The 71,070-nt window shown below is 40.2% G+C and overlaps 3 protein-coding genes and 1 long non-coding RNA gene across 9 annotated transcripts in view; 3 read left to right on the top strand and 1 right to left on the bottom strand.

Annotated features, from left to right (window-relative positions):
- Positions 1-21,764, top strand: part of enpp2 (ectonucleotide pyrophosphatase/phosphodiesterase 2) — a 26,267-nt gene extending 4,503 nt beyond the window's left edge. Inside the window, exons 3-26 of one of the 4 annotated variants that reach the window (XM_016670679.1) lie at positions 936-1,091; positions 2,995-3,120; positions 3,989-4,049; positions 4,153-4,250; positions 4,702-4,781; positions 4,907-5,026; positions 5,678-5,733; positions 7,265-7,330; positions 7,943-8,015; positions 8,091-8,199; positions 9,603-9,728; positions 10,375-10,406; positions 10,523-10,650; positions 12,319-12,394; positions 12,644-12,731; positions 13,468-13,637; positions 14,136-14,186; positions 15,168-15,213; positions 16,886-17,025; positions 17,173-17,308; positions 17,533-17,610; positions 17,752-17,884; positions 20,218-20,371; positions 20,482-21,764. In XM_016670679.1, the coding sequence (XP_016526165.1) occupies positions 936-1,091; positions 2,995-3,120; positions 3,989-4,049; positions 4,153-4,250; positions 4,702-4,781; positions 4,907-5,026; positions 5,678-5,733; positions 7,265-7,330; positions 7,943-8,015; positions 8,091-8,199; positions 9,603-9,728; positions 10,375-10,406; positions 10,523-10,650; positions 12,319-12,394; positions 12,644-12,731; positions 13,468-13,637; positions 14,136-14,186; positions 15,168-15,213; positions 16,886-17,025; positions 17,173-17,308; positions 17,533-17,610; positions 17,752-17,884; positions 20,218-20,371; positions 20,482-20,652 (2,474 nt within the window). In that variant the 3' untranslated portion in view covers positions 20,653-21,764. Of the gene's footprint in view, positions 1-935; positions 1,092-2,994; positions 3,121-3,988; positions 4,050-4,152; positions 4,251-4,701; positions 4,782-4,906; positions 5,027-5,677; positions 5,734-7,264; positions 7,331-7,942; positions 8,016-8,090; positions 8,200-9,602; positions 9,729-10,374; positions 10,407-10,522; positions 10,651-12,318; positions 12,395-12,643; positions 12,732-13,467; positions 13,638-14,135; positions 14,187-15,077; positions 15,214-16,885; positions 17,026-17,172; positions 17,309-17,532; positions 17,611-17,751; positions 17,885-20,217; positions 20,372-20,481 lie in introns of all 4 variants that reach the window. The other 3 variants (XM_007550421.2, XM_007550419.2, XM_007550423.2) reach the window with 3 other exon arrangements.
- Positions 21,765-23,883: 2,119 nt separating this feature from the next.
- Positions 23,884-38,897, top strand: nod1 (nucleotide-binding oligomerization domain containing 1). 2 transcript variants are annotated; one of them, XM_007550418.2, is made up of 12 exons: positions 23,884-24,121; positions 25,222-25,418; positions 25,516-25,690; positions 26,420-28,232; positions 29,827-29,910; positions 31,049-31,132; positions 31,238-31,321; positions 31,391-31,474; positions 31,560-31,643; positions 32,244-32,327; positions 32,454-32,537; positions 33,929-38,897. In XM_007550418.2, the coding sequence occupies exons 2-12, from the start codon at positions 25,242-25,244 to the stop codon at positions 33,999-34,001; spliced, it is 2,826 nt and encodes a 941-aa protein (XP_007550480.1). In that variant the 5' UTR covers positions 23,884-24,121; positions 25,222-25,241; the 3' UTR covers positions 34,002-38,897. The 2 variants fall into 2 exon arrangements, with proteins under 2 accessions (XP_007550480.1, XP_016526144.1); XM_016670658.1 differs by lacking the exons at positions 23,884-24,121; positions 25,222-25,418 and having other exon boundaries at positions 25,527-25,690; positions 26,424-28,232.
- A 3,615-nt stretch (positions 38,898-42,512) lies between these two features.
- LOC107836043 (uncharacterized) lies at positions 42,513-44,966 on the top strand. Its single transcript, XR_001661899.1, has 3 exons — positions 42,513-42,580; positions 42,629-43,995; positions 44,888-44,966. It is a non-coding gene; the product is annotated as an uncharacterized LOC107836043 (long non-coding RNA).
- Positions 43,121-70,117, bottom strand: znrf2b (zinc and ring finger 2b). Of its 2 annotated transcripts, XM_007550417.2 has the most exons (5): positions 69,254-70,117; positions 53,524-53,619; positions 45,180-45,285; positions 44,893-44,966; positions 43,121-44,000 (listed from the first exon to the last, which is right to left on the bottom strand). In XM_007550417.2, the coding sequence occupies exons 1-4, from the start codon at positions 69,666-69,668 to the stop codon at positions 44,909-44,911; spliced, it is 675 nt and encodes a 224-aa protein (XP_007550479.1). In that variant the 5' UTR covers positions 69,669-70,117; the 3' UTR covers positions 43,121-44,000; positions 44,893-44,908. The 2 variants fall into 2 exon arrangements, with proteins under 2 accessions (XP_007550479.1, XP_016526145.1); XM_016670659.1 differs by lacking the exon at positions 43,121-44,000 and having other exon boundaries at positions 44,676-44,966; positions 69,254-70,116.
- Between the last annotated feature and the right edge of the window lie 953 nt (positions 70,118-71,070).

Here is a 71,070-nt window from a genome sequence, read left to right as displayed (position 1 = left end):
TTTATTAGAGCAATCCAAAGCAATCTGGCCCTCTGGTAAAGTGGAACTGCACAATTGTTAAATCATTACTAATTATTAAGCAGAGTTCAGTATTAATAAGCACATGTAGGTCAACCCCATAGAACCATTAAATCACCTAAAAAGAACGAAAAGTTCTAAAAGCAACACACCAGGCCTCAATGTAAAGACATTAAGAAATAGATGAGAAGCTAAGCTGTAGCTGTAGCTTTAGCATAGTATCTTACCCCAATGAGCTTCCTCACATCAGTTTGCTTCTACAGTATGTTTCTCTTCAACCTTTTGAGGAAAGAGATTCATTTATCACAATTTGGAATAAGGCTGTGGTAAAACAAAACATGGAAAATCTGTAAAAGCGTTGCTTGAGTTTTCAGAACAACGTCAGCTGACAAAGCATCCAAACTTCAGAACTAGAAAACTCCTGAAAACTGGAGCTTTCTCCACAGACCTGACCTTAAAACTCATTAGTTCTTCATGTATAAACTGTGCAGCAGTGTGGCTTCTGTCATTACAGCAGCCAATAACAGCACTGTACACCTCTGCAGCAGAACTTGTTGACATAAGTATTTGACCACTTGGAGAGATCAAGGGGTCACACTGAAGTTTGGAGAACTGAACACCCCCGATCTGATCAGTAAGTATGGATAAAAGATGGAACAGTGTCATCAGAGCAAATGATGCCAACCAATCCCTGATGCAGGAAAACACTGTAAAGTTTACAGCTTTTATTCCAACACACAATATGCTCCTGTATGAAACAGGAGCATAAAAAAATGACACTTCACAAATGTGACAGGACTTGATGTTCTACCAGATGCACTTCATTTCATCTCGTTCATATCCGTGGAAGACGTGGATGACGAAGACGACCTGAGGTTTAGATATTCTTCCTGAAGCTCTGTTTCTCCTGTCGGCAGTTCGCTCCGGGTCACACTATGTATCAACCTCCGGCTCCTGCAGGAACAGATGTTATGAGCTGGTGGAGGCCGAGCCCCCAAACTGTCGCTGTGACAACCTGTGTAAGACCTACAACAGCTGCTGCTCTGACTTCAACCAGCTCTGCCTCCGGACAGGTACGGCAACACAAACATGCCTTCATGCTAACCTGTGACACCTCAAGACCTTATCACTCCTGCATTTTTCCTCTCATCTCTCTGCTGGGTCTCACAGAGCTGCAGCAACTCCTCAGTGATCCAGGTCAGATCACAGTCTGTCCTCATCACCTGGTATTTAAAGTTTCTAGTTAGTGGAGTACTGGGGTACTGCCAGGGAAACACGGAAAGAAGGGTTGTTTTCCAATAGAAAGTTATCCTGGATGCTGGACTACTTTGTAAAAAATAGAGTTAACACAAGTATTAGCTACATAAAGAATATTTTCCATTGTGAAGTCTCACCAGTTACTGTCTGGTTTAATTATAGCCACATTGGGTGTGTCTCCATTGGTAATGTGTTCCTCACCATGTGGGGGTGAACATGGACAGGGACGTGGGAGGGGGATGTGGAAATTTGTACCATGAGTGTACAGGAGCTATAGTTGATGTTCCGATAATGTCGTTTGTGTGTGTGTTGCATTGAGCGGCGAGTTTCTCTGAAATCTCTCGGTATATTTGGGTCTTGCGGGTTGCCCAGTCCAGCTGACGCTGAATGAGGTCTAAAAACGTTTGAACCTTGACGTTTGACAATGGAATGATCTATTTGCAGTTCCCTGTCTCACCAACAGCTATGGTTCTTATTGCAGATTGAAAACGTTAGTCAGTGATGTAAATCCACCGGTCAATCAACAAATGTGGTCTGCTGCCATTCTAATTACTTGTGAGCAATACCCAGCCAGGTCTGGCTTCTACCATATGAGATGGTTGCAAAAAATTGCCGACAATTCTGAAAACACAGCTGAGATCATCCAGCCACAGTTTATGTCTGCTTATCCCTGCCAGGTCAGGTAATCTGGTTCCTGCCTCCAGGTCATTAGGTGAGAGGTGAGGCTCACCTTGGAAACACGGAGACACCGAAAAAAACATTGATACTGACAAACAATTAAAGAGCATAGTTCATTAGCAGTCATGTCTTTATACTATGGGAGGAACCAGAGCACCCACAAATAACCCCCATATGATCAGAGAAAATATGCAAACTGTACAGAAAGTACTGATACTTGCACCATGCAGCCTCCACTCAGCAGAGCTGATCATTAAAATCCATTTTAGTTTTCATGTCTGCCTGTTTTAAAGCAGCTGCTTTCCGTCCTGAACTTCCAATACCGTACCATTTTATTTACGTGCATAAAAACTGGAGGCCTTTTCGTTTCGTCAGTCATCCGTTTGAAGCTGGATTTACAGCACTACTGATCGAAACGTTTCAATTATTGAAAGACTGTGATTTTCCTGAAGCAGCGCATAAAATCATAGCAACAAATAACAGGGTTTGAGAGAGGAACATTTGTTCAGCAGAGATGTAATCTCTTAATAGTTTTTAACATGAAAGAATTATTCATTACAGAAATAACAGAAAACTATCAAGCTGATGGTTCAGCTGCATGAGCTGGAAGAGCGAGCTGCACTTAATGATGCTGAAACAGGTTTGCTGTTTTTTCTCTCTCTCCCTCTGCTGTGTCAACATTTCCCCCCTGCTACTTCCAGCACTGGTGGTCTGATTTTATGCTCCCTCCTTCAGCCTGGTGGTCTTTGGCTCACTGCTGATTGGCCACTTTAATCCTGCATGTGCCTTAAAGCCATGATGTAATTTTCCCTGACAGTGTCACATCCCAAAGAAAAGCTCTGTTCAAAAGGAAAACTCTATAAGCCACAAAAGTCACCATAGACCCCAGGCTGCCTGCCCACTGCCCAGCCACACCGCCGCCTCCCAATGGCACCGTGATATCGTGCTTTTCATCATAATCTCTAAGATTAGTTAAAACTCCATAAAGGTTGTTGAGTCAGCGGTTTTCCCTTCTTGCTTCCTGTTCCTCTTTGCGTACAGACGGAGGTTATGAATGCAGCAGGGATCGATGCGGCGAGACCCGGAGCGAACAGCACGCCTGCCACTGCTCTGATGACTGCCTCGCCAGGGGAGACTGCTGCACCAACTACAGGAAGCTGTGCAGAGGTTTGGGGTGTCCACCTTACCTAAAAAACAACAAAAAAATGTTTTTAGATGATGATTAAACTTTGTCAGAGAAAACTACACCAACCTGAGCCTTTCTGAAAAGGTAATTACTCCCTAAGCCACTCTCGGCAGCAACTGCTGTCAAGTCTGTGATCAGGATGCGTGATATATCAGCATCAACATCGGTATCGGCTGATGTTAGATATTTTTTAAAGGGGCAATATTATGTATATCTATTGAGCACAATCAATAGATATGTTAACTTCAGTTGTTATAAATATGCTATCTATATCAGATATGATTCCTTGTGGTTCTCTGGAATCCCAAAACATCAGAAATGGCTTCATTGCCCATTCCAGACTGATCAATGTCAGAGAATTTGTTTATTTTCTGTTTTTGATCTTTTTCAGGGCATGATTTGTTGTTAGAGATCTTATAGCCTACTTCATGTTGTTAGGCATGATCTGTTGAAGGGACTGGACTGGTCAGACCTGGGTGAGATTTGTAAAACCTACTCAGCTTTACAAAAATGTAATCAATTACATTTAATTCTTGATTTAACAACTTGATTGGACCCTTTTCTCCTTAAAGAAAGTTTAAATGAAAGCTTGTTAAATATCGGTGTCATTCACTGAAATCATGAAGAAAAACAAATCAAATGAAGTGGCTTTGAATTTGATTTTGAACTTACTCAAGATATGTCTGTCTAATAAGAAATATTTATTTGGGAAAAAAGAGCTTAAAAAGTGTTTAATGGGGCAAATACCTGTCCCCTGTAGTAGTTGCTTAACTTATTAAAGTTGAGGAATGTTTCGGCTGTCTGGAATGTGCTGCTGCCGCATTTCACCTCCCTTTCGGATCCCTTCAGGAGACACTTCCTGGCTGCAGGATGAATGTGAGGAAATCAGGAGCCCAGAGTGTCCTGCTGGGTATGTTTAATCTTTGAAACCTTCGCAGTGTTGAAGAGAGGGATGAGATTACAATAGCCTGACAACGTTTTACCCTTCACATTCCGTTTTGTTCCGTGTGCAGGTTTGCTCGCCCACCTCTCATCATACTGTCTGTGGATGGGTTCAGAGCGTCTTACGTGAAGAGGGGGAGCTCCATCATACCCAACATCGAAAAACTCCGTGAGTTAGCATATTTTTTATTAGCTTCAATTAGCATCTTGATATGATATCCTTCTATTTTATGAAGTATGGACAACATTATCAGCACAACCAAATCCCTCTTAGCTGAATCAACTGGTCTTTGTTATGAATGTGCGGTGCAGGAAGTTTCCCTTGCTTGATGCTGGGAAATTTACTGAGAGACTAGATAACCTGCTTTCTACAAAAAATCTGTCCGTTCCCTGCATTTTATTTATTTATTTATTTATTTATTTATTTATTTATTTATTTATTTATTTATTTATTTTTCTTGTATTTTAATTGGTTGGTGGGCAACCAATTCCTACTAATAATTATTCTATAATGCATAAAAACAGTTGCCTTTAAACAGAAGTTTGTGTTTTGTATATTGTGTTAAATCCATGGCTGATTGTTTATTAAATCAGAAAATTGAAAAATTGTTATTCTTTAGGAACATGTGGAACCCACGCTCCTTACATGAGGCCTGTTTATCCTTCCAAAACCTTCCCAAACCTCTATTCAATAGCAACAGTGAGTACGATTTCAGTTTATCCTTACAAATATTAATATCTGCACAACATAATACTTAGTTGGTTTTTAAATAAGTAAATAAAACAGCTGGCATAACTGATATATGACCAATTGTTTCATTTAAGGGTCTCTATCCAGAGTCTCATGGCATCATTGGAAACTCCATGTATGACCCAACATTTGATGCAACATTCAACCTGAGGAGCAGAGAAAAGCTGAGCCACCGCTGGTGGGGAGGACAACCAGTAAGTCCCTGCAGGGGCCCAGCATTTGTCTTTAGGGTCAACTGAGTCTAAACATATTTAGACTCAGTTGATCCTTCACATTTGTACAGATGTGTAAAGATAGCAGATGGTTAATGGTTGTTATAGCAACACTTTGCTACTGTTCTGTAGCAGTGGTCATCCTGTGCGCTGGATATATGGTTCCTTGTCAGCGACCAAAACAAATAGGCCTCTGCTCCGTGTCACATCATATTTACTCCCCAGGGAAACAGAAAGTTGTGGATTAGTAATTAGAAGTTGCTGATGAGATTAAACAAGCAAACAAAATAAATGTTTGTGTTACTTTGTGATATGGGATTTTTTGTTTTCTCCACTCAACAAATGTCCTCAACTTAAAACTTGGATGTTTCTCAGTTTTTCAGCTTGATATTGTAATTCTGTTTCTAAAAATGCATTCATTTTTCAGCTTTTTGCACACATTTATCAGGGGAGGCAATAAATGTGTCTGTAATGAATTGAAAAAACATTCTTAGAGACAAAATAAACACAAATTTGGGAGAAATATAAATCTGAAAAAATTTATTATTCTAATAGAACAGTTATTAGCTTCCTCTTAACACTTTTATATCAGTTGAAACATCGTAATAATTAACTGAGAGTTTCTTCGTTCAGATCTGGATCACTGCCCTCAGACAGGGACTGAAAGCTGCCACCTTCTTCTGGCCCGTGTAAGTTCACACATAAACACGTCACCACTGAGTTTTTTACATGGAGACATTATCTATGTAAAAACAATCTTGTATGTTTTTACAAAACTTACAGTTCCAGCAGAAATTTCAGATTATATTAATATCTAAAATGTGGTTCACAGGCTGTCGATGATTCTGTTTCATAGCTAGCCCTTAGTGGCTAATGAAACACATCCACAGTTTCATCACTTAGCAAATCTGTTATTTGTCTAAATAAGAAAAGCTTCACCACATTCTGTCAATCAGGTTTTACTTGATGATTTTCACTAGAGTTGCACAATATATTGCTGATATTTGGTTATCGCAATATTAGTTTGTGCAATATTCAAATTGCCAAGCACTGTTAGGAGTGCAATAATTGTTGGCTAATATATTCACTTGCATGTTGAACTTGCATTTTACACATGAATGTGATCTTAGCTTGTTGGACAGAGACTTATGGCTGCAGATGTTCACATTGAACACTAATGATATTACCCACAATTCTAAAGGTCAAAGAGTGATGCATGCACAGATGAGGAAGAAAATAGGCACATATCACAATTGTTAACATCATTGCACTATTTTCTAAAATTGTGCAGCCCTATTTTCTACATCCTTCAACAGATTTTACATTGAAATGATGAAATGATTGACTGTACATTTCTCACCACATAATTACTAATATGTCACTGTGTTCCAACAGTGCAGTGATCCAAAACACTCATAAAAAAGCAGAACCTTCTGGAATGGCCCTGACCGCAAACCTAAAATGTTTTTGGGCTGCGATTAAAAACCCGGTCCATAACAGAAAGCCAATCAGTTAATAAGAACTCCAACAATTCTACCAGGAAGTTATTCCTGGTAGAATTGTTGGAGTTCTTATTGTTGGAGTTCAAATATCCAAAAACCCAAGCAGATATTTATCTTTTCAAATATACTGCCAGACTAATGCCTTGTTGATAGCTACAAAAAGCAAAACGTTGAGGACTGATGGTTGACAGCTGGAGACTGTATGAGAGCCAGGAACTTGGCCGGGGCCCTCCTCACTTCACAGAGGCAGCTTTGGCCTGAAAGCCACAACGACCCAAGTTAGGATCGTTCAAACCTTTTAAGGGGGCAGTATGTGTTTTCCAGGCACTCACATAGTGGCATTTTATAGCACAATCAAGTAACTATGTTACCTTCATTTGTTATAAAATGCTAATGATATCAAATATGATGATGATTTTGAAGACATTAATAAATATATTTCTTCTGACATATTTTTTGTTTTATTGGCATTTAACACTGGAAAATACTTTTCAGTTTTGAGAAAATCAGCTGAGTGAATTCATCCCTTCTCTTGAACAAACATCAAAGCGTGAGCTTTTATTGAGATCAGGATTTTTTTCCTGCAAAGTTGAAACTGACGTAAAATGTAATAATTAAAAATGTTTTGTTTGTCCTAAATGTTGCCCCCTCATAGCTTTAGAATTAATATCAGAATGTGGAGGCTTTAACAGCAGAATGTATTTCTGTCCGTTTGTAGGGCCATTCCTTTGGAGAGGAGGATCCTGACTTTGCTGCAGTGGCTCCATCTCCCTGAAGGAGAGAGGTGATCACATTCACACATATGTTTCTCTGGTCGTACTTTCCTCTCACTGAAACAATCCTAGTTCACATTTTTGTCCTGTCTTTGCTTTTTAGTCTCTCTCAGCAGCTACTGATCATCAGTCAACCTAGGCCTAATAATCACTCTCTAAACCTGACAGTGTTACTCCAGTTCTTCCTTAACAAGAACTAGTTTTAATTCAGTTCAGTCAGATCAAATTGAATTTGTTCATGTTCAAAGTTCCCCACTTACACATTCCAAGTTCAAAATGTCATTCTGAACTAGTTCTTACATAAGTAATTTATTGTTTCTTTAGATTTGGCAGTAATCAGGCCTGAGCTAAAGGTTGTTGAAATTAAACAAAAAATAAATCATATTTGTAGTTACTTCATGATCTAATAATTTGGTCAATAACTTCTTAACATAGAGCCAGGTTGGTCTGAAGAACCAACCTGATGAATGAAATAATCATTTGCAAACAGTTCTTAAGCATATCTGACACAACATAACCCATCTTCTGCTCAGGATTTGATCCACTTCTAAGCCAATAGTTGTAACTTTATATAGGACACCACAAGTTCAGCTAACACGCATTTCACCTGTATTCTGTTTCAGGCCCTATGTTTATGCCATGCACTCTGAGCAACCAGACACTTATGGACACAAAGTGGGCCCAATGAGTGCAGACGTGAGTACGTTTGTTCCAGGAGGTTCTGATCCTGAGTGCGTTTGGTCGCTCACAGCTTCCTTTATCCTCTTCCAGCTTAACAATCCTCTGAGGGCGATTGATCGGATTGTGGGCCAGCTGATGGACGGACTCAAACAGATGAAACTGCACCGATGTGTCAACATCATCCTGGTGGGAGACCATGGTACAGACACAGGCCCTGAGTCCAAACCCTCATCTCAAATTCTGATTGTTCCTCTTTTTATTTATGACTTTAGCTGAAGAGCTTCTAATTTGATCAGCTGAAAAACATCTATTTGAGTCCCTGCTTGGCATCTATAGACAAGCAGGGACTCAAATGTTGTTTGAGGTGTTTTTTTTTTTCTATAACTAATAGCCCAGTAGACACGGTATGGTTGTGTTACCACATTGAAACCGGAGCGTTTGTGTTCCCCTCCTCGCCTGAGGTGGTCCCCAGAGAGCCACGCTTGTCCTGTCTGTCTCCTGAACTCAGCAGCTCATGATGTTTTCAGCTTCGTGTGGCACTACTCTACTGTACGGTTCAGCTCCACAGCCTACATTTTCCTGATTAGCTTGAAATTACCAGCAGCTGACCTGACGATGTTTCTGTCACAGCTTTTAACTCGTTATGCGGATGGCTATGCAAGCCTTTGTTTTGGTTGTGTTTACCCACAAAGCTCTGTGGTTTATTCTGCTCCCTGCATTTGGTTTACTTGAATAGGACCAAGACCTGTATCTGTATGTGGACAGATACAGGTCGTACATTAAGATCAACCCAACTGATCTGGACTTTCTGAACAAACGGTCCAGAATTCGATTGAACAGCGATGGTCTAAATGCATCTAATTGGGAGATAATTTCTCCAGAAATTACTTTTAATTTCTGGAGAAGTGAAAAATCATTTCTCCAGAGAAGAAGAAATGAAATGCCATGGATTGGGCTTGTGCCTCCAAGAAAGCAGCAGGCTTCCTCCTACTTCTGCCCATGAATATAAAGAATGGGAACAAAATATTTTCCAAGGAACAACTTAGTCACGATCGGTGGATTTTCCAGCATGATGGAGCTCAGTGTCACAGGGCTAAAGTTATAACAGAGTGGCTCAAAGGGTGAAAATTTGGATCTGTGGTGTGGAAACTCCATAAATCCATAAATCAGTGGAAACTCAGTAAATCTTGTATAGAAGAAACACAAGACAACAAACTGGAGGCAAGTCCAAGAACTCAGAAGACCAGAACGGATTGCCATCAGTCAGGAGTTTGGTGCAGATGATGATATCCGACACTTCAGAGACAATTCCAGAAGATAGGAAGGACTAACATCAACACTGGAAACAATGACTTTGAAACTTGTATTTGTGTCAGTTTCCACAGTGATACTGCTGGTTGATTATAAACACTGATTGGTAGAATAAAGTGGGTCAACCAATAGGAGAATCATTCTGGCAGTGAATCTACTGAGTAGGATGAACTCCAGCCTACAGACTTTTCCAGAAAAGGAAAGCAAGAATCCAATTAGATGATTTCCATCATTGAAAAGTTTGTTTCCTTCAGAGTTTGACATCAGCCTTCTCCTCCTGCGATGTTTCAGGTATGGAAGAGGCTCACTGTGATCGCACAGAGTTCCTCAGCAACTACTTGACCAATGTTGATGACATCATCCTCATCCCTGGGTCTCTTGGCAGAATACGCTCCAGATATCCCAGCAACCCCAAATGTGAGTGAAAAGTTCTGTTCTCTCTGCTTTAAAGAAATAAAATGCACCACACAAGAACTGCTGCAAATAACTGATAAATTAGGGATCTTTTCCTATCTTGTTTTATCTGAAATGCTGCTGATGATGCTTAAAGAACCTGTGATGAAGAAATGCGACTATCTAAATTCTTCCTACAATGTGCTTCAGATGCATTGTTACAAGGAGTCGAGGAACAAACAGGCTCACTGACTGAGCAAGGACTAAAGGAAACAGTCCTGTCCTGATCTCTGACTGTACATTCAAGCATCAGCAGAAACATTGTTCCATTTTTCACTGGATTTGTCTTGTTCCATTTATCTCAGCGGGTTTGGGTCAGCCTACCCCCATCAGGCCGTCACTAAACCTAAATCATAAAAGCACAAGAAATAACTTCTCAGACTGAATTTAAAGGAAAAGTACCAGTATTTTTCCACATAATACCCCACAGAAAAAAACAAACAAACAAGTGTCCTTTTAAGGTCTTTTAGAACATACGATAGACTTGTCAACCAACCAAGCAGTTTAGAATGATAGGATGTAAAGATGAAGTCAACATTTCAAACTTACTCTTCTTATCTCCATTTCTCGGAAACTCAACAATTTGTGTGATCATGTTTTATTTTTTCAGATGACCCCAAAGCTGTTGTTGCAAATCTAACAGTGAGTAAAATGTTTGTTCAGAATATGAAGGTCTGAAATGAGGAAGTGGAAATGCATGTAATTTGATTTCTTCTTTGATATGTGGTGATGTGTCATCTAAATTATTTCTTCAACAGTGTAAGAAGGCAGAGCAACACTTTAAGCCGTACCTGAAGCAGCACCTGCCTAAAAGACTGCACTACGCCAACAATCGGCGTATTGAAGATATCCACCTGCTGGTGGAGAGGAAGTGGCATGTGGCCAGGTACGATGGCCGAACTACTGCAGCAGCTGCACTTGATATTCAGTCTTAACTTTATTATTAGTAAAGACTTAATTTACATGCACAAAAACAATGGTCCTGAAGATTGTTTTATTGCAGGGTGTCAACTTTTTGTCACCGAAGTTAAATTAATCAAATCAAAAGTAATCGTGGTTCCAAAACAATGGGTTTAGTTTTTTAACAAAACACCAGCTCACCTTAAATTCTTTAAGTGGTTGCTGCACCATATTAAAGTCAGTTATATAAAATATATATTTAGTCAACCTTTTTTTTATACAACCTGCTGCTTAAATAAATAAAAACCCTGCTGTGACAGCAGGAGTAATGAAAGCCCCAAATATGTGAAATAATGGAGAAGCTGAGATGTTAATAGCGCACTAAGCTAAAATAGCTTAGTGCTAAATTACCTTAATCTAGTTTAACCTAAACTAAACTAGATTAAACTAAATTAAGATATGCAAAGCTAAACTGAACTGAATTAAGTTCACTAAGCTATGCTAAACTAAACTAAGCTACGCTAAACTAAGCTATGCTAAACTAAGCTAAGCTAAAACTAAGCCAAACTAAGCCAGCTTAATCAAAGCTAAACTAAGCCAGACTACTTAACTAAACTAAGACAAGCTTACTGAACTGAATTAAGTTAACTAAACTACACTAACCTTAAGTATGTAAGCTAAAATAAGCTGAACTTATGTAAAGTGAACTGAGTCTTGTGATGTTGACCTGTAGGAGGTTTCCACACAGCAGACGGTGTAAAGCCAGCACCACAGCTACCTTTACTGGTCTTGGTTGTTGACATTCTGTCTGTTGGTTTCCCCCACTGAAGTGCACAGCAGCGAGATGAAAGAAATCTTTATGGTTTCTGTGCAGCTCCCTTCCACAGAGGGGCTAATCGTTGGCACCAGGGCTGTGAGCAGAGTGTTAGACCATTTACACCCCCCACCACACACACACACACACACGCACACACACACACACGCATGTTTGTGTTGCTATCTTTGTGGGGACTTTCCATTGACTTCCATTCATTTCTACAGCCTAAACCTTACCTTTACCCTTTTCCTAACCCTAACCATCACATACCTAACCCGAACCCTAACCAAAACTCAATTCATACCTTAGCCCTAACTCTGACCCCTGACCCAAAAACAGGGTTTCCCCTTGTGGGGACCAGGCCCCGGTCCCCATAAGGAGCAATTGGTCCCCACAACGTAGTATATGTCAGGAAAATCGTCCCCACAAGGTATTACAAACAAACGCACACTCACACACACACACACACACACACACACACACACACACACCTACACACACGCACACTTACGCATGCTACACACAGCCCTTACTAACTATATAACTCCAAATGTTCTCACATCATAAAATGCTTTCAGTTACTCTGTTACATTTTTTACATGCTTGTGGCTTTACTAATTTGAAAGCAAACCTATGCTTAAGCTGATATGCATTAGGGTGTTTAACTGGAAGTTACTAATAAATGAAGTATTTCTTTCTTTAGAGTAAGTCGTTTTCTGTCAAAGTTGAAAAACTTTGTGTGTTTGTTCTGAGTGAGTTATGCTTCCAGATTGTGTGAGGAATTTACAGCCACTGTAACAATACCTTGATACTGATCTCATCCAAACTTGACTTCAGGAAAGTCCCAGAGGGGAGGAGACACTGTGGATTCTCAGGCGACCATGGATATGACAATAAGATCAACAGCATGCAGGTATTTCACATCTTATACCCACTATATAAGCAGCAGACTGACGCTATGCCAGAACAATGTTAACAAGCCAACAATGTTAGCATATTTATTACAAATTATTCTAAAGTTTTGATTAAGTAGTAAACATTTTCTACAGCAACAATCATATGAAAATAAAACCTACCAGGGCACAAAGTATTGAAAAAGCAGGACATATTTTCTTTCTTTATTCTTTTCGATCATATGACCAGTCTCACCCTTCTATTTCAGACTATTTTCTTGGGCTATGGACCTACATTTAAATTCAAGACCAAAGTTCCAGCCTTTGAAAACATTGAGCTGTATAACGTCATGTGTGGTAAGGCCCGTTTCTGAATTTGTTTGAGTTCAAAACTGAGCGAATGTGTTTGATTTGAAACTATTCCTTCAACTGGAAGCCTTAATTCAGTCAAACAGTCACAGAGCTTCCATCATGAATGGTTCAGTGAGGAGTAGTCACATATAAAGGAGGTCTTACAGGGAATATGTTAGGGCTATAAGTAACAGGTAGTCCCCAGATCGTCTGACAGTGAGTGGAAGATGCTGTGTAAACACAATGGACAACATGCCAGCTCTTATAGTTCAATCATGTGACATATAGAGGTCATAGTCCTCAGAATTATGTCCAGATGAAATCATTATGTGCATAGCTTGGTGTTCAACCGTCTCTGTGTTTAGCTCATTTAGTTTTAGTTATTTTTGTGATGTAGTTTTGTAAAAAAAATTTTAATTAGCTTCTTAAATAAGTTTTTCTGACTTTATATAAAGTTTTTATTTGTTTGTGTTTTTTATTTTTATGTATAAAATTGTCTGAATGTTTATGCCTTGTGTTGTTAGTGTTATGGGACTATGGCTTGAACGAGCATTTTGCTAAATCTGGCATATTTATGACAACATTGTATGTTCATTAATTTCATTAATAGGCACCTTACACCTAACATCAATCAATCAACCAACCAATCAATCAATCAATCAATCAATCAATCAATCAATCAATCAATCAATCAATCAATCAATCAATCAATCAATCTCACTCTGATTTATCCCAACCTCAGATCTCCTGGGTCTAAAACCGGCTCCAAACAATGGAACTCATGGCAGCCTGAACCACCTGCTGAGAAGTCCGACTTTTAGACCCACCATGCCAGAGGAGGTGTCCAGGCCGATGGCCTCCAACCTCGTTCCTATGGCAACAGATGACTTAGGCTGCAACTGCGATGAAAAGGTCAGCCCTGGTAGACTGCTGAGAGGAATGCCTGGTTTTAGCTTTACTGAGTTCCACAGGTACAGTGGAGGACCAGTGCAAGCAGACTGAAAAACTTCTGATATGAAGCATCAACATCAAGACAGATTTAAAGGCTGTTTGATAATGCAAATACAATGGAAAAGTCTTCACACCCTGTTAGGATGCCTGCGTTTTGGCCTGTAAAAAAGGAGAACCTGGCAAATAACTTCCAATCTTTTTATAAACTTCAACTGAAAAACAAACCAGTTTGTTTGGAAGCAAAAGTAGAGGAAAGCCATCATGACCTATTTTAATAAGTGTGCACACACTTAAAATAAGAATTTGTTTCAGAACATTTTGATTGACTTTTAGCATTTAGTCATGTTGAGAAATTACAGTAAGTCTGATAAAAAATTACAGTCAAAAGTACAGACAAATTGTACTTAATTACAGTAAAGTGGGTAATTGTAACCAGTTACTTTCCACCCCTGCTTTTAGGTGTCTGCTGAAAGGCTGAAGGTGAAGAGAGATTTTCTTTTTTCATTAACGGTGAGCCCAAACATCCATCCATATCCACAAAAGAATGGCTTCAGCATAAGGTTTGGAATGACTGAGTCAGAGTAAGGAACTATAGCTAACAGAAACGCTTTAGGGTCACCTGACATGACCTCACAGTCAGAGACTTAGAAAACTTCAAGTTTTGCTTTAACAGAAGTACAGCCAGGTGGAAGGTCTTAGCCACGGCCATTTCTAGCTTTATGGGGGCCCTAAGTGAGATGCTGTATGGGGGCCAATAGTTTATCAATAGAATCTGAATAAACAGGTCTACAGTCAGTCAGTTATTCCCATGGCAGCACAGACTGTTCATGCACATGTGACATATTCATTTTGAATAAAAACTTTCATGAAGTAACACAAAAGCTGAGTTTATGACAGATAAATTCTGGCTGACTAAGTAACAACTATCCAAGGCCAGCTAGGATAATCCTGCTAACAAAATAAAGTGACAATAAGATGACAATTTTTTTCAGTTTAAATGTCCTAAATATGATTTATTTTTATATGATTTACTATTTACTGACTTGTAAAATGATCATCTGCGTGAGCCTGTGTCCTCCACAGTCACCTGTACCTGTCTGACATGTTCAGAACATTCTGCAATGGGTTGCTTTACGTCTTCCTGTGAAACTGAAATAACCTTTTTGCCTTCTTGCCTTCTGCAGCAGAGCTGGAGTCAGTTCACCTTCAGTTCACATTGTTTAGTTGCAAACAAATGCACAGGCTACCATTTCATATTCTCTTTTGCATATGAAATGTGTTTTCCAGCCCACTGGTTTGTTCTGTGGTGAATGAGACTCAGTTCTGCACTGTTTCACTGTGTTTCTTATTCCCATGTAGATCTCTGGCAAGAGATTGTTTCAATCTCCGATCTTTTTGCAGTTGCGTGTAAAAAGTAGGGGCCAGAGAGGTTTGAAAGTGACCCTTGTACGAGGCTATAACCTGGAGTCACTCTGGCTCTGTCTCTTACAGAACAAAGTGGAGGAGCTAAACCGGCGATTGAGGCAAGCTATTGATGGTCAGTTTGTCATGAGATTTACAGATACAGTACGTCAAAACAATGAATGCACTCCTTGAACTTTTTTACATTTCGTCACACTAAAAAAACAGGCTGTAGCTTTGATGCCTTTTTATAGGAGTTTATAGCAGTGAAGTGAAAGGAGAATGATTCACAGTTCCAGGGTTTTCTTTAACAAATAAAATTCTAAAAGGGAGGCCTGCCTCTGAATTTAGACAATACTTTGTAAAGCTCCCTTGGCTGCAGGTCGGTTATTTCTGGCTCTACCAGCTTTCTCTATAGGCTGAGGTTTTGCCTGTTCTTTGGTTGGATGGAGAGCATCTGTGCAAACATGTTCAAGTCTTTTCATAGATTCTCAGTTGAATTTAAAAATGCTTATTTTAAAAGTTCAAACACCAAATATTCCTTAATGTGCATTAATACATGCAGTGGAAGCCATCTTGAGACTGTGTTTTTGCTGCTTGGAATTACAGCCAATGGTGAATTTAAAAGATATTCTTATACATAAAGATATTTTCAATATTTTTGTGTATTTCTATACAGTATTGTCTTACAACTGTACAGTCCCAAAATAATTGTTAGCAACATCTAATATTTTTTAAAAAATAATAATAAAATTTAACATTTTGAGAATCATGTATCATTTTCCCTCCACTTCATAATAGTTAATTTATTTCTGTTGGTGTGTCAAATGTATGGAAGCCAAGCTGCCATGAGAAAAAAAAAGCTCAAAAGTTGAAAAATATATTTACAATAACAAAGGCAGTAATTATGAGAAAAGTCATGCTGTTTCTGTAGTATTTCATAATCATGACTCTGAGGGCATGTTCACACCTGATAGTCCGGTAGACTCTGTTCCATTGGTGAGCACAGTTGCAACATTTGTTCCATTTTTAACTGCTGTGGTTCTCTTTCACACTGCACTGAGTGAAACAAACCAAACCTGTTGAATAACTGAGTGCATCTTCTTTCTTCATGAAATGCAAACACAATGGAGTAGCATCAGATTTTAGTGGTTGATAAAAGACCATGAGCCTTTTCTCCTGCTAGACTTTTATATATTTTTTTTGTTTGTTTTTGAATCCTCTACGCTATAGTCCACTTCCTGCCTTTGGAGTATTCTTTGGTCCACTTGGCATTCACATATGTATTCTAACCGCACCAGAGTTCCCATCAACTGAACCAAGAACTAGGATTGTAGGTGAACCACAGTTCGTTCTTTACTTTGATTATACATTCTCACCTCCCCAAACGAACCGGACTTTCTAAACAACTGAACCAGACTTTGACTAAAGTGGACTGAACAGAGCTTGTGTGAATGCACCCAGAATCTCATGATCATGATTTTAAAACTTGAAATTATGACTTCCTGTATAACTTTTATTTTTTCTTCTATGGCGAAAAGGGACTTCCATACAAATAAAATTCCAGTAATGCCCATTAACATTTATGGTCGTGATGTAACAAAGTTCAGGATGGATTTTTTTATGTATAAACTCTCACTTATATCTGACATGTGAAATGAAGCGTTGCTCATAGTGCCAGATGTTTGCCTCGGTCAGACTGCTGTCAGCAGGGTTCAGCCTCCATGCTGCAGTCTGACCCGTATAAATGGGCCTTGTTACATTGGTGTCTCTCTGTGCCGTGTCCCTCTGTGTGCTCCATCCCTCAGACAGCAGGAACCTGCCGTATGGCCGACCTGCTGTCCTCTTCCGTGCCAAATATACCATCCTACATCACAGCGACTACATCAGCAGTTACAGTGAAACCCTGTTCATGCCCCTCTGGACATCCTACACCGTCAGCAGACAGGTACCGCCCAGTCTGACCCCTCCTTTTGGACTGCCAAGGACACACTCTTTGCATGTACTATACTCAAAAGCCTTCTTGCAAGCAAACTTCTTGCTTCTTGCACCCCCTAGTGGTAAAAGTGGGGTAACATTTTCTTTGTCTGTCCAGGTAGAGTTGTCTCCTCTGCCTGAGTCTCTGTCCAACTGTGTGAGACCGGATGCCAGAGTCCCACCGGCCTTTAGCCAGTCGTGTTCCAACTACAGAGCAGAGAGACATGTCACATATGCTTTCCTGTACCCGCCGCGTAAGTGAACCCCCACCACAGGCTTCCGAAAACACACTCAACCTCAGTGGACACCACCACACACCACTAAAGTAATCATAACCCCTGAGAGACATTTTCATAGTTAGTCACATTGCAGTCACTCACTTCACTTGGACTTATTAGGATTTAAAGTCACCAATAACTGTGATTTGGATAGAAAATCATCAGTGGGATCAGTTGGAATATCTTGTGTGTGTTCACAGAGCTTTCCTCAAACCTGGAGAAAAAATACGATGCTGTCCTCATCACCAACACCGTGCCCATGTATCCTGCATTTAAGAGTAAGATCTCACTTCATGAAATCCTGATGTATTCCTCATTTTAGGCTCAGAAGTTTTACTAATGTTTTTAATAATCATTTCCACTATTCACTCCCCTTCTGCCATGTCCTTCTCTCTGCCCACACTCCCACTCCCACTCAGGAATCTGGACTTACTTTCAGAGAGCGCTGGTGAAGAAATACGCCACTGAGAGGAATGGAGTGAACCTTCTTGTTGGACCCGTCTTTGACTACAATTATGATGGAGTCAGAGACTCGGCTGAGACGATCAGAGAGTAGGATAATTCATCCATTCATTCAATCATTCATTCATTCATTCATTCATTCATTCATTCATTCATTCATTCATTCATTCATTCATGTGAATTGTCTGAATAGTTCAGATCTGTGCAAAAGTCTTCAGTCATCTTTTATTTCCATAAACTTTGCTTCTAATTAGGTTTTTTAATGCTTTCTGGTTGCGAGGTTTTAAACTAGGTTAATATAAAGCAGTACATCAGTCTTATACTCAAACTATTATATGGTTGAAATAAATCGAAATAAATCTGTAACAATTTTTTTTATTTTTCATAATTAAGATTTATATATTTATGAAGCTGATGTAATGATCTATGAACTACAGATTGTGAGAAAATTATGAGAATCTAATAATCAAATGAAAGTTCAACATTAGTCAGTGAAATTATATTTACTAACCTCTACTAATTATAAATATAGGGGACAAAAGAAACAAATATAAGGGCTTACAAAGAATCAGGACACTCTTGTAAATTAGATTTTTTAAATTCACAATTAGGTTTACCTGGTTAAATGAAGGTTAAATAAATAGACAAAAAGAAATTAACAACCCGGCTTCTGCTATTAAAAAATATAGGGAACATTTCTGAAGTAATACATGAACATTCAGAATTTTATTCCAACAGTGGATAAATCTCTAATGGTTATTTGGGGCTTCCTGGATTTTCAGACACCCCAAGGTTAAAACCTACAGTTTAACTATAATCCTAATCTAGCTTCACTGGAAAGTAGGATCCTGGGATGCACACATGTCCACCATTAACTAATTACTGACATATCCAAATGTTTGCAAGGGAAACAACCAATGCCTGTTTTTGTGGCCTGGCGGACAGAGAACCGGTCCTCTGGGTCAACTCACAGATGGCAAGACTCTGTCACCCTTGGTGGAGGTGTCAGGTCATGCAGCCCTTTTGGGTCTAACTAGACTCGATGAACTGCAGACCCCGGCCCGGTCAGTTCTAAACCGGGGTTGGGTGTCCTTGCATTTCCCTTGAGGGCCCCCAGCCAGAGTAGAATCCCGAGAGCTGTGATTCCATTGGGGCCGGCCAGATGGGGATGGTTTGCAGTCAACCGTTGGTGGGTTGGTATAGAGACAGGTCAGCTTCCATATCTCTCAGTCAGAGACTGTGGCTGACCAAAGGGGGAATTTGCTGGGCTGAACAGGCAGGTTCTCAACAGTAGAACAGTAAAGTGGACAAAGTCTTTTCAGGAATTTACTTCAACTGATAAGTGAGTGGCGCTGAGAAAACTATTCTGCAAACCATCATCCGTCTGTCTTGGTTGGCTGGAGGAAGCTTCACTAACCAGCACTCAGTGGTATTCCTCTCAAACACTAAGAAATCAACTTTTCATTTTTTCTTTTGTAGATAGCCCTTTAGGTCTCACCTGTACCTGCACTTGTCCACATTCCTCATCATAACAATATTTTGCCACAGTCAGAAAGAAGGAAGAGACTGAATGTAAGTTCAAAAAGGAAGGGAAACCAAAAAAAAACCTTTAGAAAGCCTGACTACTGTTGATCCAGAATTCTTTATTAGATTATTAAAAGTGTGGCTTCTTGGAAGCAAAGTGTACATGAACCATTAAAGCTTCAGTATGTAACATTTTTAATTAAAAATTAAAAATTTTTCCTTTTTTGTTTAAATTTTGAACCATTTTTTGAAAAAATTGAGCTCCTTTTCCTTCTCCCAGTGCAGTGAAACAACCAGTTAGAGGAAGGAGGCGGGTCTTATCACTGTCCGTCACCCTCCGTATGGTGGCACTCATCCCCGCTCTCACTTCCCCACCACATTCCTCTCTGCTATGCTGCAGCTAACATAGCAAGTTATGGATGCTCAGGTTAGTTAGCATAGCCACTGATGATGGCAGATAAACGGTTTTTCTGTAACTGTAAGCTGTTTCTCCAGCATCAGCACATGTAGCAGTGTCTACGTGAGAATGATTGACAGCACTAAGACCCTCCTCCTGGCTCTGACTGGTTGTTTTTGGTTGGGATCGGTGCATTTCTTCAGATGGCAGTAGTAGTTCAGGGAGGACTGGAGGAGGTCCATTTTTTCATAGCTGAAATGTTTTGCACAGTACTCTAAATATAGTTTTTCCTTGTAGAATCAAAAAGAACTTTAGTATATTTCTTAATGTCAGTTTAGATGGTATTTGCTGATTTCCAAATTGTAGATTTGGAAAGCCATTGAAAAAAGACCATTTTTATTTGGACTTTGTTCTTCATAAACTGTGCGTAATAATTGGAGAAAGAATTGCTGAGTCAGAGTCTGCAGACTCCTTCCCGACTAAAAGGTGAAATCTGTTCCAGCCATGTGAGCGGAGCCGTCCCCGTCCCGTCTCATTACTTTGTGGTCCTGACCAGCTGCCTGGACTTCACACAGCCTGCAGACTCATGCAACGGTCCACTGAGCAGCGCCGCTTTCATCCTGCCACACCGACCCAATAACGACGAGACCTGCAACGTAAGAACCAATCACATCGCATGTACCTTTCACGTTCTGGTCCTACCTGTCCACACAGCTGGTTCTGAGAGCAGCGGACATGACTTTCTTTGTGTGATCCCAACCCACAGAGCTCTGAGGATGAGTCCCGTTGGGTGGAGGACCTGATGAAGATGCACACGGCCCGGGTCAGAGACGTGGAGCTGCTCACAGGCCTGGACCTGTACCGGAGAACCAGCCGGAGCTACTCCGAGATCCTCTCCTTAAAAACATACATGCACACGTATGAGAGCGAGATTTGACCTCTGCTGACCTTTTCTGCAGCTGTGGTGGAGGAATGTGGCACACTCTTCCATCTCCGTCTGTCTACGTACAGCTAGAACACCACTGAACTGTTCCAAAACTCTGCAAAAGTCTTCAATCATCCCTCGTCTCACCATCCTTTTGAGGACCCAGAAGATAATTTAGCCTTTTGGTTCCATGAAGGACTTTCTAGAGTGGCAGAGATGAAATTTTACATCCTCTTGGCACCTTAGTACTAACACCCTGCTCTAAAAAATCTGTTTGTTTGCATTTTTTCTTTTAAGCTACAAATCACACTCAAAGCATCCCAGATTGAAAGGTATAATAATCATATTTTTGCACTTATGTGATTCCTCAGCAGGCATTATGTTACACCTCAATCTTCCAAAGACAGTTTAAAGGGTGTTGCCTCTGCACTTTGTTGCCCCTGTGTCCCATAAGCTAAAGCTGGAGTCCAAAGATTCTTCTCTGCAGCAGCTCCTGGTTTGGATTGTTTCAGATCATCAAACAAATGTTAATGTCAAACAAAAATATTCTGAGAAAATAGGAAAAAAAAGCTGTTAAAAAAGATCTTTCTGAACCAAAGATCAGATCAGTATTATGTATTTAAGAGCATACATAATACATAAACACGTTACATGTAAACAACTTCTCATCCTCAATACCTGCTTAGTTCCTGCAGGGGGAGGCTTTCTCCAGGGGTCTGAGTACTCCCCCTGCAGGTCACACACTCAAACCTTAGCACAATAAAGTTCCCTTAGAAGCTGTGAGATGAGTTGCAGCTGCAGATAGTTCTACCACTTCATCAGGCTTAGAAAATAATCAACAGGCCAATATGGAATCACTCTGGCTGGAGATTACTGAATAAACCTGATCTGTATGCCACCCTTTATAAGGAAGCCTTTGCTTTTTAATGCAATATAATGGTAATGATGTATCTGTTTGTGAGGTTGCGTGTGTGTGTGTGTGCGCGAGCGTGCATGTGTGTGATAAATATAACATATCAGTCTGTAAATGCGGCTTGTATGTGTGTGTGGGTTTGTGTTCTGACTTTGGTTTGTGCACAATTAAATTTGTTGATTATAATAAAAGCTTTACGATCTGTCAGTTCAATCTATTTGTGTGTACATGTTTTCCTGGCCTCTGCATTCAGATATCTAAACATGGTGAAGATGACTTGCTGAAGCCCAACCTGAACTTCAGAATGAAGGGGCTTTTGGTGACTTTGAATGTGTTATGGGTTTTGGTACCGACCGTATGATGTGGTCTGGGTCTTTAACAACCTGTTGTAAAGCCCAAAGACAACAAAGGTCTTCTTTTCCCATGGTTGATGCTTTATTTGACTGAGTTTTTTTGTTCCATTAAGCGAACCTGGATGATCATGACCGTGATGAGGGGGCAAGTGGGTGGTGGAAAAACAAAATTATCCAAGCGCCGTTAAATTGAAAACTTATTCAGGTTTATTAAATGATCTTGTAAGCAATGAGAACAAAAACAGAATGAGTTCTGTCATACAAAGTTATAAGACTCTCTTTGAGAAGAAGTGCACAAGTATTTAGGAGACAAATTCTGAGAACTAGCTTCTCACTCAGTCACTCTGAGAGAAGTTGACTTCTTTATCTGCATCCCTTGCAGCTGTAGAAACCAGCTCTAGCAGATTATCTGTGGAGTGGCAAGCAGAGAAACCTTTTCCACACAAAGTCCACAAGTATCATAAAAATAAAGACATAATAAAAAGCATAAGTTCACACAGTCATGAGACTTTAGGGACCAAAATTCAACAGTCATAAGACTGTCAAGAAATAAAATTTTGCATTACATTCCCGTTTTTTATTTATAGTAAACTCTGCTTTTTTAATGTGCAGTGGTAATGATGTAGCTGTGTTTGGACTTTAGTTTTCATTTGTGTATTTTTGAGTACTTCCTTGTTGTTATTTATGTTTGTTAGGTTGAGTGAACTCAACCATTATCCAGTCTGGATAATGACCAGCAGGATATGAATAACAGATATCCTCCCAATCAGAAAGATGTGGAGAAAGTTTACAAAACAGAGTGAAACCATATTAGCAAGTCAGGATGTAGCATGTTGATAGACTCCTACCAAAAGCAACTGGCTGCTAAATTTACGGTAATTAAGAAGGTGGTTTGGTAAAAAGCAGGGTATGCATATTTACATAACCAGATTTCTGATGTTTCTCCCTATAAGATTTTAGGTTGTTTTTCATTAGAGTTACACAAGACTATCCATCCATTTTCTGTGCACCCTTGTCCCTAGTGGGGTCGGGAGGTTTTGCTGGTGCCTTTCTCCAACTAATGTTCTGGGCGAGAGGCGGGGTCACCCTGGACAGGTCGCCAGTCTGTCGCAGGGCAACAAAGACACAGACAGGACAAACAACCATGCACACACGTAGGGAGAATTTGGAGAGGCCATTTGACCTGGACAGTAATGTTTTTGGACTGTGGGAGGAAGCCGGAGAACCCTGAGAGAACCCACACATGCACAGGGGGAACATGCAAACTCCATGCAGAAAGACCCCGGGCTGGGAACTGAACCCAGGTTCCTTCTTGCTGCAAGGCAACAGCTCTACCAATTGTGCCACTGTTGCAGCCCTACTCAAGACTGGGGGCCAAAAACTTCTACGTGCTGTTGACATCCAAACTGTAGCCTTATTAAATTTAAATAAGACAATGTCCTAATTATGTAAGAACATTTTAGAGCTTATAAGTAAATAACAATTACTTGCTATGCCAATTGGCAATTATGAAAGTGACTGTAACACAACAAAAATGTAATAAGTGCAGCCAATATTGTATAATAATACATAAATAGGACTGTACTGCTATTACTGCTGCCTGTTAGCTTAGATTTGGATATTTATCATTTCACAGTTGGAGAAACTATTTCATTGAGTATTGTGACATTTATTTGGTCGTTAGATCTTATGGCATAAAGATCAGTGCTCATCTGATCTACATGGTACACTGAGTTACTGACTGATCAAATGTAATTTATCTAGATTTTATTACATCTGAAATGGTTCAAGTTATGACGTGTTTCTGCAGTGTTCCAGGTGTCAGTTTTATATAACCAAAACCTTGTCGTTTAAAAAAGGCGTGGCCCTAACAACAAGACAGAGCTAAATAAAACGTTTTACCAGTTTTGTTTTGAGCAGTTTGACGCTTCACATGTGTTACCTGTGTCACATGTCAGTGTTCCTGAACACCTCATGGCTGTTTGAGATCCTGAAGAGAATGACGCAGATTTCCTGAACCGTTTCACTTCCTCAGCCGGGTGCTGTTGGAGAAACCGCCCCTCTTGCTTTCATTTTAACATGGCAATTTCTCTGAAATAACGTAGTGTTCAGAATCACTGCACAGTGAAATGAGACTGAACTGCAATAAGTTCGGCTGTTTTCGGAGCTAAAACCGGTCCGGACTAGGAGGCTAAGCAGCGGTGATCGCTTCAGGGTCTGTATCTCTGTTTACAGTCGTAGTGATTGGGTCAAACTCATTATGTTTTTATTCTATGTTTTTATTCTATTTTTGGCATTTTGGGATAAGAATCATTATTTTAGCGTAGATGTTAGTCCACATGAGATGATTTCAGGCTTAACGTGTTGTGTTTTTTACTTTCTTCTTTGTTGTTGTTGTTGTTGTTGTTGTTGCTTTTATAACCACACAACAGCAATGTAGGTCAACATTGTATTGCCAAAATTGATGTGGTAAAGGCAGGAAAAATTGGCAAAGATAAGAATCTGAACAAGTTGAATACTTTTGATGACGACTGGGTCAGAACTTCTCAGAACCTGCAATTCTGTGAACTAGCGGTGTTACAACGCCCTCTAGTGTCTCTTGAGGGCGTGATTTTTTCCCCCACCTATCAGGCATCTGTAGATGTAAAGCTTTATATTCAATCTTCCTCTCTTTGCCAACTTATTGCATCTGAGGTTCCGTGTGATTGTTTTGTTTAAATCAGAATTATGCTGCTGATTAATGTTTTACGAATAGCAAAACATTTTACTTCATCTGTGCTTATCCAAACTTAAAAATCCATAAATTCTTACAGGTTTTTAAATTGTGTAGTCAACTGTAATTATTCATGATGTGCTTTCAAGCGCTTATCTTTTTACAGATTTATTTCAGCTTTTAAATTCCTCTCACACTTAAGATTCTCAAATCAATTTTTAAATTAGATACATATTACTTGAATAAACCCAAGGCATAGGTTTCAAAAATGAAACCAGTGGAATATGGTGGTGGCAGAGTGACAGAACCATGTCATAAAATCCTGATGGAAAATATCTGATTACTAGTTTATAACTTTAAACTCAAATTCACCAAGACTGTGCAGCAGATCAATGATCAAAAGCAAACTTAATAGAAACCCACATAAACAAAAGCTAAATGAAGGGTTTGGTGTGGCCTAATTAAAATATTATTAAAAGATAAAAAGTAGTTCACTACTCTTTTGACACCTGGTAGCATTCAGCTTTTGATCAGTTTCTTTGTTATACAAACTCAGTTTTGTTATGCTACTGGCCAAAATCTGGTCTGTTGCTGTTCCACAGAGGGCGACTGACCGTAAACAATGGGTCAGGTAGAGGAAGCCAGAGTGTCGTGCCTTGACCTCCTCACGTGCCACAGAGAGCTGCTGGTGTCCACGCTCAGGAGCATTCAGTGCCTCCTGGATAACCTGCTGGCCAACCGCTTCTTCTGCGAGGAAGACGTGGAGATCGTTCAACGAACCGTCACCAAACCAAACCAGGTTGGGGCGTCTTGGCTGGGACTTCTTCCATTCCACTCATCTATAAATACACCAAATAACATCTTAAAGTTTCCGTGTTAACATTTTTATTTTCCAGGTGCGCAAAATCCTGGAGCTGGTTCAGTGCAAAGGAGAGGATGCCTGTGAATTCTTTGTTTTTATCATATATAAAATATGTGATGCATATATAGACCTGCAGCCATGGCTAAAAGAGATCAACTACAAGCCAAGCAGAGACATGGAAGAGATGAAAGTGGTGAACACCGACCCTAGTAAGTGGTACAAACACAAATGAATCAATGCAAACTATGTGCTATGACTAAGGCATGTTTCTATTGTTCTGTCCACCCACATTAAGGTCACACTGCTTCAGAACAGTTCAGTCTTGTTGCTTATTAAGCATAATGATATAATTCAAAATAATCCAATCTGACGTATTGATACAACAGTGGCTATCAGGTTTATAAAGCAGAGGATCACATTAATAGCATAGACTCATTCTGAATTCCAAGCTGTATCCCTGAGATGCCTGTATGTGTTCTAACTGATATAGATATTGCACTATGACCAATATTAACATAGTAAAAGGGAATATCTCTACTGAGTACATTTTTCAACATTTCCTGGTTTAAGACATTAGTTGTTTACTGGACATTTCTTTGTATAATGTGAACAGGCAGTATTTGAGAAACTTGCTGTGCTCAAATTTTGCCAAAAATATTGAGTAAATACTCATTTGCTATAGAAGGACTTTAGAACTGGGTGATCTGGTCTATCTTCTTGGTTTTAGTCAGAACACCAGCAGCAGCGTTCTGGATCAGCTGCAGCTGGAGGTTTGATTTTCTTAGGCAGACCTGTAAAGACAACGTTGCAGCAATGTAAAGATAAACGCATGGATGAGTTTCTCTAGATCTTGCTGAGACATTAGTCCTCAAATCCTGGAAAAAATGTAATTTTTCTATCAGCCAACAGAGACTTAATGAATGTGCTTGTCCCTTAAGTCAGCAGGTACTGTGAGAAGCAGCGACATGAGATGAGCCGAGACACCAGTTTCATCATGTCTTATGGGCAGCAAGATGAGACCCGATTGGAAGATCTCTACACAGACACTGTGATGGAGCTGTTCAACGACGCTAATGAAAGCTTAGGCTTCATACAGAGTCTGGACCAGCTTCTTGGAGAAGACGGGGTCTTTAATCCCCAAGGTGAGATCATCTATGTGATGGGGGATGCTGGTGTTGGAAAGTCCATCCTTCTGCAAAAGCTCCAGAACCTCTGGTCCAAAAGGGAGCTGCAGACAGACGCCATCTTCTTTTTCAAGTTTCGCTGTAGGATGTTCAGCATCTTCAAGGAAGCAGAACAGATATCCCTCAGAGACCTTTTATTCAAATACAATTGTTACCCAGATCATGATCCAGATAATGAAGTGTTTGATTACATCCTGCGCTTCCCTGATAAGGTCGTGTTTACTTTTGATGGCTATGATGAAATTCAGGAGGAAATAGACCTGATGAATGTTCCTGAAGTTGTGTCTCCAGAAGACAAGGCAAACTCCTTACAGTTGCTCCTCAGCTTGCTCTGTGGAAAACTACTTAAGGGCTCCAAAAAAATACTGACGACCCGAACTGGGATTGAGTTGCAAAGTCGAGTCATTAAGAAGAAAGTAGTTTTGCGTGGATTTTCTCCAGACCACCTAAAGACGTACATCAAACTGCAGTTCAAGGAGCAGGAGCACCGGGACCTGGTGTCGGTTCAGCTGGATGCCAGCCCTCACCTTTGTGGCCTGTGTTCCACTCCACTCTTCAGCTGGATTGTATTCAAAAGTTTCCGGCACCTGCATACGATACATGATACCTTTCATCTGCCTGAAACCAGCATCACGCTAACAGACATATTCCTTCTGCTGTCTGAGGTGTTCCTCAGCCGCTTGGCCACCCCCGCTTCTCCCCTGCTGAAGAAAAGCACCCGCTGCACCTCCGAGACATTCAGGGTGGGGCTCAGGCCCCTTGCTGGGTTTGCTAAGCTGGCTTTGCAGGGTTTGGAGAGAGGAAGTTTTCTGTGCAGCCAAGAGGAGATCAGTGAGTGTGGTCTCACAGAGGAGGACATGGCTCTAGGTTTCCTCAGACCCATTAGTGAGTTTGACGCCACTGATGCCCCTGCTACCTTTGAGTTCATCCACATCACCCTCCAGTCGTTCTTGGCAGCATTTGCTCTTGTGTTGGATGAGCAGACTTCTGGCAACTCCATCCTCAAGTTCTTTTCAGAATGCAGCAGGAGGAGAGAACCCTGCTGTCTCCCTTTAGCTTTCTGTACCAGGAGCTTTGTGAAGCCTTGCGAAAAGAGGCCCTCCTCAACAAATGAGCACCTGCAGTTCACAAATCTGTTCCTGAGTGGACTGCTGTCAAAGTCTCAAGCAAGTCTGATGGGACAATTAGTATCTCCTGGTTTATTGAAGAAAAAACGAGCCTTGTTGAAGGCTTACTTGTCCAGTAGCATCAAGGTCCACCTGGAGGGCTTACCCTGTCATACTGCTGATGGATTGAAGAAAGTTCACGTTTTGCCCCACTTTCTTTGGATTCTACGATGCATCTTCGAGACAGGGAGCAAAGACATTGCTAAGATGACAGCAAAAGGCATCACAGCAAGTTTTATCAAGCTGGGCTACTGTAACGTGTACTCAGGTGACTGCACGGCCATAAACTTTGTGCTGCAGCACCGTCAGAAGCACTTGGGGCTCGACATGGACAACAACAACATCAGTGACTATGGGGTGAAGCAACTCCAGCCTTCGTTTTGCAAGATGACAGTTGTGAGGTAAGATACATGTCTTTTTCACTACAGCCTTCTGTTTGTCCTGTAATGGGCTGACAACCTGTCCAGCATGTGTACCTCACCCGTTACCCATTGACTGCTAAACATAATTTGCAGGACTCAACCTCTCAGGCCCTCTCCACAGCTGGTTGACTTTTCATGAAAGTATAGCTTCTGAGTTCAAAGTGCTATATTGCATTTAACTCATGTAGCAGTAACATTCATGAAGCTGCAGTCTGTGTCATGTTTCTGGGCAGCTTCTTAGAGTTTATTGCCCATGTAGCTCCTTGTATTAACTCTTTCTTTGTTCCAACACAGAGTTAAACGGGTTTTAGTTTCTCATATAAGTTCAATCTTAAACAAACTTTTGCTCCTGGTGATGATGGCCCAGGCTATCAGTAGCTTAAGCCTGTCACAATAAGCAGTTAATCAGTTAAATTGCATGATAAATTAAAATGTTTTATTGTGGCTATTTAAAATCTCTTCCAGTTGTAGTGTGGCGTGTTCTGTTCTAAATTAAAGTTCAATAGTGTTTGGAAGTGCAAACTTGCATTATTATGCCATTATCAATATATTACTTGAAAATGGTCTCAAAATGATAATATTAATGTCCATCTTCGTGACAAGCCTATTTTGCATTTTTTTCTGTTTTGAAATTACTCCTTAATAATTCATCTTCTAACATATTTTAGTGCAGTTCCAGATAATTGTGTGTTGATAAAAACTTACAGAAAAAGCAGTTTCCCAGCTCTATAAATGTGGCACGTCACTGTTAGGATCTATGAAGATCATAATTTTAAATGACTACTGATTCAGCTGCTTATATGTTTCACAGAGAGGCAGGTTAGAACGGTGGCCGAGAGCAGAAAGCAGAACAATCACACTTTTTTGTGAGTGTTACTATAAAATCAGGTAAAGAAGGGAAAACACAGTTTCATTAGCTCAACAAAATTATTCTGTGTAGTCTGCAATACAGCTGCAAGTTGGCTCCAAAAATAGATTGTGATTTTTATTTTTTTTTTAAACTGGTTTCAAAAAACTGAAATGTGCTCTTCATCTCTAACTCATACTGGTAGAGTAGCCACCTTTGTCTGCTGTCATTATTTTGACTGTTGGGTCTAAACTGTTCGGTTGTTTTGATTATACTCACACATTAGAATATTCTGGTAGGTTCTGTTTCCTCTGAATCTTTGCATAACGTATGCCAGAGCAACCACAAAAAACACCACATTTATAAACAGATCACTGGTGCTCTCTGCTTAGCGCCACTGTGGAAATACCCTGTGTTTTACTGTCAACTTTGCCCAAAAAGTTGCAATAATATTTGATTATTTATTTGAAAACCAAATGCAGCAATACAATTACCTAAACATTCCAAGAAATCAATGCTGTAGGAGAAAAATGAGAATCTGTAACCAAAAGAAAAAGTAATTGTGACAAAAAGAAAGTGCAGCATTCTGGTGATGTAGCTTAGCTATCTACTATAGTGGTTAAAACAATGCGAATGTAAATTTACTGATGTTTTAGATTCTGAATGTATTGACTGATATTCAGTCTTTGTCATTTAAAGCTCTGTGTATTTCTTTCCCGTCTTCAGATTGTGTGTCAATAACCTAACGGACAGGAGTATTGAGGTTCTGGCAGAAGAGCTGTGCAAATACAAGGTTGTGAAGGTTTTGGGGTGAGTAACCATGATTCCACATCAGCTTCTCTAATACAAAGCAATATTTAAGCACAGAGCATCTACACCCATGGAACTGTTTCCTATTTCCACCCCGGTCCAATCGGAAATTATAATGTGTTTTATTGTGATTTTTGGAATAGAATATAATAAATCGAGCAGTGTCGTGAGCTGTAACGGCTGTAAAGTCTAACAACTGATGGGGGGGAAGGACCTGCAGCTTCCAACATGTATTAACATGTACTGGTGTTAGTTATTCCTTAGTTTTCTATGCAAGAAAACCCATCAGATTGCACCAAGTCATTGATTTGCAGCATCCACTCCTCCTGGACAAGAACATGGCAACAGTCTCCTGCATTGTGTCATTGACTTTACAGCAATGCATTATACAGAGCAATGCATTTTCCTCCAGCAGAACCAGAACCTGGATCAGTACAAGCTGTAAGTCATAACTGACTGGAGGTTTGAGAAGACAGAGCAGAGACAAAAGAAGTGATGTAGCTTCTACGCTGATGAAAAGTAAAAAGTAAAAGATAATAATGCCACAATATTCATGTTACTTGGATTTTGATACATCATAACAGCTGTACAGCAACTCTCCACTAGTAGTAATTTTTAATTAAATGCATTTCGTGGATTATTTTTTCCACAGATTTTAGTGTAGAAGGTCTCATCAGTCTGCTGCTGTTTGTAGCTTCCTAACAGTGAGTTTAAAACGGTGAGCGGTGGAGCTCCTCTACACTGAAAAAAAAAAAGGTGATCCAACTTTAAAAAAATATTTATTACAAGTAATCAAATTGAGTTCTTCCAAGTGTATTAAGTTATCATGTTAAGCAAATGCAAATAAACTAAGTTTGACAAACTTAATTTGATTACATTTAACAAATTAACTCATTTTCTTTTAAGTTGGAGCTCCATTTTCTTTTTTTCAGTGTAGTTTCTGCATCCTCTTCAGCTGGAAATATTTCCTAACAGGCTCAGTTATCTTTTCTTTTATCCAGAAGGTAAGAAGTCGAGGAATCTTCTGTCAACTAGCTGGTCAACATGTGGGGGAGGGGCAAAACGGTGTTGCTCTATCTACTATGTAGGTCAAAACATCTGAGCGGTTATTTAAAGCTGATCGTTTTTCTTTCCTCAGGCTTTACAACAACAACATCACTGATGCTGGAGCCAAACTGGTGGCTCAGATCATTGAAGAATGTCCTCAACTAGCAGTTGTGAAGTATGTTAAACACCTGAAGAGTTCAACATCTTGCATGATTTTAATAAGAGCGATTTAAATTATTATTATTATTTTTTGGTGTTTAATGCTGTGATTAACATTTAGGATCGGTAAAAACAAGATCACACCTGTGGGTGGGAGGTATCTGGCCAGGGCGGTTAAGAAGAGCACTTCCATATTCGACTTGGGGTAAGTTCATCAAAGTAGAACTTAATATTGGTTAAATGTTCACTAGATAACACTGATGTTGTCCTCTAGGATGTGGGGCAACAGCATCGGTGATGAGGGAGCGGAAGCTTTTGCAGAAGCCTTGAGGAATCACCCACGTCTCACCAACCTCAGGTAGCAGGAAAGGCCAGAAACAGAGCAGTTCCTCACAGGGTGACCAAACACACACAAGTACAGTTTGTTTTTCTCTGTGCTCCAGCCTGGCAGCCAATGGCATCACATCCAGTGGAGGGAAGTGTCTGGCAGAAGCTCTGAAGGAGAACACAGTCCTGAGGATATTCTGGTATGGAAGTTCATGAGTTTAACCTGTTAGAGCAAAATGCTATTCCAGTGTTTCAGGAACTCCTGATCATTTATGGAACTTCTTGTAGTATTGGGGGCGTCTGTGCTGCTGCTACATGTATAGTAATGAGATGCCATTTTAGGCTTGAATAGCTTCAATGATAGGCTAGCTCCTTTTAGCATAACAATAGTGAGGATGTTAACAGAGAGTATTTGTCCTCTGTGAAATGGGTTGAAAGGCCATTCATGAAGAAGCAGCATAAAATCCAGATTACAGTTTGGAATTACGGAATTCCAGCAAACTCAAAATGTTTGACCCAAGTCACAAAGTCTAAAAGGCAATTCCACCAAATTCTAAGAAAATTGATTAAAAGTTCTAATTTCGAAGAAATGAATAAAAATATCTTTCTCAATATTTTATTAAGAAAATGTAAGTATCTTTTTAAATCCAAACTGACCTACTGTCAGATGGTGAGGAACAAAAGGTTCTGTGTCCTTCATACAGTTTGTGTAACTGTGTGGTCTAAAGCCAGACATGAAGCTCACGGTGAGGAGGCCGGCTGTGTTTGTCTCAGTGTTTCTTGTTTCTTATCTTCTGCAGGTTGGTGCAGAATGAGATGATGGACGATTCAGCTCCGCAATGGGCCGAGTTAATCCAGGCCGACACTGGACTGAGCCACCTCTGGTGAGGAAGCCAGCCATGCATGAGAGCAGTGTCACTGTAATGACTTGGACTGGACTCGTGCCGCTGCTGCCGGTCGGCCATCGCTTGTGAGAAAGTCACCAACCGACTGTGTTTATCTGTCTGCAGGTTCATCAACAACAAGTTCACAGCTGCTGGGATCCAACACTTTGCTGAAGCGCTAGCTACCAACTCCAAGCTCAAGGAGATCTGGTGAGATTAAACCACCTTTGGACCCACTTGGACCCACTTTGGGTGCTCAAAGTGGGTCCTCGAGGGCTGACATCCTGCATGTTTTTGTTCTCTCCCTGGTTTAACGCACCTGGATCAAATGATGGCTCATTAGAGCAATAAGAAGAACATTGACATGCTGAGAAGGTTGTTACTACCACCAGGGAGAGAATTAAAACCCGCAGGATGCCGACCCTCGAGGAACGACTTTGGGCACCACTGATCTAAGGGTTTATGTCGGTTTGTTCACTTATTAAAACAACCTACAGCTTCACGCTCTCTGTGATCAGCTCAGTGTGGTTCATAAAAAAACATTGTGGGTTTGGTGTGGATAATATCTGTTGTAAGATCAACATGGCTGGAACCTGATGATGGTTCCCTCCACAGTAGGAGGAAACTGATTGTTCAGGTGCAGTCATGCTTTTCTTCACACATAAGCAGTGGCATAGCAATAAGAGCAGTCAAACAGAACATATTTACTTAGTGTTGCAAAAATGTTTGACCTGGATGTTTGAATCACTGCAATCTCTCCAGGATACAAAGTCTTTCAGTCTGGTTGTTTTACACTTCACACTACTGAGTTTGTACCTGAAGGAGAAAAGGTTCTGTTTGACCTGAGCGTGATCACAGGTGATGAAGCTGCTACCATCGATTTCCTCTGTAAATGTATTACTAATATTTCTATCAACATGAAGCTTATGGTATAAATGTTTACACCAGATGCCAGTAATAACCTAAGTTATCAACTCAGACATAGAAATCAAAGCAAATGCCTCCATAAATGGCATCATGTTTTAAAATGTGTTATGATGTAAAACAGGCACAAAGAAACCAGTTGAAATCTGTTTGGAACATGTTTCTATGTGCAAATCAATATTATGAAGTTTGATATTAACTGATCTATTTGAAGTTTTGTCATAACCAAGTATGACACAATTACTGCTTCAAAACATAATAATAGTAAAGGTTAAACAGGCATCTCTAAACTTTTAAATGATTTTATTTTTATTGTTTTTATTATATGAGATATCTGTTGTCAATTGGCCCCATGTAAATAAACTGGATTGGACTAAATGTTATGGAAGACTACTGGCCAAGAGGCTAAGCAACATTTTGCTTTTGAAACTTTTAAAATTTGGTTAAAATACATACATATTAAAGTTTCATAGTGAGTGTAAACATATCATTTCAGAACACTGATACTTTTGCATTAAAATAAATTCAAGCTAAAGTGATATCAGTCCAATCAACTTTGAGCAGTGTTTGGTTGAGAACCCATTGTCTCTGTGTGTGTGTGTGTGTGTGTGTGGGTGTGTGTGTGTGTGTGTGTGTGTGTGTATGAACTGTATGTCTGATGGCTCTTGTTTCCACAGCGTGAAAGGAAACCAGCTGTCTGAGGAGGAACAGAAGCGGTTTGAGTCAGACAAACGACTCCTGTTCCACTGACAGGATCGCTGTGCTCTTCAAGGATCAGAAACACAAACATGTTTTCTGCTGCTGCTCTTCAACCAACTCAACAACATCACTTCCTGTTGTCCACAAGTTGAGCAGGATGGACACTGTGTTCACAGAACTGCACACACACACCAGTGCTATGTTCACAGCACTGGGATTCAGTTGGGATGTAGTTTCTGATGTGAACCAATATGCTTCAGAAACATCAGTACACTCTGAACATGATGTTCTGGAATCAAAATGTCTGCATGTCAGTCATCATCAACTCTCTGATAAAGGGATCGTCGACTAGTTGAACCTGTTGGCCAAAATATGTTAGAATTTTCCTAAAAGCATTGTGGTATGTAAAATCTCATAATTACTTAAAAAAAATTGTATATCCTAGTTATATTTTTCACCTACATAGCTCATCATTTTTTCAGCTGCGCTATGCATGCTGGGCCGATGATGTGGGCAGGTTATATGGAGTCGAGCCTTTAAACTAAACACAAGAAGTCAAGGGCAGAAAACATCTGGGTTGGGAAAAACTGTCTTGAAGTTTTGATGTGCAGCTATACACAAAATAGATATCTTGTGTATATCTATCTTGTGTATACAACATCTGTTGTATTTGTTTCAACAGATGTTGAAACAAATGTGATTGGCTTGTGCTATACTGTTTACTATGTTAGCTAGAGCTAACAGCATTAGAAGGAGTTGGCATGAAATCAACAATTGGAAGATAATGAATGGATGTTTTGCCTGACAATGATTCATTTTTACGTCTCTGTAACACACACACATTTTTTATTTTTTTTCCCAGTGCTCATCATGCACAGCCTGAGTTAGAAACTGGAGCTCTTTGCAGCTAATGCTCTTTTTCTGTGTTACCATTAACAGGCAGCGGCAGCACAAACACCAGCTTTTTCAGCCGACTCTCTCCTGTTCGGTCTTCCTCATTTTGGTTTCCCCTCATCGTTTTTGCATCACCTTTTATTTCAGCGCTCCTGTTCAAATTGAAAGGGCTAAGCTTTACGCATTGCGCAAAAAACACAGTTTTGGCTGGACAGCGCTGTAGAACATAGCATACTCTTCTACCATGGTGACGTCTGTGTGACAATATTTTATTTAAATATGTGAAAAATGCCTCTCTATGTCTATTGCTGCAACTAACCGTGGATCCCTTTAAGGGCCCAACATATGGGGGGCCAGGAGGGACATTATTAGAGACTGATGGAGATAAAATTGAACTCTTTCTCACAGCCTATTGAAAACCTTAAATACAAACTAGTGAAAACTCTTCATACAAACTTCAGATCCTTTAATATAAACTATTAAAGGATAGTTTCATATTTTAATATTAATATTTTATGAATATTCATTAGTTACTGATACAGAATCCTTGACATGGACAATAAGTATGAAGTCACCTTATGGTTTTGAAGAAGGTCTACTTCAAAAATAATTTATTGAATATCTCCTACTGAATTGGACATATTTATTTGAAACAGTAAAACGGTTATCAAAACAATTTCACATATTACATTTTAATGTTTTCTTGTGTGAAATTGATTGATTGTACTTTTACAAGAAAGTTAAGTTACAATACAAGGATTTTATTTTATTTTTTCAGAGTAAATGCTACATTATGAAAAACCTCAATACAACTGAATTCATGGCTGAACTGCAAATCCATCTTGGAACTCAGAAAGGATTACCTAGACCTTCCTGTTTAAATAAAACCACTTTTTGTTTAACCAAAGTGCCTTCAACTGAATCCATCAGAAAATATTTCACTAGTCTGTATGAGAGTTCTTCATTAATCTCTGTTTAAGGTTTTCAGTGTGCTGTGTTCCAAGCATTCAGTTTCATTTGTGTCTGTTTTAGCTAATTCTGATTAATGTCCCCATAGCAACGTATTTGTATTAGCCTAGTGATTTCCTTTGTGACATGTTGCAGACACAAACTCAGTTCATCTGCTGGAAATTCTCCAGGATTACAGTTTTTCTTTGGTCTTAATCTGTCATGTTTCATGTGAGAGAAATTACCTGTGAGTTTCATTCCATGTCTGACTTTTACATGAAATAGGAACCGGTCACAGTGAAAAAACAAAACAAAACAAAAACCAAACAAGAAACATGCCAACTTCCCTGTAGAATATATATTTTGGTTTTGTTCGAATACGGTTACATCTGACAGGAAATAATTTCCTTTATAATTACTGGTATTGCTGATAGTGGTTGGTTCACAATTGTGCACATCCTTTACTTGGCTAAATCATATTTGGTTCAGTTCAAAGCTTTCTGTCTTCTTTGGCCTTGAACATCTTCACCCACGTCTACCTCAAAGGTTCTCACAGTCAGGATAGTGAGGACGTCTCTGGTCCACGTCGCTCCACAGACACAGGTTTAGTTTACATCCATCCTCATGTTAAAGCAAAGTCTGTCTGTAGTAAGGGCAGAACCAGAGCGGCAGAAGGTAGCTTCCCTAATGCATATGAAGATAATTTTAATAATGTAAGAAATTTTACAAAGGAAGATTTACCAACTGATTGTTTACTTCCATTCCTTGTCAGGTTGGTTGCTTGATTACTCCAGGAGGATCAGTATCAGAGGATAGTTTTTGTCATACTGAACATCACATATTTTGTTATCACTCTGTACCATTCAAGTATTTATTCGTCATTTTGTACACAATAAAAAAATATTGAAATGAATGTTACTGGAGTTGTCTGGTTCCTTCATGCCTTTGTGTTTATGGTCCAATAAAATGAAATTCACTCCCATAAATTAGAAAGAGCCCATGTTTAGGTATTTTCAACTGTAGTTTTGACAACTGGTAGGTCAGATCATCGAAAGGCAACAGTAGCTCCAACAATCGGACTCACCAAAGTATACATTCCATCGCTGAACACCCAACACATTTAGCCAACCTGAATGTCGATGATGACCATGTCCTTCCCTTTATAACAGTATACCCATCTTCTGCAGACTTCTTCCAACAAGGAAAAATTCCACGTCATGATGCTTACAGTGTCTCAAACTGGTTTCTTGAACATGACAATGATTCGCTGTCCTCTGGCCTCCACAGTCACCAGATCTTAGTTCAACAGAACATCATTAGGAGGTGGTGAAATTTACATAACTGATATGCAGCAATCAAACCTGTCAATGTGGACCAGAATCTGACAAATGTTCCTGACACTATTATTGAATCTGTGCCACTAAGAATTAAGCCAGTTCTGATGGCAAAAACCCAACAGGAGCTAGATGTACCTATAGGTAGAAAGTGTTTTAGCAACTGGAATAAGAACCTGAACTTGACTGCATTGTCTAATAACTACAATGAATGAAATTAAAGATGTACATTTATGTATGTCAATTTAAATTAAATGAATAAAGTGACTGCTGCTTGGAAACACCTTACAAACAATCAAACTTGACTGCTACATGCTGACAGTTATCAGTAAAGTAAGAGTCCTCACTCCAATCCAGCTTCATAAACCAGTGTATCGTGGATGGAAACATAGTAATTACAAAACACACAGAGAGACTCATGAAATGTCATCAGCACATCTATTAAGGCCTGTTGAACAGTTCTGCTTCAATTCACAAACAGAAATAAAAAAAGACAGAGTAAAAACTATCAACAAAACTCAACCATTTGATCAGATGTGGACAGAAAGGATCAGTAGGAATCACTAGTGTAGCTGTCACATTATAAAGACATGAAGGTACATGTGGATCTCTGAGATGTCCACTAACTCAGAAAGTGGAAGAGGAGACGCCACTGCAGGGAGGAGATGGAGCACCACTGTGTGGTCGGACGATGTATTACAGGGCTCTGCTAATCTCTGTGTGGCATTCAGGCTTTACACGGTGAGTATGAAAAGCAGCAGCCATGTTTATCCCAGGGTGGATCCCAAAACTCCAAAGTTCTCTCCATTTCTTCTTCAGGAACCAAAACAGGTTGACACATTCAAAAACACAAAAGGTCTTGTGACAGTCAAAGTGCCTTCAAGTGACTCCAGTACCTCACATGTGGCTCCAAAATCCTGGATCCACAACTGATATGCATGAACAGACTGAGAAAAGAACAGCTATCAGGGAAAATACCTGAACTAGTTGCTCAAGCCAAAGCATGCTCAAGCCAAAGCATGAGCATTTCTGCATTTAACCTACCAAACGAGTCAACGACAGAGATGTTCAAGGTGAAAACATAAACTGTTCATGTCCTTTGAATCATACACTTGTTTACCTTTGATATTCTATTTTTTTTTAATTACTATTTCTAAACAAATTAGAAGGGACCAAAACCAGGAGACCAAAACTTTGCCTGTGTTGGCTAACGCTAATGATGGCTAACTTAGCAGCTAAGTTAAATACTCGCCTCAGGAGATGAACATGGATTTGGAAAAGTCATCACTGATTGCTAAGATTTTATAATGCAGTGCCCTCAAAATACTAGAAAACAGAAAGAGAAAGTTTCTCCACCATTAGTACATTTAGCAGCATGTACACAACTTTGACTGACAGCACCAAGAAACTCCTTCTGGCCCCGAATGGGGATTGTTGCATTTCTTCAGACAGCATAGGGAGAAGGTGGAGGAGATCGATCTTTTCAAAGATTATCCATCAAACTGTCTCCATACGGTGACAGTTGTAACAAATATGATAAAAAACCCCTGTTCTTATAAAATCACCTTCAGTCAACTCTGTTCAGCCAAAAGTGCACGTGCTTTTTCATGTTCAGGGTTTACTGCTGCATGTGCAGTTCTGAGTTAAAAAATTACATTAACTGGCGTGCTTTAGAGGAAAAGAAAGAGGAACAATATGTGGGGGGAAGTTCATCATGTGGCAACATTCACCATGAAAGAGCAACTTTTAAAGTTCCTGTTGAAGAAGTTGAGAAACAGAAATACATTTTCTAAGTTTCTCTATGGATGGAAAACAGGGGAAAGAAGGAGAGAGCTGGATTATGTACTGGAGTCACAGAAAAGACAAAAAAAAATAAAATAAAATAAAATAAAGTTGGGGAAGAAATGGAGAACAGGTTTCCATAAAGTTGTGGAGCTTTGGGATCATTGGGATCAGGTGGTTCCCTTTGTCTCCAGGTTCAGGAGAAGTTTGTTCATCACTGATGAAGTCTTCAGACAACCTGCACTCCTGCAGGCTGGACGGTCCAGTTCTTTCGGCAGGTTTACTCAGATGAAGGACTTTGACCCGAGTCCAGCAGGAACTGTTCAGTCCAACAGTCTGGTCCAGGTAGAAAAGAGCTCAATGTTTCAGCTCACCTATCTGTGCTTATTACTGTCCAGCTCTAGAAGACAGCAGCTTATCTGCAGCTACAGCAGCTGAAGCAGCAGCTTCTCCACCAGATGCAGGAAATATTTGCAGAAAGCAGAAGAACCGGCAGGTCCAGTGTGAAACAATTACCAAAGAAACAAACCTGAACTCAAGCATGTATAGGAATGTGTTTATGGGCTGGTAAAACCATGTTCCAGTTGGTGTCTTAAGTTAAAATAATCTGTATAAAGCAATCATGGCACAGTAAAAAAAATTATTTTAGACATTGTTTTTAGTACCATCACCTTCCTAAAATAGTGGCATTAGTGGGTTTTTGTCTAAAGATACCAGGCTCATCCACCCATATCCTCCACCCCCTTCCTCTCTGCTGTGCTGGAGCTAGCATAGCCTGTCATGAATGCTAAGGCTAGTTAGCACAGCCAATGATAACAGCAGATAAATGATTATTCTTTAAAGGTATGTCGTTTCTCTTCCATTAGGACATTTAGCAGCAAGTACTTGAGATTGATTGACAGTGGTAAGACCCTCCTCCTGATTCTGATTGGTTGTTTGGGGTCAAGAGTGGTGCATTTCTTCAAATGGCAATATGAGCACAGGGAGGAGATGATCGATCTTTTCACAGATTATCTGTCTCAAAACAAACTGTCACAACATGGTGACATCTTTAACAAATGTAATGTAAAATGCTTTTTAAAAAAAAATAAAATTACATACAGCGCCTTTAAATATAACTGATGCTTATGCACTCACACCCAAAAGGTGATACTTCATTCGGTTTTGACTGATATATTTCTTGGCAGTCAGATGTTCCAATCTTCTTTTGTTTAGTAATAATGGAAACCACTGAGCTTTCTGGGACCTTCCAGACTTTTGAAGTGTTTTATGTAGCCTTCTGCAGATGTGTTTGACTTCATCGCTTGGTTTCTGCTCTGATTTGCTCTATCAGCTTCTATAGACATGTGACCCACTCCAGATGATGTTGGGTCAACCAGCTGGACTGCAGAAACATCTCAAGGATGACCAATCAGATCTAAAAAGGGTGTGAATATTTTTGCAAGTATTATGTTTACATTTACTGTAATTTTTTTTAATATGTGAAAATATAGGTTTGTTATTATGGGCTGTTTACTATGGCTCATATTGGAAGATTGGATGATAGTGTAGCCTTTCATCTTACTACATGTGGAGAAAGGTAGGGGGTGCTAATAATTTCTGGTGGCAGTGGAAATGAGGGAGGGGGGATTTTATACATCATATCAGGACAATATGAAACCTTTGTGACGGGATGGCAGCTGGGTGCAGTGTGTTGCTTCTACCACAATTTGCACCGAACACCAGAACATGAGAGCCAGCCAGTTGACTGGTTGGTCAGAGGAAAGCTGTGAACTGGACCTTAAGGAGCTGGAAGAAGTTTTGACATCTTCACACTTCGTCCCTTCTTCTGCCATTTTGAATGTGTAGAATATTTTTGTCAAACCTCGGTATTCTATATTTGTTTATCATTTTAGTTAAATAATCACAACTCAATCAGATAAATCTTTCTAAAAACCCTGAAATCTTAATTCACAGTGTTATCTCACAACTTTGTCTCACTCCATTACTCTTTTGCTTAGGTTCTTCTGATCCTCAATCAGGTTTGTTGACTCAAAATATGACACATTATGAACCCTGAATACAACAAAAATAACTCTGTGACCTCCTGCTGGTAAATATTATTTATTGGAGTCATCTATTCATATCTTCTGACAGAGACTATGAGCAGAATATGGAAAATGACTTTGGATTTCTGGTAGTCGAAGCAGATTAAGACGATTCCTCTGGTTGGAACCAAACACTCAGCGACCTGTGAGACTGAACTACCTGAGAAACCCCAACTTCAGCAAAACCCGGCTGTACTGATCCACCGGACCGGAGGAAAACCAAGGAACACACAACTCTTTTCCACCATGCATGGTGGTTTCAGCTGAGCATGGGGGCGATCAGTTTTAAACCAAAATATGCAGTAAATGCAAAGATTAGCCTTAGTTATGATCAATTTCAGAACAGTCTTGTGTCAATGTGTTTAGATGTTCTTCAGTCAGGAACACAGAAGGCCTTCTGATGGAGGGCTCCCATGTTTGGGAAATGTTTCACTCCTCCAGTCTGGTCAGCCAACACTGGCTGTCAGTAATTGTTGCACACTGTTTCTTTAAGAAGTAGACCACAAACAACAAAGTATAAAAGACAGAAAAAAATTTAAACAAAAACAGAAAAAATTTTAAACAAAAACAGAAAAAAATTTAAACAAAAACAGAAAAAAATTTAAACAAAAACACATGGTCCTCTAAAACCTTTAGAAACTCCTCCTGTTGTGTCATGTTGTCTTGTTGCACCAAAGCGACACGTCATCGCCGTGGCAACAGGAACTCGGTTCATTTCCAGTTGGAAAAAAAAAGCATCCGTCACATTATTCTCTAATGTGACAGAAAAGGTGACCACTGACATTAGTTTATGTTGTAAATTTGGATCTTTTCTTTTTCAAGCGTCTCTTTTTGAATGCCTCAATATTTTTCTGTTTAACGTTATAAAAAAAGTCTTAATAAAAGTTCATTAATTTGTTCTCGAAGTGCTTGATTCCCTTCAGAGCGTTGGGAGGTGAGTGATGACAGAAACTCAGATCAGGAAATGAAGGAGCTTTTCATGTCCAGCAGCTCTAACCAGATCGTCTCCGTTTCAGGCAGAAACATTTCTACAAGGTAGCAGCAGTAGAGAAACAGAAAACCAACAGAAGCAGCAGTTCTGCATGCTGCAGAATCATTCTGGGAATGAAACACGGTGAGAACATGGAGAGAAATGCAGCAGCATTTAGAAGCTCATTGGTTCCTGTTGAGGCTCACAGACAGTTTGACACACAGTGAAGCACGGCGGTGTTGGCGTCATGCTGCGGGGAGGTCTCTCATACTGCCAGGTGGACTTGTTTAAAAATAATTAGAGGCCATGTTGTTTTCAAGTCTCTGTTAAAAAACTTTTCAGTGGATTTTGACAGTGTGAGCTTGTTTTCTATTTTATAATTATGTTGCATTTTTAAGTATGTCTTATTCTGCTTTTAATGTTTTCTTATATTATTATTGTCTCGGTTTTATAAATAAAATGGACTGGTTCAGAACGAGACAATCCCAGAGGTGACGGAGTGGCCGTCCATGGATTGCCCGATCCAGAAAAACGCATCAAACTGTGGCTTCTGTTAACAGGATTCCTGCTGAATCAGTGACTGATCTGGTTAGTGGTTCTGTTTTGGAACCAGCGGTCTGGTTCCCAGCTGAGCAGGAGGTCCGGTTCCCAGCTGAGCAGCAGGTCCGGTTCCCAGCTGAGCAGCAGGTCCGCTCCATGCAGCAAGGGCGTGAAGCAGCTCTCTCAAACATTTGTTCAGTGATTCAGTTCTGCAGAAACACTAAACCTTGCAGAGTATTTTTGGTCCTGTTTCTACTGCAAATGTTTAAGTCCACCTGAAATGCAACAAAACTAACTTAAAAACAATCCTCTCAGCAAGATAAAGAGCTTGTTTTCAGTTAATAATTCCTTAAAATAATAATAAAAAAGAAGCACTAGTTCCGCTAGCAGATTATTTCACTTATAACATGGAAAAATGTCTTTTTAAGGAGTTATTGACCTAAAACAAGCTGCTATGTCACTTCAAGTGCATTAAAATATTAGAACTAGGGAGCAGACAATAATACTTTGTAAGATTTAGTGTTTTTGTTGTGAAAGCAGAGAGAAATGTTTTTGCAGTTTCTACAGTAAATGTTGGGGGGAAAAAAAGCTGATCCATTTCTGTCCAGGGAGAAAAATTCAACTACATGTTTTTCCCCGTTTTGCTCTGGATGGGCGCACTTCCCCAAAGTTTTTTTTTGTTTTGTCTCATTTTACTCACCCTTTTAAAACACTCTGCTATAATCCCCAACACAGCTATATATTAAAGTATCTGTAAATCAATGCAAAAGAGAAGCCTGTTGCCAAGGTAGAGAAAGTGCTGTCGTAAAACTTCTTGAAATGGAAGAATAAAATGAGCTTTTTGCTTTTCTCCTGCTGGCACCGGCAGCCTGCAGAGGCCTGAGGCTGGTAACTGATGCAGTCGGCGTTGCATCTGCAGAGCCCTGCTGCACGGTTCGGGGTTAAAAAGCACTCATGAGACGTGTGACGGACGGTTTTCACAGTTGATTGGCACCGTTTGGCGACAGCTGCCGGTGCAGACAGGGGCCGCCCGGCTCCCGGCTGCTTTAATGGCAGTTATGGTGAGATGATTCTGCAGCAGAGAGCTCCTGTCCCATCCCGCTCGGTGCTCAGCATTGCTGCAAACAAGGCACTGGGAGAAAAAAACCGACGCTGACGGAGGAGGAGAGAGGAGGGCAGCGGAGCTGAGCTACAGCAGCAGCAGCACCACCCTGCTCCTGTCCTGATGGAACGTCAGGCCTGACTGAGCAGATGTGTCCATTCATTGGGAGAATAAAAAGAAAGTGCAACTCAAACATAAGCCCCCCCCCCAAAGAAAAACCACACACACATAGTTTATATCCCTGAAGATTCCTCCAAAGAGATTTGGCATACTGCGGTTCTACACCGTGCGGTTGGTTGTTTGGGAAGGGGCGGGATGGGTCAGCCAATCACAGTGTTGGCGGGGTCCGACAGTCTGGCTGGATCCGAGCTTCATTCTGTCAGAGTGGGTTACCTGGGATCACATGACGCAGAACAAAGACACAGAGTCAGAAACGACCTGCTGACGTCTTCAGATACACATCAGTTCAAACACTGGAGGGTGTGCTTCTACGACAGGAGGTTGTTCCACAGAGCAGAGGAGAGTTTGGACTGTATGAACATTTCCCCCCAGAACTCTCTGACCTTCACACTGAACTGACAACCTGTTCTCTCCCTCACCAGTGGTGGCACTGCACCAGAAATGGAAGGAATCAGCACAAAAAAACACTGAAGAAGAGACTGAAATCTACTTCGTTCTTCAAGGAATATAAAGACAAATGAAGCAGCATCAGATTTTAGAGGTTGGAGGATTCTTCTTTTCAGATCACGTCTTTTCTCTCGCTAATGCTAGATAAGTTTGTCTTCTTTTTATTTACCCATAATGCCTTGCGCTAGTTCATTTGTGTTCACACAATGCACTGAACTGCAGCAGAGTTCACTTCAACCGAACCGAGATTAATCTGCATCATGTAATATTACGTGTTAAATGTTTCTTATTAATCGCATGCGTCAACATGCAGAGCCCTAAAACATAAACATACATAAACACGATCAGTGTAAACAGCTCAGTTCGGAGCTTCATCAACAAAGTAAAGTCTGCAGAATTTTGGAAAATTTACAGTAAGGATGGGTGTAACATAACAAAAAGTGGAAATGCAATGAACTTTTATTTTGCTGACAGGAGCCTGTATCCCACACTCAGCAGCTCCTGCTGCAGTGGGCGGAGTCACAGCTCAGCATCTGTTCTGGACTACACAGTGGAAACGCTCACAGAAACGGACGAGACAAGAGAAGGTTCCAGGAACAGAATGGACTGCTCAGGGCCTCCTGGTGGGTCAGCGCTTCCGCTCTGGGTAGAAGGTTACCTGTGCAAAGGAAGCTTTAATCTGCCGGGTGCTCCGGACACGATCTGTTCACCTCAAACCACTCGTCGATACAGCTGGAACACAATCAGAGCAGAACATTCACTCACAGCATGTTATGTCATTAAACCTAGCAGAAACGCATGGTGTAAGCTGTTGGATGATTCTGCACCATATGGAGCCACATGTCAACTTTTACATTTTAAGATGTGTAATGAAGCATAATGTGTCATTTCTGGAGTCTGGCGACGTTCATGTGAAAGAACAAGGACTAAAAACGAGCTTCCCACCCTTTGTGATAGATGCAGAGGCAGGGCAGGCGGGCGATGGTGTTTCCCTGCTGCAGCTCCTCCAGGCAGATTGCACATTCTCCTGCATCCTTAGGCAGGACGTCCTCTAGTGGCCAGAACACACACAACAGCACAGGCATGAGGAAGAATGATGGCACCATTTCTAATGCCATCCATATTGAAGAACTGAGATGAACGCTGCTGAATTAAAGGGACAGTGCAGCAGTTCATTCCATATTATTATGAAAGGTAGATCATCACAAACCAGGAAATATGAACTGTGAGCTGCAGGCGCCTTGAATGAAATATGTAGTTTTTTGCATATGCAGTCAGTGAAGTAACCACATCCTGCCTGCTGCTGGCAGAGGGAGCAGGTTACTGCACAACGTTTTCCCCTGATGATTAAATGGAGGTATTCATCATTTTAAAAAACTGATAAATTAGTCTTATATTAGAAATATGTCTGATTAATGTCAGCATAGTTCCTCCAACTTGATCCTTGGTAAGTGCAGAATATGCATCAACTGGCAGTAGTGAGGTTAACCATTAATTGTGATGAATCGATTATAGAAATAACCATCAACTTTAGTAATTGAATAATTGCTAACTAGAATATACAGAATAACATGCAATCTGCTAAAATAACACACAGAGCAGCAGTTAAGACAAAACTTTACAAATATATACATTTATGAAAAGTATGCACAGCATGCCAGCCCCCCACAATTACTCAATGGATCACCAGAATTATTGGTAAAATCATTGATTACTAAAATAATTGTTGGTTGCAGTCCTATGTGGGATACATACAACACTTTGGCTTCATTAAACCCAGGGCAGCGGCCCTTTGTGTGGCCTTTGTTCATTAGAAGTTGGACAGGAAGTCGGGGACAGAGAGCAGGGAAATGGTTCAGGTCCAGGAATCAAACTCACACCTGTAGCCTGGTGTTCCTGCTCTACCAGTGGGCCACAGGGCACCCCAACCAACACTATAGTCAGGACAAATCTTGATTGTTTTCAGCTAGTTTTAAGGCAACACATTTTAATTTTTTTTTTATCAAATAAATGAAGTAGTATCATTTATAGTAGTAAAAAGTACAGCCAGCTTTAGCCCCATTGTCATTGTGAAGTGGCTGATTCAATTTGAATCAAACTGAATCAAATTCAGTTTGATTCAGCAAACTGAATCATTCCTTCACATTTCATGACATGTTGTTAGGAATAACATTTTATTGAATCATAATGATGGATTGTCTGTTGCTGCTGAATGATAGATCTATAGAGCATGGACTGCACCCACACTGCTAAAACAAATAAAATGATTTGGAACTGGTTTATTCACTTTAACTTCAGCCATCACACTAACTAGTTCAATACTCAACAGTAACCCCCATGTTGCTTGCTGCTACTCTTTATGCATGCTTTAACTGCCCACATATGCTGGCATTTCCCAAAGGTCAGTGAAGGTCTCACTGATTTACCAGGATGGGTTTAAATGTCCTCACAAATGTGTTCATACCCTCAGTTTAATATTGTGGCTTTGAAGGCCACAGGAACCCCCCCGCTAGCCCTATTTCCAGTCAGAGTGGCAAGTGTGTGTGTGTGTGTGTGTGTGTGTGTGTGTGTTCCTATGAGTGAGCCCCTCCCACTATGAATAGCATTGGTCTGGCTCTTAAGTGGAAGTCAGCATGTGCACCATTAAACCCATCACCTGCAGCAAAACACACAGAGTCATTAGGGCTGATCTTATGTAACCGTGGATTAACCCACATACGCCGGCAAAAGCTTGTTATTATGGGCTGGAGCACATGGCATCCAGCTCACTGAGGCCAAAAGCATCTATAATGCACAGAGTTTGCAGTGGACGAGACTGTGGGTAAACACAGACTGAAACCAAATCTTTGTGCTTACTACATAGAGGTGTGTGTTGACTTAATGCCAGAACAGAAACATTACCTTAGAGCAGGGGTGGCCAAGTCCAGTCCTCGAGAGCCACCATCCTGCAAGTTTCAGATGCATCCCTGCTTCAACACACCTGAATCAAATGACTGGCTCGTTATCAGGCCTCTGTAGAGCTGATCCCGGTCTGTTGGAGTAAGGATACTTCTAAAACTTGCAGGATGGTGGCTCTCGAGGACTGGACTTGGCCACCCCTGCCTTAGAGAATCCAGTTTTACCACACATCAATCTGAGAAGGGTCATACAGGCTGGTTCAGAGTTCATCAATCTACAACAAAAGTGATTTATAAGGGGGGAAAAAAAAAACACCTCGGACTAGGAGTGGATGTCCCAGCAAATTCAATCATGCATTGATCAGAGTAACCCAAGAGCTTCATGTCAGACTCTGCATGCCTCAGGTAGCATGCTCAAGGGTCAAACTCATGACCAAAAGAGTACGGCTGCTTTGGAAGTCCGGCCAGGAGAACGTCTCTTCTTTTTAAAAAGAACACTGCAGCAAAACATTGGTTTGCCTAAATCATAGTTAAAAAACACCAATGTTCAATTTGTTCTGCGGCCAATGGACCTGGACAAGGACCTGGGCACCTTGCAAGCTCTGAGTCTGCCATCATCTCCTCTGCATATTCTCTAGCAAAATGTGAAGCAACCTGAAGCTTGTTCTTTTAATAAGACAATGATTCCAAACATATTGTGAAACTTAAGACTTATCAAATGACCTTCAATCACCCTTAGTTTATTCACACCAGGCCTGGACCTAAAGAGGGCATTAGTTTTTTCTCTGGTGGTTTTTGCTTTCATATTGTATCTTTTGCAAATGAACTATTCCTTGTAAATACAGCTGTACAACTGACAACACAGGTCTGTATTCACACCAGAGGCAAACTGCACCAGAGTTGCTTCCTTGTTTGCTCCGCATATCCACACTCGCACAACAGGTCCAGACCAATAAGGAAGCAAACTTTGGTCGGTTTAAAGCAGACCTAAAATGGTAGATGTGAATACATCCTTACGTTCCAGAGAAGATCTTCTCTGATCCAGTATGGTTGATCATCAGAAAGGTGAGGGATCAGTCTAAAACGGAGCAGGATGACCTTGTTCATGTTCTGAAGACTTAGAATCAGAAACATGAAGAACAACACTGGAGATATGCATCTTCCTCATGGACTGAAATCTGGCCTCCTGTTGCAATGAAGGCCTGCGTCAGCTTCACCAGTGAGCATTTAAGAGTCATCCAGAGGAAAACTCTTTGTGTCACCTGAGGCAGACCACTTTATGGTGCAGCTCATTAAAGCACAAGATGCAGTAAGAGCAAACTTGAGTTCTTTGGTTGAGAACAACACTGCCTGCTGTGTTAGGAAAATGACCCAAAATCAATCACCAAGGCAACAATGAAGTTTTTATAGAAGAATTACAGAAAGTCCTTGAAGTGACTGAGCCAGTGTCCAGACATCTATAGTGCTGAGGATTCTGAGACTGAGGAGAATTTTAATGTTTGATTGCATAAGACAACATTTCAGTTCATTATCCATCCATCTATCCATCCATTTTCTTCAGCTTATCCGGGGTCGGGTCGCGGGGGCAGCAGCTTCAGAAGGGAGGCCCAGACTTCCCTCTCCCCAGCCACTTCTTCCAGCTACTCTGGGGGAACCCCAAGGCATTCCCAGGCCAGCTGAGAGACATAGTCCGTCCGGCATGTCCTGGGTCTTCCCTGGGGCCTCCTCCCGGTGGGACGTGCCCGGAACACTTCACCGTGGAGGCGTCCAGGAGGAATCCTGACCAGATGCCCGAGCCACCTCAACTGGCTCCTCTCGACGTGGAGGAGCAGCGGCTCTACTCTGAGTCCCTCCTGGATGACCGAGATTCTCACCCCATCTCTAAGGAAGAGCCCAGACACCCTGCGGAGGAAACCCATTTCGGCTGCTTGTATCTGGGATCTCGTTCTTTCAGTCATGACCCAAATCTCATGACCATAGACGAAGGTGGGAATGTAGATCCATCGGTAAATCGAGAGCTTTGCTTTTTGACTCAGCTCTCTCTTTAGCATGACGGACCAGTACAGCGCCCGCTTCACGGCAGATGCTGCACCAATCTGCCTGTCGATCTCCTGCTCTCTTCTTCCCTCATTCATGAACAAGATCCCGAGATACTTAAACTCCTCCACTTGGGGTAGGACATCCCCCGCTGACCCAGAGAAGGCACTCTACCCTTTTCCGGCTCAAGACCATGGCCTCGGATTTGGAGGCACTGATCCTCATCCCGGCCGCTTCACACTCGGCTGCGAACCGTTCCAGTGAGAGCTGCAGATCACGACCTGATGAAGCTAATAGGACCACATCATCCTTCAAAAAGCAGAGATACGATCCTAAGGCCACCAAAACGGATCCCTTCAACACCTCAGCTGCGCCTAGAAATTCTGTCCATGAAAGTAATGAACAGAATCAGTTCTGGTTCAGTTCATTATTAAAAAACAAACAAACAAAAAAACACCTCGTTGCACATTACTGTTAATATCAATCATTGACAGTCAATGTACTGTAAAGGTCTCACTAAGTAATTGAAGGAATAAATATGGACCAAGATTAAATATTGTCTATGTAATGAGTGCAAAAATGTTGGTCTGTTATTTTAGAGCTTCCTCATTAACATGGGGATTGGTAAATTTACCAATCTGCTGATCAACACGCTGACCTCCATGCCATCCATTCTGTATTATGGCTGTTTTAATAGAAATAGATGAGTGTGTTTCTGAGCAGGCTGGAAATAAGACTGGGGAACATCTCTGGTGTTACATTCGCATAGCAGCTGCCATGTGTGCTTGCTATGAACCACCAGTGGATATATTTAGGGACCAGAAGGTGCTCTCTCTGTGCGTGTGTGTATGTGTGTGAAAACAAAACATTATTCGAGAGTCCACGCTGCAGTTTTTGTTTACATGAGATGTGGCGAATTTGTACCTTCTTCAGTTCCTGTTTCTGAATGAATCTGCTAGAGACCCACATTGACTGCTGAAGGGAGCAACTGCTCAGATTAGACAACACTGTGAAAAACAAATGAGCATTTTGCAGATTTCTTCTGTTTTTGTTACACTTAAATGTTTCCTATTTATGAAGAGGAAAACCATCTATCCAAAACAACCTGGCCATATGTGAAGAAGTCATTACCCACTAAACCCAGTAACAGGTGGTTCCATCCTTGGCAGGAACAACTTTGTGATAACTGATGAGTCTTTTCAATCACTGTGGAGGAATTTTGGCTGACTCAGCTTTACAGAATTATTTTAATTCAGGCACTCGGGCACATTGCAAAGATTTCCATCATTTTCAGCCTGTTTCAGGTCATACCACAGCACCTCAATCAGCCTGCCAGCAGTCTGGGTTTTACCGGGCCATCTGAACACTTTCTGTTTTTGCTGTTCAAGATTTTCTGGTGCAGAGCTGATGTCAAGATTACAGGTCCTAAAGTAGTGCAGCAGCAGTCACTGACCACCACACTAGGTTAGTCCCAAAGCCTTAGAAATGGTTTAGTAACCATTTTTGGATTGACTTAGTTTCTTATCCATTCTTAGATTTCTTTCAATCGGGGCATAATGTGTTGCCATTTCAGATTTTTCAGCATACAACATTAGGTCATGTTTTCAGAGTATTGTGCGAAGTTCGAGTCAAAGTTATATTGATTCAGTAGCAGTGGTGGACTTCTATAGTATGCATATGTGAACGCTGAAGCATGTATGATAGAAATTTTTAACATGTCCAAAGAATTGATAGCAGCCTGATTAAACCGTTTATGCTCCAGAGTTAAATGTGTAGCAAGGCAATGGCAGAACTTATTATCCTATGGCGCCAAGTCAGCCACTGGATGTAAAGGCAAATGTGTAAAAGTGTGACATGGGTATTAGTGTTGATTCAAAGGTTGACATGCTAACAGATGGGGAGTTTATGTTAAACTCTGACTCTTGAAACTGGTGCCATGTGATCCAGGAATTAGTTTGGTTTTTGATAGGCCAAATTTAAAACACAGTAACAGAGGGTAGGTAGGTCAAAATGCATGGTTCAACTGATTATTTCCCCCTGAATCTATAAAATGTATTATTTATATAAATGTAATTTCCAACTCAGTTTAGCACTGTTAATTTTTTAATAACCTTTGCTCTAAAAGCTGGGTTTAACGCCCAGATCAGAGATCAACTGATCAAGACTGTGAAGCGTTCACAAGCACTGCCAGTTGTTAATAGCGTTGAGACGTTTATAATGTGGCTCTGATGTGGATCTCTGGTTTTGGAAAAGTGGAACCAGTTAAGACCAGGACCACTTAAGAACTGGAATTGGTAGAAAAACCAGAACAGCAGCCGTCCGCCCCCTCAACACTGCTCCATCACCTACAACATAAAAGCCTGCCTCTCCTTCTGCTGAGGCTCCAAGTGTGGCATTTTCCTCACGTGCTCCTCCATGCAGAAGCAAGCTAATAACACCACAATTATCATATGACTGACACAGGAAGACACAGAGGAATCTGTCTCAGCTGAACAGGAAACCCGTTTTTTTACAAACAGGAACTTGACTTGGCCCCGAAAGTGTTCAGCTCAAAGAGAAGTACAGTGGAAATGTGGAATGATTACGGTTTCAGAAAGGAACAGTTTCACAAGTTTACAAGCTCATGTTCATGTTGAACAAAAGGCGACGAAGCAACAAAACCCCAGGAAGAAAGCAGAGTAATGAGAAAGGCCTGCAGGGCACATTAACCATGACTCTGCTGTCCTTAAATACACAACAGTGAGAAAGACAAGGAGAAGCTGCCCTCAGGCAACCACAGCATTAGTCTCTGCTTTTGGAAACATTACAGGCAGATTACACAAGATTTCACAGGGAAGCAGGCTGGAAAAGGAGCCTGCTGTTACATAACCAAAGAGCTGGGAGCGCTTCATTTTCACACAGACTTAGTCACTTTTTGAACATTAGAACTTGTTGGTGGGAGCGGGGTGTTATTAGTTCATACATTGTGCTCGTCTGCCTTCATTAAATGTTTTTTTTTCCTCTTGTTTCAGTAAAACAACTCTTCTGGTTTGAAATACAAGAGTATTTCAGCTATATGCTTGATGTAGCTTGATGTTGAACTGATATAACCGAATGTAGTGAATCATCAGCCACTACAGAGGATGTCAAATCAGCCAGAAAAAAAAAAAAAAAACAGCATCTGATCAGTCTCACTGATAGTTATTCAAATTTATTTTATGCAGTTGAATTAACCTCAATGGAGAAAAACAAGGAAATATTTATAAGCAAATCTAACAGTTTGTTAAAGATATTCAGAAACAGAGCTGCACCTAATGATTATTTTGTAGTTGATTATGCTATCGATTAAACTGACAATTAATTATAAAAAAAATTGGCAGGTTCTGCAGGTTTTTCATTTAAACACTAAGGCCTTTTTATATAATATTGGAAATTTATTTTAAATATGCAAAGAAATAATTCAAATCTTTCTTTTTAAATAAGAAAATATTGAGAATTGAAGATCCGTTTGTTCTGAGATATTCCCACCAGACTGTCAAAGATGTACAGATGTTATTGCCCAAAACCCGGACACTATGAGAAGAAGTGATGTTTTCTGGTTAAGGGTTGGTTAAGGGTCTGAGGCGTGTCCTTGTAATGGTTAGCTGCAGCGTAAAGGTCAGGGTTAGGGTATAGAAATGAGGGTCAATGTAAAGTCCTTGTGAAGATAGAAAGACATGTCAGAAGTGTGCATGACAGAGAAATGAGAGACGGTGTGTGTGTCTGTGAGGAAGTGAAAGGAGAGAGAGAAGAAAAAAAATGGGTGCCAGGGAGACGCACATATCAAAAACAGTCACATGTTAACAATGAACTTCACCTATCATCTTATCAGTGTTTGCCATTTAAAGTCATGGAGTAATCTGCTGAACCTGGAACCTTTACTAAAGATCCAACCTTGACCACAGCGTGTTTCCTCCACAATGAGCTTCTTATTTAGCGGAAACATCCCACTTGAACAATAAAACATGTTACTATGTTACGGGTCAATAATCTTCAGACCTGAGTTCAGAAAGCCGGTGTTGTGCGGCTCGTTAATGCTTAGATAAGTTCAGATACTTCTCTGATAAGCCTAATGTAGGGCTGGACAATAAATACATAACAATATACATCACAATAGACACATCATAAATATTAATAGATGATACATCTGATAGAATGTTCAATATACAATATAAAAAATATTCATTTAACGCTGGTCGAGAACCGCACAGTATTCTGGGGGATGTTGGTAAAGCATACTGTGGAAGAAAGTCACATCTCTATTAGCACTGGATAGAAGCGCAGCATGCCAGTAGTCAGTAGTTTAACTCTAGTTAAAAAGGAGGCCTCATTCTTACCGTTATACGTGACGCGTGGTTTGGTTAAACACAAAACCAGGTGAAGATCCATCTCATCTGAGGACAAATACTTGGAGCACACTGGACACTTGAACCCTGACAAAAAAGAAGTAAACAGAACAGTGAATGATATGTGGGAGGTGGAATGAGAAGAAACTGTGAAAAAACAGAATTAGAAGTAAACTGGTAAATGTGACAGTTCACGTGGACTTGAATTAGGTGTTTTTACATTTCCTTTCTAGTTTTCACACCTCAGTTTGTCTCATGACTTTATGTTATGGTAAATAAGAAAAAAAAAAGAGTTTTAATGCTAAATGCACATGTGAACACCCTCACCCTTTTGTCTTTTCAATCTGGACTCTGAACTATAATGAACTATGAGATCTTCAACTATAAAAATGTTTTATGGAAAACTAGGTCTATCAAAATAGGTCTAAAGTTGCTATTCCACATATTGCTGAGAAATGTAAACAATAATTGCGAATGGGAAAGGGAAAAGCTTTCAAATCATTACATACAATGTAACATAAATACTAGAGGTGTGCCGATCGATCGGCCACCGATCATAATCGGCCGATTTCCATGAAAAAGTGTATGATCGGTAATCGCCGATCACGGTCTCTTGTTGCCGATCACACAAACCGATCATCACCTGCTTCTCATTTCGCAGCCTGCCTGTGCAGCTGGTCTCCTCTTTCCTTTATACTGCGCAAACGCGTAGCAACAAATCCTAAGCGATGTGGAACTATAACGCACTGAGTGAAAGGGGAGGTTTGCGTGTTGCGGCGGAAAATTGAAGCACATCAAAATGCATCAACACAACGAATCTAATATGGCATAAAAACAGTGCCATACTTGACAGAGTTTGGCTACATCGAGGCTCACTGCAGTAAAAAAGACATATGGAGCGATCAGATGGCAGGTAAAGCAGCGCACAGCTACAAACACTCACCCGGATTAGCATGACGGTCGGAAAGCTAAACAAATAACCCGCAAAATTATTTAAGTCTTCGAGCTGCGATGTAAGACGCTGGTTCTGCTCTCGCTGTTGAACCGCTGCTACGAGCTGCAGGTAGTAATATTTCACAGACGGTAGTGACTCTCACACCGAACCTCTGTTTGAAGCTGCAGCATCTAACTTAAAAAAATATTTTTACAAACGTATTAAAACGTTCACTGTCCTTACATGAGACAGTGAACCTGAAAAAATTATCGATCTCCTCTGCCTCCTCCCTGTTCTGCATAATTACTCCGCTCAGTCAGAAACAGCCAATCAGAACTAGCAGTAATCAGCTAGCCGCCATGCTATCAGGAAGTTTTCATTCAGTAACTCAGGATTGTTTATTGTAATGGATCCTGTTTTTGCCTTTGAATGTTAAGTTTTATACTTGAATTTTTTGGCAATGTTGAGAGGTTTTATTTTGACTTTTACATTATTTAGCCTCTTCAGAGACTTCATATGTTTTCAGTCTGTTAAAGATAGTATTATCAATGGCAGTACAATTTGCACAATGCCTGTTTAGTTTTTTTCTTGGAAAAAGTTATTAAAAACAAGTTTTATATCGAAATTAAGGTGAATTCATGGTTCCTTTTTCCACATAATGTAACCGTAGTGCTTATGATTAAAGAAATAATAATTATGTGATCGGTAACGGTGATCGGCCCTCAAGGGTGATAGGAATCGGAATCGGCAGCAAAAAACCTGATTGGCACATCTCTAATAAAATACCCTACAAATAAAATCAACATCAATATAATAAGAGCTGCCAGTCAGTGTTCGTACAGCAACAGCTCTAATCAGTCATCAAGCACAGCAGATCTCAGGAAACTATGAATTTCTATTATTAATAGAAGGGAAGAGCAATAAAGGAGGAGAGACTCATCTATCATTTATTAAGCTATTACCTGCATCAGCTACATCTAAAGGAAACACGTAAAATTAAACCAAAACCTAACAGACATTTCTGTTGCTCTTCTGGCGGTGAAAAACCAGAAATCACACATTTGACCCTGAAGTGTTTAATCTTTTGATCAGTAGCTAAGCTAGACGACTCGACCACAGATTGTTTTGGCCATTTTGAAAAATTCTGCAGCATTAGTGCCACAGTTTTAACACTTACAGCTATGCACCACTGAAGAGCATTTACACAACGGCAACTCTAATCACTTGGCAATGACACAAGACAACTTTTTGGTTTATAACTATAACTGGAATTTTTTCCCTTTTCATTGACAGTTCTACAAACCAACAAAAAAACATTCTGTCAATCGACTAGATGGTGGTCTGTTGACAAAATTCAATCATGGTGATGATGATGGTAGGAGTTTGTAGCGCAATCAGTGGGTTGCTGGTTCGATTCTCATTCCGTCCACCTCTGTCACTTTGTCCTTTGGTAAGACGCTTCACTTGCCAAAGGTGAAGTGAGGACCTGACAGATTGCCCAGGGCAGATGTGACTTCTGCCCAGAAGCTTACACCAGTAGCTTGCACCATTCATGTTTATGAGAATAAGCGAATGACTGACTGTAGTGTGACGAGCTTTGGGGTCCTCTGGACTTCAAAAAGCACTGTACAAGTACAAGCCATTTACCAGCTGATAGTGATAATTAATGGTGGGACTTGATTAAAAATGTTTAAATGAGTTAATCGCAGGGTCTGTAATTAATCACATTGTAATAAAAAAAAAATTGACAAGACAAGCAACATTTTCATTTCAAAAAGTTTTTTGCTGAATAAATGGACATTTGAACTCAACAATGAAGATATTTACTGTTTGGTTCAAAGTTCCACAATATCCATTGAGCTTTCCAGTGTTTCATGAATTCCTGACCATTCATGGAACTTCTTTAGAAATGTGGACTGTAGATGCTGACGTTAGCATTATGGATGTCTGTGCTGCTGCTACATGTTTAGCATTGAGGTGCTACTTTAGGTTTGAATAGCTTCAATGATAGGCTAACTACTCTTAGCCCAACTTGAACACAACAGTAGTCTTTTCTGACTATTGAAGCAAAAATGAACCTTTAGTAGGACAAGAGAAGCAGCTTTGCCGTCCAATGCCGTTTGTGAATGTAGTTGTGTGTCAGATTTACAGGCGGTACAGGCGTACCAGAAACATGTGAATAAAAATAAGTGACTAATTGCATTAAAATTTAACACCTTAAAATCTATGTAATTAGTAGAAATTAGCATGCTAATGTGATAATGACAATGTCACCTGACCTCATTTAACATGGAGTGCCATGTCTCTGCATTGATGAACAGTTAACTCACCTCGGCATACTGAAGGCTTGAACTGACGGCACTGCTTACTTCCTTGTTAACTTAGCTAATAATCTGACCACTTGAGAGCTGTTCTGGAGCATTGAATTTCTTTCACAGACATGAAATTGATAATTAATTACAAATTTTTGTTCTTAAAAGAAAAAAGCCTGTCATGACCAAGATGAAGAGTAAATTCCTCATCCCTGATTCCGTTATACACGCACTGTATAGAACAGGAATGCATCAAAAGCAACATACATACTTCAATGAAACGGAGAGAAAACATTGCTCAATATCCACTGGACCTCGTCCAGTGGATATTGTTTTTATTCTAGTAATGCGTTTTTGAACATGCCAACACACAGAGCAAAGTAAGAAACACTGACAGCAGCTTTAAAATGATTCAGTTTAAACAAGCTTAAAATAATGGCACCCAAGTTAGATGCTGGCGTCAAAACCACTGCACTGCTCACATGCTGTACATGAAATTTTAGAGGGAGTATGTGCTTGCACAGGAACATCTGAACTATAAAGAAGAAATAAAAGGTTCAGGGAGATTCACAGTTAAGAAGTCTCCTGTTCCAGGGATGCATTCTGGATGGAACCAACCCTGGATTTCACTCAGCATTTTAAATATGCTCTTTACCTTCAGAGTGTCGCAAATCAGACAGAAATTTGTGTGCATTGTGTGCAGGGCTTACAAAAAATAAATAAATAAAAGAAAAAAAATCAGCCGTCCTACTGAGTTACTGATGGACTGAATAGATTAGGGCTACCAGCAGCGGGCTCTCTCCTGATTGTCCGACCTATTTAAGTAAATCACAACAAGCACAGATATGCACAGCAGTGTCTAACAAGATTTCCCAGCCATCTGCTAACAATCAGGAATGTTCTGAACATGGTAGGTGTGTTTATTTGAAAGCTTGCTGAGGTTGAACTGCATCCCTGCACCACTTCTCCTCCAGGCTTCCTGATCACAGAGCTGTGCCCCCCCTGCCAGGCTGGGATGACTCATCCAGTCGACTGAATGGGACAGTCTCTGGAGGAAAACAGATCTGCCATGCGTCTCCATGCATGTCTATTGCTGGTCATACTTGCAGCTGGATCTAGTGGATTTGTCCTTGAGAAACTCACATTCAGGTTGGAATATGGTCATTAATGACGTTCCTATAATTCTTTAACCTGGGGCGATTTTAAATTTTATCCCATTGCTACTCTTCAACATAAAATAGTGCAGTGAATTGAGCTGAAGAGCTAATAATACAATGGTTTTAAGTCTTGGGGATTCCTTTTTTTGACAATTCTCTGACTTGTCAGTTTTGCTTTTAGTCATCAAGATCATTAAAATGAAGTCAAGATGTTGAAAAATGTTGCGAGCATTTGACATAAAGTATGAGTTAGTTAGTTTGCACTTTCTATTTATTGATTCATTCATTTAATTTTTTCTTTTTACAAAAGTCCTATCTGGCACTTTTGCCTTTTTTCCCTGTCTAAGCTGAATGATTAATATTATTTGAAACAATTTTGGCTACAAAAAAATTCATAATACATTTTAATTAATGTTGTTTTGGTTGTTTGTTTACTTTTTATGGAAAACAAACCATAAACATAAACCATAAACAGATATGGAGAGGGTTAGATGATGGACCAGAGCCAGTGTTGGGTAGGTCTAAGTGTTGCACTGACAACACTTAGATCTAAGTGTTGTCAGGTCAGCAATCAGCTTAACATTCAGTCAGAATAAAGCTAATCATGATGACTGACCACCACACCAAACAGAAGACTAATGTAATAATGTGTGCTTGTTTACATTCAGAATCGTATTCAACTAAACTGATAACTACATACATTGTAGTGAATTAATTTGGTTGCTAAAGTATGCAACTTCACAACACAAGAGAGGACAAAAGAAAAAATAGAAGAAATAATAAAAAGGTTCTGCTTTCTGCAAGCATGGGGCTTAAAGTGAACAAACTGAAGGCTCCAGACTAGCTCTGCATAAACAAAGCTTCTTAGGTCAATTTGTGTGGAGGCATTATCCAAAATGTCACAAAGCAGCAATCGAAAAGCCAAACAGAGAGTGTCTCTGAATGAAAGTCTGGAAGAATTTAATAATGTGTGACTTTATTCCTGATCTAGCAGCTCTTTGTTCTCTCAAGAGAGCAGACAGTCTATTGATGAAAAGGCTGCAAAATGTGAAACTGTCAGAAGGAATTTTTATAGACCAATGGCATGCATTGTTTCTTTTCTTGTATCCCAAAGCAAAGTCAGACTCTTCCTGAAACTCAGTGTACTTCCAAGGAGAGCAGCTACACTTTTTAAGCATGGTGGTTCCAACCCATGTTCCAAAACTGAAGAAGTCTTTCGGATGAAACCAGAGACAACATCAAGTAAGGAGCAGAAGTCTAGTTACCCAAGAACTCAGTGACTGAGATTCTAACAGGCAATGGATTCTTTACGCAGACAATATGTTAAGAACCAGAATTTCTGAACTCTTCTAGCTTTTTATACAAGTCTTTATTCTCCTGATTGTCAGTCAAAAATTAATATTTAATCCTGGTTTGGTACTCCTTTGGTCCAAAACCGACTCAAATTGTTAACTTATTATATTTACCTTGTCATCTACTGTGGGGTCCTAGAAGATTCTAGGACTGTAAGGTCCTTGTATAACCACTGTCAGAGCTTGGGTTGCAATGCCAGCAGTAAGTCTGGCTTGTTTCCGGTGAGAGTTGGAGTCTGCCAAGGTTGCTCTTTGTCACCGAATCGGTTCATATCATTTATGGAAGAAATTCAAGGCATCCGAAATAAACAACTTTTGGCTTAGTTCCATTTTCAACATTAGGGACCAGGGCAGCCAACATAGGTTATAGAAATGACAGCAAGATAACGGTACTTCTTATCCTGAGGAAGAGGCGGATCTCGACCTGGAGGGGAAGTTGTTCCGTTTTAAACCTGAGAACTGACCAACCGCATTACAGGATCTCCAGTCAGAACTGGAGAGGACAACCATCTGGGCCGCCTCACGACTCAGCTGCAAACGCCTACAATGCAGACTTAAGATCTTGGCATGGATAGGTCAATAGGTCAAATATGACTGTCAAACAGTTATCTGTGGAATACGTGAATGAAGTGAGTAAGCGGGATCATGGGACTGGAGCATTTTTGTTTTAAAGCATGACAAGACTAACTGAGAATGGAAAAACTCCCAGCTGACAAAAATGGCTGTTTTCCTCCTTCAGTGCTTACGAACTTCACACTATTACCCAGACTTCCCCCTGTTTATGACCGCTCAGCATTTAATCTGCAGCTTGGAGAGCATCCCAGGGCTCCATGTTTATTACCCACAGTCCTTTACACAGCTCTGCTGCAGCTCCTGAATCAGCACATCTTCCACTTCATGCTATTAAATGGGATTTATGAATTACTATTGCATTGATCAGTTCACTGATCATCCACACTGCAAGGCAACCCTTCATTCTATAACTCAAGAAAGAACACACAGACATCAGGAGGAGCTGAACGGCTCCCAATCCTTTCTGTATGAACTTTAGTTTTCCACAAGGCTAGGCAGAATCTCTGAGTGAAAAGTAGCTGGAGCAAGGAGCAGGTCATCATCCCCGGCCAATTAAATCACCTCGTTTCTCTGCAGTCGGCCTGCAGTTTGGAAGAGCCCGACTCACAAAAGGGTGGAGGACACTATCCTTTCTTCCTTTCTGTTTAATACAGAAAGGAATTTATTTAAACTGTTTAAAACAGCTGTTTAATATAAGCTTTATTAAACAGCTTTAAAATCAAGACCCAGTGAATATCATTACTTTTTTTAAAAATAATAATTTTATTAGAAACAGAAGTCTCACCTTTCAATTGATACTTTTTAAAATTTTACACAAAAGTAAAAAAAAAGAAGCAAAAGACACACAACGAAATTGGTCTAGCTCAGAGTATGGGTGATAATTTCCTTCCCTGCAGTATAAATATGTCCTATTACTGAACTTTTTGGAAAGGTAAGCACAGCAATAAATCACACCCACATGTGAATAGTTGTAATCTGCGAATACTTGAGACCACCTCTAGAAATACTTAAAACTGCCTAATTCAACAGTTCAAATATTCCTTAATATGCATATTTAGCGGAAACTGTTGACACTACCGCTCATTTCCAAACCAACTACAGCCAATCAGTGCCAGTTCCAGGATTGGCTCTTTTACAAAACGCCAACCAATAGCATGTCAAGCAGCATTGTTATGTATTTCAACTCTGTTATTTTTGAATGACACTCAAGCATCCCAAGAGGTAGTGTTGTTTCAATGTTACGATTTTTCTCGTTTAAACAAGAACACATTTTGGTTTAAATGAAAAGTAATCCATTTATAGTGAGTCTTATATTTCCTTAAAATGACCAGGTTTCTTGTTTTAACAACATACGGTCCCTGAATTTATTTCTTTGCTCTGCCTGTTGAACTCCTTTGTACTTTAACCCCGTTATTGTTAACATTCAGAAATATATCAGTCTGATAACATTTTAACTTTGATTGGTTAAAACTGCTTAAATCAGCTGAAACAGAAGCTGAATGTCTGACAAGCTGTGAATTTATTTACCTTTCCAACAATCTGACAGTGAGAGAAGATCCATCTACTAGAGAAGGAAACTGCACAGAAAGTCAGTCCAAAATAACTGGTATTACCTTTCTAAAACTGTACCTTAGTACAGCTGAGGGTTACCATGCTGATATTAGAGCAGACAATCATTCACATTGATATTACTGGCACCTGTACTTCAGGGGGAGGTGTGAAAGAGGAAGTCGAGTGTAAAAAAGGAATCGAGGGGAGGGTTTGAATAAATGTGCTCTCAGCCGCATGAACAAGGCGTGTCTACCCAACGTGGCCCAGACGTCTACCTGCGTCAGGCTCTTTGTCTCCTCTCAGTAAATATTAGCATCATACACAAACACAGCCCTGGGAGACTAAAATACACCTCTTGGTTAATGGAAAAAAAGATTCCAAAAAGCAGACCCAAAACATGACCTTTATCACTGTTAAGCCCCGATTTAAAACAATGATGACAACAAGTTTGTCTTCTCATTTAGTGACGCAAGTTATTAACAGAGGGACAGCATAAAATCAGTTACAAGACAAACTCTTAACCCCTGGAATACAGTAAGAACAAAATATATCAAAGTAATTCCACCAACTTTAGTTTTTTTTTATTCTCATCAACTGAAGTCAGTGTTAAAAAGATTCTGACTGGAGGTGCTGTGGTAGCGCAGGGTTAAAGCACAACCCACATATGGAGGCCTTAGTCCTCGATGCAGACATCACAGGTTCGATTCCCGGCCTGGTGACTTGTCGCATGTCTTCACCTTCTTTCATTACCCACTTTCCTGTCAATTCACTATCAAATAAAGGCTGCTAGAGCCAATAAAGCCTTAAAAAAGATCCTGACTAACAATCTAGTTTTCCAGTATAAAAGTGTCCTGAAACACTGGAACTTTCAACTGTACTATTCCTGTGCTTTAAGTTCCTCATAATAATAACCACTTCTTTATATTTGCTGATGTCTCGTACTGATTTAAATCTTCACTAGTGAAGTAGTTCTGGCACTATGCACCTCATTTAAGCTGCAAAAAGAGGCAAGCCTTCTAATCACCTCGCTGTCTCCCAGATAAGGCCACGAGTCCCACCTTCAGCTTCTGGAACACCTAAAGGTGAACAGCAAAACGAGAGGAAAAACTAAAACCAGTCATGTGACTGCATGAGATCATGTGATCTCTTTATTTGTGTGAATGTTGCAGAAGGCCCAGCATGGTCAGACCGAAGTCCAACCGTAATTGCAGGACACTCGTTTTTAAACACACCCCGTCACGGTCCACAAGTTCCACTACACGGACCAGAACCAAGACGGCTGTTCAGTGTTGTCCAACAATTATACTTCCTTATGGCTTTGAACAACTGCGCCTCAAAACTATCAACTGGAAGTTCAATAGTCGGAGCTGGTTTAAACAACCACGAAATTCTGACCAATTATACAATAATTTTGCATGCAGATGGGAGTGAAAAGTTAGGCAGAAAGGCTGCGGTAAGAAGAGGTGGAAGAGGTGAGATCAAAATGACGTGTTTTTTGTCATGCAAACCGATTTAGGCAGTTCTGCTTGTAAATGTAGAAACTTTTGATTGCTCATAAGACAAATCACCACAGCTGATTGGATAAACATTCTGACAGCATTGCAGAAGAGGATCTCATTCAAAAACATAAATTCAACAGCTCAAACGTGGAAGTTGTCTCTATTGAACCTTTCTAGATGGCTGGGTGCCACAGTTGGAGGAGAAAAGGTGCAATTTTGTAACTTTCAATTTAAGGAGCAAACTGGAAACAAATGCGTAAGAAATGAGCCTTTGGTGGCCAGCTAAAGGCCGTTAGCAGGAGATGCAAGGAAGTCAGGTTAAGCAGCCACAAGCTTATCTCATCAGGACAGATTGCAGCTAACTAATACTGACTCCACCATAGCTCATCATTCCCAACAGGCCTCACACTGACCTGTGGGGCTTTTCCCAAGCAGGACACTGTTGATTCCCCACTCTGTTGTTGCACATGGACGATGATGGCACCAAGAAACTTAATAGAATAAAGTTAACTTTAAAAACATACATATACCAATCAGCACTGTTTTGCCTCCTCATGGGTTTTTAATAACTGGTCCGGTCTAGAGAGGGAAGAGATGGTCCCTTCTACCAGAAAGAATTATTCAAAACAAGAAATAGGACTGGTACCTCTCTAGCAAAACAATGGGAAAAAAATACATCACAGAAAGGGTAGAACAACAATATTGATAGTATTTTTATTCAAAAATAGTAAAAAAAAAACAAAAAACAAAATGTAATTCTTCTCAATAATTAAAAGAAAAAAACCTTTATCCATATCATAGTGACCAAACCTTCTAATTGGTGATCAGCTCTTTGTGATGAGCACTAAGTCTTGGTCTGGAATTAGCAAGGATCTCCAAGTACTACATCATTATTAAGGTTATCAAATCGTGCTCTGTGTGACAAACAAATGAGTGAGATTTTTTTGTCACACTGGACAAAAACGGCCCTGGACAATGCTTTCCTCAGGTCCTCAGGGGTCATGGTTATGGAGACTATAACATCAATAGCTGCAATATAAATTCAAGTTATCACTGCACAAACACAGAGATATTGTGTATGATTCTTTCTAACTGCATCAGCCCAGAAATCCAAGAACACAAAGCACCATGCCAAGTTCAAATTACTCCAACACTTTCTTCAACAGGGGCCTCCATGTTCCATCAGTTTGCATATGTTAGACTTAGAGTTGGAACAAAGTCTTAACTTTTTCATGATGAAGACTGAAACTTTACTAGATTCTGGTGTTTAACAAATGAAAAAGCTTTGCTGCTTTATTCAACTCGCAAATAAAAACGTTTATCTGAAGTTTGATTGTTCTTGGTAATGTAGGTGGTTTGGAACGAAGCCACGACTGTGTCACATCATAAATGTTAGATGAGCGCTAAGTCTTGGTCTGGAATCAGCCAGGATTTATATGTAACTGACCAGATACATATAAACCAAGGTGTACTGAGAGATTACAGTTCAGAAAGCCACCTGTGTTCATAGAAGTGAATGAAAGCTCAAGATTCTTAGAACGGTGTTTATTTCCTCAGTAATTGGGCACACTGTATTCTTTACTTCTACTCAAAACAAGAACATGTTCTCATTCTACAGACAGTAAAAAACACACAGCAGCATCTGCAGTTTTCTTTCTAAACTCCAACATTTACTGTGGAAACTGAAAAATGCCTACAGACTGATCTTTGCTGATAACTCTGAGTTTTGGTCATGTTCCACTTATTGCTTACTCATGGCCAAAACATGGCCATGCTAAGCGGGCTAGCTGGGGCACATCACAAACAAAATACAAAAACTCCAACTGCTACCCTGTTTTTGTGATCAAGTCCCATTCACACAACTGTGGAATGAAACCTCTCTGTGGGCAGAAGAAACACAAATAACACTGCATATGCCAGGCCTGTAGGGGGCGGTGAAACTTTGTGAACATTCATATCTGGAGTTGTTTTTTTGTAACCCTTCTGAGGTTACACATGTGATCTTGCTTATGTAATCTATGTCTATGTTCAAACAGATGCTAAAGCTCAATTCAGATTGAGGATTTTAGCAAATAAAAAATGGTCAAAAACCAATTTTTTGGTCATGCCTGCTGTGTGAACGTAGCCTGTGTCTTTGTGCACAAAGACAGGCTACAAATTAATATTATGCAATATTAATTTGGCCAATATTCCACAAATAGCAAATTTTGCTTTAACAATAGAATGATAATAACCTTAATAAGTTGAAGTGGTGCAGCAGTGCAAACAGAACACAGAGATCCACCATTGTGGATTACCATTATGCTGTGCGAGTGAAAATCGGGTAAGCACAATATGATGTAACTGATGTGACTGTTTCCAAACGTTTTCGTTTTGCATATGGACACAATTCACGTTAAGTTTCTAAACATGTCCAACTTAGAGCCTCTTGTCAATTGTTTGTAGTTTTTGTCTGACTAAAACAGATCAAAACATTACTATCCTCTTGCTGATATGTTGTGTACACTGAGCCTGGGGCTGTAGAGTCTGCAAAGGACTAATTGGGTTCTCTTAAAGTTCTCTGAACCTTGAACAGTTGGATCCCTTGCCTGAATTTGTAGAGAATATTCACTCCTTGGACTCTTTGCAGCTGTCCTGAACGCTTTTGGCTTGTGGATAACCTCATTTGTTTGGAAATGGCCTTATATCCTCGATGAGGTTGAGGAGAAGCAACAATTGCTTGTGTAAGGTCATTGCTGATTTCTTTCCTTCTTGGGATTGTGCTAACACACACAGCTGAACAATCAACAAATGCCCAAATATTCTGCTTTTGAGTCACACGGTGATCAAATGCTGCTTACCTGAATTCCTCTGAATGCAGCAAAGCTAGCCTATTTGCACAATGTTTGTTTTTTTTGGCCTGTTTATTGAAACAAATGATGACATAATGCAATATGTTATTCATTATGTCAGGGGAAAAGGTAATCATATCATAATATCTGTATACTCAGGGGTAAATGTCTTTATAGCCATTTTTATTAGAACACATTTTGAAAACTGTTCATCAGGTGCACCCTGAGTGGTTTTTAATTAAGATCCTTTATTCTTACTGGATAGAAAGAGAGAAATCTGCAAACATGTTTAACTGCATGAGTGTACATCACTGATTTAGTCATAAAACCTTTTACTGAAGACCAAAACTTAGCAGGTTATGTTAATTATTGAGCTCTCAGCTGCTGAGTCATGTCCATCTGACCAACCTGCTGGGTTTGCTACGGCCAGGCAAAAACCAAAAGATGGAAAGAGATACTAAAAAGAATAAAACAAACTTTGCCTTGATGTGACATGGTGCTGAGAAACCTCTGATTGAATGCATGCCCATTTAAATGTGCAGGAAATTCTAACGTGCTGTCTGTAGGTGCTCATATCAAAGGTCACACACCCACACACACACACACACACACACCTGAAGCCTGAGTTTAAGGTCCACTTAAACTATGACTGAAAGTAAGGCTCACCGAATCAATAAAACCACCACAGAATGAATTTGGGTTTAATTTTTCTATTAGTTTTTTTACATGCAAAAATAAATACATTAAATACATTAAAACAGAACTGAAGTTGGTGCTTCATCTGATTCTCACTGACAGCAAAACTTGCAACCTTTCACATTTGGTCCTGTTACAGCCACAAACTTTAATATCCTTTACCGGGTGAAAAAAGACCAACACGAAGCCTACAGCTGTGAGGTGGAAGGAAAATAGTTCATGGCCTTATTTTTTGTTTTTTATGTAGACAAACAAAACACGATTTTATTCTCAGGGCCCTTGTACTCTGATGTCCTAACAGAATATCCAGTCATTTAACTTCCTTCAGACGGCTGTTCTGTTTCTGGAGATCTAGAACACCACAGGGACAAAGTTGTGGAGAAGTTAAGTTCTAAAACTTTGAACATCTCCCAGAGCTCTGATCAATCCATCATCTGAACGTGGAAAGGATAAAACTACAGACTGTTATAAAACACTGGAGCAAGTTGGTTTACAAATAGATAATCAAATCTTCTCTGTAGTGGTACTACACTACAGGTTGTCAGATCATCACTCTGCAATAAACTTACAACTTCCTGCAATGTATATTTCACATCATACCAGTCAATGTCCCACAAACTGCCAGGAGTGTGGGACAGAAGAATGTGAATAGAATGAAATTTGTAAAAAAAAAAAAAAAAAAAAAAAAAAAAAAAAAAAAAAAAAAAAAAATTCATTCTTTCACATTAAAGAGAAAAAAAAGTTAAATCTGAAAAAAATAATTTGAAAGAAAATTAAATCTCAAAGTGCAGAAAACTACATTACATGTTCAGATATATACGTTATAAATTACTCTCAGAATATATTTTTTAAATGAGAAGTTTCTCAAAGGTTTAACTTTTGAAATGCATTTTTTTCACACTTAAATTTTTTCAATTTAGTTTTTGCTCGCAATATTATTGGAAGAAATTTCTCGCCCCAGTTCTGAAGTCCGTCCACAGAGAACAGACTTTAAAAGAACTTCTGTTAGTTTATAAATCACTGAACGGTTTAGGGCCGCAATACATTAAAGATCTACTGCTGTCGCTTCAACCTTCCTCTGCATCCCAAACATGGAGAAGTTAGCATTCAGTTTTTATGCTCAACTATTTTGGAACAAACTTCCAGAAAAATACAAAACTACTGAAACACTGAGTTTCTCTAAATCAAAGCTAAAACAGATTTAGAGTCGACTTTGATTATTAACAGACATCATTATAAATCATCTCCAGATCTTTTCTCACATGCAGGGAACAGTTACTCAAAATATTTCAGCTCAAATAAGCTTTTTTTTGATCATGAACAAGATGTATCCTTAGCACTACAGAAATGTGGTGCCACCAGTGCAGAGCTTGCTCAAGATTGAAAGGAGGATCGTCTTTCCTGTGGTCTGAATATCTGGGAAAACGTTTTCCTGATGGACAAAGGACAGAGCTTGAATCTAAGAAGACTATGTACACACCAGAAGCAGTGAAGGCGACAGCTGCCATGGCTCCTGTGTGGCCCCAACTGTGAAGCAGCCACATGTGTGGCCCTCTACATAATCCAGGTGATAATGTGTGGGTTGTTCAGCATGATGCATGCTGGGGCTCAAGAATCAGAATGTTATGGACCTGTGGCAGTAAACTCCCCAGATCTGGACCACAATGACAATCTGTGGTCAGGTGGAGGAATGGATCAACTCCAAGCACTGACAGGACAACAGTTAGACTTACAACCATTAGAGGTGACCAACTGTGGTTTTCTGACCAATCGGCCAATTCTGATTTTGTTTGGTCTGAAAAGTTACTAAATATAGTGACAAAGATCCTCAGTACGCAACAGAGGGGGTAACCTTTAACAAGCACACACATGCTATGTGACATGGTGGGCAGGTCTGTCAGTCAGCTCTCTCTCACAGCAGAGAAAGAGGAGGCAGAGGCTGATTTTCAGATCTTATAGGAGACAGATAAAACTTGGACTAAACAGTTTATCACAGCACAGCGCTGTGTCCTCCTTCTGCTCACAGCCAAACACTGGGCGACCCATCCTGGTCACACAGACAAGTGTTATGAGTATTAAATGTTTTGATAATGTGAAAGTTTCTCATCTCTTTTTTTTCTAGGTTTGAGTAAACGTTCTGGGGTGTTTGGTTCTTTTGGAAAACATTTATGAAGTTTCACTGATATCACTGTTGTAATCCTCCAACACATCCTGCCTGTTGGAAGAGCCTTCACTGCTCATAGGTTCACTTATGGACAAAAAATACTTACAATATGATATTACATGGTTCCCAGCTGTACTGAACTTGTAAAGTTGTTGCGTTTCTACAATTACAGACTGGGGTATTTTCTGAAGTCCCTCTAGATCATTATTTGTCATTCTGACGGGCTTAAGGTCATTATTTTGGAATATAAACAGAATAGAAGCCTTTAAACTGTAATGGTCTAGAAAAAGCTTTAACATTAGCTTTTATTTTTTATTCTACAGATTAAAACATAGAAGAAAAACTTTAAACACACATTTCTAAAGGCAGCAGAATCTGATTTAAAGGTGGCTTCAGTTTGCAGGTCAGGTAAAGAAAGGCTTTTGATTGTTTGGGCAGAACTTTAGTCTTAATTTTTCAAACACAGAACCGAACGGAACTTGGAACTCGTTAAAGAACCTGGACAAGCCTCGCTGTGTAAAATGATCTGCGGGACACTTGTTGGGTTTCTTCCTATGTGGACACGTAAATTAAAGTACACCTGAACGAACCGCTTGGTCTGTAAACAGAGTCACCGCAGGTCACTGAGCCGTCAACAGAGCACACCGCTTACCTCCGAACAGGTGAGGCGACAGGTGAGCGGGTAATGATCCTATCACCAGCCGATGACCATCGTTCCCTCTTCGGTCCCTGTCCGCTGCTTCCTCCGGGCTGCTGCCACCGGACTCCGGTGAGCTGTAGACGCCGCCACTGCTCGGTATGTTGATGCCAGACTGGGCTCTGGCGAAAGGACCCCCGGAGCCCCCCGCGGACCTGGGCCTGGCTCCGTGTGGGTGACCGGAGCTGGACGCGGCTCCAGTGGCTCTGGACACGCCGTGTGCGCGGTGCCGCCCCCTTGCCCCCGCTGCGGCGGTCCTGCCGCCGCTGCCGCTGCTGGAAGTAGAGGACGGAAGGTCCGAGCCGGAGTAGGCTCTGGTTCGTCCGTTAGCGGCAGAGTTGGGCGAGGGGCTGCTCTGTTTTGCCCCCATGTTAACCTCCGCTGTTTGGCTGTGATATTTAAAGAGGCAGTCTACGAGCCGCAGCGGGACAGTGCACCAGATTTCCGCCCGGGACAGATATAGGTACCGGGACAAAGGTGCTGGAAGAAAACAAAAGAAACAAACTGTCCGTTGCTAAGATCCCATCAGCCAGGGAGAAGTTCGATCAGCCATCCGTTACTCCAGCTGGAGATGCGTGGGAAAGTTTAGACGCCGTGACCATTGTTGCTCTCGTGCTGCAGGTACCGTAGGTCCCCTCCTGGTCTGAGCCGGCCAAGCGCTCCTCACTGCCCGCTGCAGCATCGCACCTGAGCGGCCGGCTCCTCGCAGCTCGCCCCCCGGCAGCACATTGCTGCCCAGGAGGAAGTGATGGAGGTGAAAGTCTGAAGCAAACCGTTTCTCAGCGGCACCAAGGAGACTCGTGCTAACAAAGCTCGAGGTATTCACGTCAACGTCCGTCGAGACACTTCAAAATAAATGCAATGTCACGTAAACAGGTTAGAGACAAATAGTTGTTAAATTACCAGGATTTTGGGTGTAAAACCAATACAATGTGACATTTGTTCTATTTCATATGAACCCCACTGAAACTTTGCTTAACCACCTTTTGGTTGAGTTTCAGTTTTCTGTCCTCTTGTTCACTTTCCCTCAGGTAGAGAATCTGATGAAGTTCAGCCGTCCCACTAAGATCTTCAGGAATTCTTTCATTAACATCCCTTAGATACAGCTACATCTAATAAATTAGAATATTAATAATAATAATAAAAACCATGTATTTCTGTAACTCCACCAGGTGAAATACATCATATAGATTGATTACATAAAGAAAGAGGAATTTTAATACCTTTATTTTTCTTATGATGATTTTTCTAACAGCTAATGAAAGCAGTACATTTAAAGTTTGAGTATTGCATCAGATAAGCAAAACAAACAATTAAAAAAAACAGAAATGTGGGTTTAGTGAAAAGTATGTTTAATACCTGCTTATAGGTTGTTACTTTAAAAAGGTACTTTTAATTTATCAAACGAGACTCATCAGGGTGTCAACAATTTAAGAGATTTGAGGAACATTTGCAAAATGGAAAATTTCAAAGAAGAACGACCAAATTCACCAAAATGTTGTTGAACAAACCACATACCTAACTGTGTGCAGGTTATTAGTTTTCACATTTTTTCCTCAAACAAATTAGTTTGTTGCTTAAATTTTACAGGATATCAATGTTTTAAGATTAAATTATCAAGAGTTTAAGTTTTCTTTTAAAGAGTTCAACATGTTCTGAAACAATAAAATCAATCCATCCATCCATCCATCTGAGCACAAGTAAGCTTTGGTCTTGGTCCGACTCTGACTTGTGATTGGCTGGGAAACAAATGTCTTTCATCAAAATGAAGA

The sequence above is a fragment of the Poecilia formosa genome, unplaced genomic scaffold, assembly GCF_000485575.1.
Source record: "Poecilia formosa unplaced genomic scaffold, Poecilia_formosa-5.1.2 Scaffold36, whole genome shotgun sequence".
NCBI lineage: Eukaryota > Metazoa > Chordata > Actinopteri > Cyprinodontiformes > Poeciliidae > Poecilia > Poecilia formosa.
This window is presented reverse-complemented; position numbering and strand designations above follow the sequence as displayed.

Bases quoted from the DNA above. Each gene is read 5' to 3' on its own strand.
- nod1 (XM_007550418.2), top strand. From the start codon at position 25,242: ATGGGTCAGGTAGAGGAAGCCAGAGTGTCGTGCCTTGACCTCCTCACG. The intron at 32,328-32,453 runs GTGAGGAAGCCA...ATCTGTCTGCAG, and splicing joins ACTGGACTGAGCCACCTCTG to GTTCATCAACAACAAGTTCA. The intron at 32,538-33,928 runs GTGAGATTAAAC...TTGTTTCCACAG, and splicing joins TCCAAGCTCAAGGAGATCTG to CGTGAAAGGAAACCAGCTGT.
- znrf2b (XM_007550417.2), bottom strand. From the start codon at position 69,668: ATGGGGGCAAAACAGAGCAGCCCCTCGCCCAACTCTGCCGCTAACGGA. The intron at 45,286-53,523 runs GTAAGAATGAGG...TCTGGCCACTAG, and splicing joins ACCACGCGTCACGTATAACG to AGGACGTCCTGCCTAAGGAT. The intron at 44,967-45,179 runs GTGGGAAGCTCG...ATTGTGTTCCAG, and splicing joins CTCTGCATCTATCACAAAGG to CTGTATCGACGAGTGGTTTG.